The 70,551-nt window shown below is 40.1% G+C and overlaps 5 protein-coding genes across 20 annotated transcripts; 3 read left to right on the plus strand and 2 right to left on the minus strand.

Annotated features, from left to right (window-relative positions):
• Nucleotides 1-13,898: 13,898 nt before the first annotated feature.
• Nucleotides 13,899-16,767, minus strand: LOC121996860 (F-box protein PP2-A13-like). 2 transcript variants are annotated; one of them, XM_042551000.1, is made up of 4 exons: nucleotides 16,229-16,767; nucleotides 15,988-16,106; nucleotides 15,543-15,635; nucleotides 13,899-14,582 (listed from the first exon to the last, which is right to left on the minus strand). In XM_042551000.1, exons 1-3 carry the CDS (start codon nucleotides 16,544-16,546, stop codon nucleotides 15,572-15,574), a joined length of 501 nt encoding a protein of 166 aa, XP_042406934.1. In that variant the 5' UTR covers nucleotides 16,547-16,767; the 3' UTR covers nucleotides 13,899-14,582; nucleotides 15,543-15,571. The 2 variants fall into 2 exon arrangements, with proteins under 2 accessions (XP_042406934.1, XP_042406933.1); XM_042550999.1 differs by lacking the exon at nucleotides 15,543-15,635.
• Nucleotides 16,768-19,217: 2,450 nt separating this feature from the next.
• Nucleotides 19,218-21,982, minus strand: LOC121996861 (ORM1-like protein 2). The gene is made up of 3 exons (XM_042551001.1): nucleotides 21,600-21,982; nucleotides 20,151-20,299; nucleotides 19,218-19,661 (listed from the first exon to the last, which is right to left on the minus strand). The coding sequence occupies exons 1-3, from the start codon at nucleotides 21,786-21,788 to the stop codon at nucleotides 19,523-19,525; spliced, it is 477 nt and encodes a 158-aa protein (XP_042406935.1). The 5' UTR covers nucleotides 21,789-21,982; the 3' UTR covers nucleotides 19,218-19,522.
• Nucleotides 21,983-36,184: 14,202 nt separating this feature from the next.
• Nucleotides 36,185-41,949, plus strand: LOC121996863 (transcription factor EMB1444-like). 14 transcript variants are annotated; one of them, XM_042551014.1, is made up of 10 exons: nucleotides 36,185-36,416; nucleotides 37,566-37,656; nucleotides 38,903-39,491; nucleotides 39,575-39,658; nucleotides 39,753-40,396; nucleotides 40,478-40,699; nucleotides 40,785-40,886; nucleotides 40,988-41,140; nucleotides 41,221-41,346; nucleotides 41,449-41,949. In XM_042551014.1, the coding sequence occupies exons 3-10, from the start codon at nucleotides 38,960-38,962 to the stop codon at nucleotides 41,608-41,610; spliced, it is 2,025 nt and encodes a 674-aa protein (XP_042406948.1). In that variant the 5' UTR covers nucleotides 36,185-36,416; nucleotides 37,566-37,656; nucleotides 38,903-38,959; the 3' UTR covers nucleotides 41,611-41,949. The 14 variants fall into 14 exon arrangements, with proteins under 14 accessions (XP_042406948.1, XP_042406936.1, XP_042406938.1 ...); XM_042551002.1 differs by having other exon boundaries at nucleotides 39,753-40,699; XM_042551004.1 differs by having other exon boundaries at nucleotides 38,940-39,491; nucleotides 39,753-40,699.
• A 3,009-nt stretch (nucleotides 41,950-44,958) lies between these two features.
• On the plus strand, nucleotides 44,959-49,636 carry LOC121996865 (zinc finger HIT domain-containing protein 2-like). 2 transcript variants are annotated; one of them, XM_042551018.1, is made up of 5 exons: nucleotides 44,959-45,357; nucleotides 45,709-45,781; nucleotides 46,107-46,257; nucleotides 47,517-47,558; nucleotides 48,324-49,636. In XM_042551018.1, the coding sequence occupies exons 1-5, from the start codon at nucleotides 45,287-45,289 to the stop codon at nucleotides 49,172-49,174; spliced, it is 1,188 nt and encodes a 395-aa protein (XP_042406952.1). In that variant the 5' UTR covers nucleotides 44,959-45,286; the 3' UTR covers nucleotides 49,175-49,636. The 2 variants fall into 2 exon arrangements, with proteins under 2 accessions (XP_042406952.1, XP_042406951.1); XM_042551017.1 differs by having other exon boundaries at nucleotides 44,960-45,357; nucleotides 46,107-46,263.
• Nucleotides 49,637-50,274: 638 nt separating this feature from the next.
• LOC121996866 (probable serine/threonine-protein kinase WNK4) lies at nucleotides 50,275-53,910 on the plus strand. Its single transcript, XM_042551019.1, has 7 exons — nucleotides 50,275-50,879; nucleotides 51,130-51,167; nucleotides 51,317-51,544; nucleotides 51,627-51,847; nucleotides 52,146-52,303; nucleotides 52,403-52,799; nucleotides 52,873-53,910. Exons 1-7 carry the CDS (start codon nucleotides 50,778-50,780, stop codon nucleotides 53,685-53,687), a joined length of 1,959 nt encoding a protein of 652 aa, XP_042406953.1. The 5' UTR covers nucleotides 50,275-50,777; the 3' UTR covers nucleotides 53,688-53,910.
• Nucleotides 53,911-70,551: the final 16,641 nt, after the last annotated feature.

Here is a 70,551-nt window from a genome sequence, read left to right on the forward strand (position 1 = left end):
GAGACATATACCAGTGGACTGGTAAACCCTAACTTAGGATTTTACTCCTGAGTAAAATCACTCATGCACTCATCCTTGCCTGCACAACTCTCGACCTTACCTTCAAGCCTCCTCCATCAACCTTGCGTCTCTCAAATGTCTCTCCATCCTTCACGCCTTACCTTCAGGAGCTTCCATCAGCCTTATTCTTATTGTTGGGTCTTCCCATGACCTTATCTTCTAGCCTCTTCTATCAGCCTTACGTCCTAAGATGCTTCCCTATTCTTCACACCTTACCTTCAAGATCTGCCTTCGGCCTCGGTCTTTATCCGCCAAGTCATACTTGTTGGTGCGGATAGCACTAACGGTCTAACCTAGGTTTTGATGAATGAAAAATAGGTTAAGTTAGTTTTGTTGTTGTCTGACACTTTGATCGAGTGTGCAGGAGAAGTCCAGACAGGTCGACGGGCTGACCGGATGTCTGGCACGAAGTCCAGCTAGGTCGACGGGCTGACCGGATAGCTGGCGAGAAGTCCAAGCGGGTCGACGGGCTGACCGGACGCTTGGCGAGAAGTCTAGCTAGGTCGACGGGTCGAAGGGCTGACCGGACGTCTGGCAGGTAAGTGAGGTAAGTCACTGGAGGGGAGTGACTGCGAGGACGCGTTCCCGGGAAGGGAACATTAGGCGTCGATCCGGCTTAGATCCATTTCAGATATCTAAGTCGAGATCGTGACTAGATTCCGGTCTCAGAAAGACGGAATCTAAGTCATACTATTTGTGCTAATTCATACTATTATAAAATGTGCTAACAATCTATTTTGCAGGATATATATTGCCTCGGACTAACTTTGTTTTGCAGGAAAAGGGAGTTTTCTGGAACAAGGTGGTCCGGGCGCCCGGAAGGCAAATTATATCCAGCCAAGTTGTCGCCACGTGGAGTATCTCGGTTTGAGCAGCTACGTCACATTCCAGGCGCCCGGAAGGAATCCAGGCGCCCAGAGCAACATATAAAAGAAGCCCCAGGCAGGAGCTTCAGTAATCAATCATCATATCTGAGAACTCCTCTACTGCTGGTCCTGCTGCTCTACGTTCTTGCGACGCCAACAAGCTCCGACAAAGTGCTCCTTCGGGTTTTAGTTAATTTCCTTGTCGGTATTATTTTTTTTTCCTAACATTTCCTGTACTTATTTTGTAACTATATTCGAATTGATAGTGATTGCCCAACGAAAGTGGTCAAGGACCACGGGCCTTCGAGTAGGAGTCGTCACAGGCTCCGAATGAAGTAAAAACAACTGTGTTCATTTACTTTTCCGTTGCGTATTTTAACTCAACTTTTCGAATCGATATTCACCCCTCCTCTATCGAACGATCACGGTCCTACAAGTGGTATCAGAGCAGGTACCGCTCTGATTTGCTGCAACCACCAATCAGACTGGGGGTGAAACATTTCCTTTGTTTTTTTTCCCTCTTAAAATTTTTTTTCTAATTCTAAACTGGTATATCATTTTTTTTGCAATTAAATCTAAATTGGTGCAACACCAATCTAGATTTGTCTACTATTTTTTCGTCCTGCACTACTAATCCAAGACCAAGTCTTGGGATTTTTTTTTCTCTTTTCCTTCGTCTGTGCGCAGGACTAAAATGTCTCAGACAGAAGGATTCAGCACAGTACGCCCTCCACTCTTCAACGGGGACGATTTTCCGTACTGGAAAAAGCGGATGGAGGTTTACCTCAAGACAGACTTCGACCAGTGGATGAGCATTACGAGACCCTACAAAATTCTAGTAGACAACTCCGGGAATTTACTGGATCCTGAAGACTGGACAGCAGACTTAAAGAAAAAGGCATCAACAGAAAATAAAGCGATCAACACTCTACAGTGCGGATTAACAAGAGAAGAACTAAACAGAGTCGGTCCACACAAAAACGCTAAAGAACTGTGGGACAAATTGATCGAGCTGCACGAGGGAACGAGCGACGCCAAGGTAACAAAGCGAGACCTGCTTTTAAATAAAATTTTTAATATAAAAATGCAGGAAGGAGAAATGGCGAATCAGCTCCATGCGAGGATCAAGGACATCCTCAACGGGCTTCATGCGATAGGCCACCAGATGGAAAATAGAGACTTAATAAGGTACGCATTAAACGCCTTTCCACGTAATAGTTTGTGGGCATCAATAGTGGATGCCTACAAAATTTCAAAAAATCTTTCTAAGTTAAAATTAGATGAGCTTTTCTGTGAATTAGAATTACATGAACAAACTAATGTTGGAGCCGAGAAAGGTATAGCTTTATTTGCAGGTTCCACCAAAGAAAAGAAAAGCAAGCCTGAATTTGAAGAAGATTCCGACCAAGACTCCGAAGACGAAGAACACCTGGTGAACTTGGTAAGAAAATTGTTCACCAGGAGAAAGAGGAGCTTCAGTAAAAAGGACCTTCAAAAGATCAGCTCTCCCACATAACAAAGGAACGTCACTTGCTTCGGCTGCAATAAAAAGGGACACTACAAGAACGAATGCCCAAAACTGAAGTTCAACAAACCGAAGCCAACAAAAAAGAAGGCACTCAAAGCAACGTGGGACGACTCCTCGGACGAATCGGAGGAAGAAGAACAAAAACATCAGAGCCACCTCGCGAAGCTGAAACAGAAGACGAGTCGGAAGATGAAGACGGGTCTGAACCCGAAACAAGCCACGAGTCCGTACTCGTTTCCGAAGGCCCGAATGAGGTATACTTTAATTTAAACAAAAAATTTTTTAGAATTATTTCCTGTTTAAACAATAAATTAATTAAAACATAAAATGAAAACAAATCACTTCTTGAGGAAAATCAAAACCTCAAGGAACAAATCAAAAATTCAAATCCAACTCAAGATCTAACACTTGAGGAGGACAATTTATCATTAAAAAATGAGATTAATAATTTAAAAGAAATGTTAGAAAAATTCACAACAAGATCAAAAAATTTAGACTTAATCCTGAATAATCAAAAAGCATGTTATAATAAAACCGGACTAGGATATAAGTCGAATTCAAATAAAACCTTCAAATCATTAATAACCCAATACAAATCAACTAATCTAGCTTGGGTTCCGAAAGCGTGTCTGACCACGCAAGTAGAACTTAATCAATATTATATACCTAAAGAAAAAATACATTATATAAAATCGAATAAACCAAACCAAAATCCAAAATACAAACCTAAATCAAATTCAAAATCTAAACACTTTAAAAATCAACAAAATTATCACCAAGTTAACCATAACTATAAAAAGAATCGACACAAACCTAAAACCAAAATTTAAAATCAATGGCCAATAATTCAGAGGGAGGCTCCAGAATAGCTGGCACCTCCAAAACTAACTTACCCGACAGGGTAACCCAAAACAAATTAACACGGCAGGGTAATTAGGATTAGAGACCAAGTTTAACTTGAATCATGGTACCGGTGAAGTTTTTGGATGATAGTACGTTAGGGAAACTTGGGCATCGCATGTCTAGAAAGATATGGCTTCGATCTGGTGCATTTGGCCAAGTGGAACTGACCGAAGCTACCCTTAAACGAATCCTAACCAGTTAGACCAAGATTTAGTACTAAGCTCCGTAGATAGGACTATTCGGAAAACCTCGAAAGGTTGGTTACTTTTAATGACGTCCATGTGACTCACTAAGCTTAGAAGTTTATCCGAAGAATGCCTGTTTGTAAAGACCAAAACTAAACCTGAATCTAATACTAGTTAAACCAAACTCTGTAATCAAACCAATTTCATCTCACAAAATCATAGAATTCCCTGATTGATAATATAGATCGGGTGAGATGAATAAGACTTAAAAATTAATTTCAAAATTTTAATTTTAAACTTAAAAATTAATTTCAAAATTTTAATTTTAAACTTAAAAATTAATTTCAAAATTTTAATTTTTTAAACTTAAAAATTAATTTCAAAATTTTAATTTTTTAAACTTAAAAATTAATTTCAAAATTTTAATTTTAAACTTAAAAATTAATTTCAAAATTTTAGTTTTAAACTTAAAAATTAATTTCAAAATTTTAATTTTAAACTTAAAAATTAATTTCAAAATTTTAATTTTAAACTTAAAAATTAATTTCAAAATTTTAATTTTAAACTTAAAAATTAATTTCAAAATTTTAATTTTAAACTTAAAAATTAATCTCAAAATTTTAATTTTAAACTTAAAAATTAATCTCAAAATTTTAATTTTAAACTTAAAAATTAATAAAAATTAAATTCAAAATTTTAATTTTATACTTAAAAATTAATAAAAATTAAATTCAAAATTTTAATTTTAAACTTAAAATTTTTTTCCAAAAAATATATATATATATATATATTTAATTCAAAAATTTAACTTCAAAATTTTAATTTTAAAAGACTAACTTTAAATCCTACTTACTGTAGGAAACCAAGTGAATTTTGGACAGTGGTTGCTCCAAACATATGACTGGAGATCACACCAAGTTCACTCAACTCACTTACAAAAGCTTAGGAACAGTTGCCTTTGGAAACAACGGCAAACTCAAGGTAATTGGTATAGGTAATATTGAATTAAAATTAGACTTTATAATTACAAATGTTTTACTTGTTGAAAATTTTAAATATAATCTTCTCAGTATAAGTCAATTGTGTGATACTAGGTATAAGGTTAAATTTCTATCCACAGAGTCTTTAATCAAACATCTAGATAATCCTACCATAAGCCTAAAAGGTTTTAGAAAAGACAACATCTATGCCATCAACTTAACCATTTCTTCCATTAAGTGTTATTTAACACAAAAAGAAGAAACTTGGTTATGGCATAGGCGGATGTCTCACACCAACTTCAGAAATATAAGTAAACTAAATGGACTTGTGAGAGACTTACCAAAATTACCTAACTTAGATTCAACCATATGTAATGCTTGTCAACAAGGCAAACAAACTAAATCCACTCACAAACAAACAAATCAGATACAAACTAACTCAATATTAGAACTTCTGCATTTAGACCTTTTTGACTCCCATGGAGTCAAATCTATAAATGGAAACGTATATTGTTTAGTAATTATAGATGATTATTCTAGGTTTACTTGGGTAAAATTCTTAAAACATAAAGATGAAACTTTTGAAATTTTTATAAATTTTTGCAAACAAATTGAAAACGAAAAAGATATTAAAATTAAAAGAATTAGAAGTGACAACGGGGGAGAATTTAAAAATCACAACTTTAACAGTTTTTGTCTTGAAAACGGTTACCATCATGAGTTCTCATGTCCTAAAACCCCCCAACAAAATGGGATTGTAGAAAGAAAAAATAAAACCTTACTTGAAGTTTCTAGAACAATGTTAAATGAGTATAACCTACCTAAATACTTTTGGGCAGAAGCCGTTAGTACAGTCTGCTATGTACAGAACAGAACAACAATAAATAAAACTCATAACAAAACATTCTTCGAAATGTTTTATAATAAACAACCAAATATAAAATATTTTAAAGTATTTGGGTGCCCAGTTTTTATCTTAAATACAAGAGAACACTTAGGAAAATTCTCCTCTAAAATTGAAAATGGAATTTTTGTAGGATATTCCCTAAATAGTAGAGGCTATAGAATTTACAATAAGGTTACCTTAAAAATTGAAGAAACTACTAATGTAAAATTTGAAGAAACTAAACAAGACTTAGAACTTACACAACCACCTGAATTTGTTCCAGAAACCAACCAAACTCTAAGTCATGAAGAAGAGGAACAACATCAAGAAAGTCAACCCCCTAGAACAATAAGGGTTAACCCAAATCACCCAACTGATCAAATAATTGGTGACCCAGACTTGAGAGTTCAAACCAGATCATCCTTTAGAAACCTAAGTCAAATTTCTTTAATTTCAAAAATTGAACCCAAAACTATGGATGAATCCCTACTAGACCCAGACTGGATTATAGCTATGCAAGAAGAACTAGCCCAATTTGAGCGTAATGAAGTTTGGGACCTAGTACCACCACCTAAGAATAAGAAAATAATAGAAACAAAATGGGTATTCAGAAACAAATTAAGCGAAACTGGAGAAATTACCAGAAATAAGGCTAGGCTAGTTGCCAAAGGGTTTAGTCAGGTTGAAGGACTTGACTATGATGAGACCTATGCCCCAGTAGCGAGACTAGAATCCATTAGAATGTTACTAAGTTATGCAGCCCATAAGGGATTCAAACTATACCAAATGGATGTTAAGTCTGCCTTTCTTAATGGACTAATTAAAGAAGAATTATATGTAGGTCAGCCTCCTGGATTTGAAAGTCTAGAACACCCGGATTATGTTTTTAAGTTAAAGAAAGCATTATATGGACTTAAACAGGCACCCAGGGCATGGTATGAAAGGCTAACATCCTACTTAACATCTAAAGGATTCAACCAAGGTCAAATTGGCCCAACCTTGTTTGTTAAATAATTAAATGCAGACATATTTATTGCACAAATATATGTAGATGATATAATATTTGGCTCAACAAATTCAGATTTTTTAGAAGAATTTATTAATTTAATGGAAAAAGAATTTGAAATGAGCTTAGTAGGAAAATTAACTTATTTCTTAGGATTACAAATCAAACAAACAAATGAAGGAAATTATATTTATCAACACAAATACACTAAAGAATTACTTAAAAAATTCAGAATGGAAAATACAAAAAAAATAAAAACACCTATGGCAGTAAACACAATCTTAGATAATGACCCAAATGGAAAACCAGTTGATTTAAAATATTATAGGAGTGCAATAGGTAGCCTACTATACTTAACTGCAAGCCGACCTGATATCTTATTTGCAGTTACCAAACTTGTGCTAAGGAATCCCATCTGACACAAGTCAAAAGAATTTTTATATACCTTAAGGGAACAACAAATGTAGGAATTTGGTATCCTAGGACAAATAATTTTGAACTAATAGGGTATTTTGACTCAGATTATGCTGAATGTAAATTAGACCGCAAAAGTACAAGTGGTGGATGCCAATTATTAGGTTCATCACTTATCAGCTGGTTTAGTAGAAAGCAACATTGTGTTGCTCTATCTACAACTGAGTCAGAATACATAGCTATAGGCGAATGCGTTGCACAAATATTATGGATGATGCATACTCTAAAAGATTTCAACTTAAATATCACAAATGTAAAAGTATTAATTGACAATATAAATTCAATTAACTTAACCAAGAACCCTGTGCATCATTCAAGAACCAAACATATTGAGATTAGGCACCACTTTATCAGGGATCATGTTACTAAAGGTGATATTGAACTCAAATACATTGAGTCCAAATCAAATTTAGCTGACATTTTCACAAAACCACTCCCTGAAAGTGAGTTTAGCAACTTACGTCGAAAATTAGGGATGTGCTCAATAGACTAGGAATTTTAAATTTCAAAATTGTTTTCAAAAATAATTCTTTCAAATTATAAGTTAAAATTGTGTGTTTTCAAAACTTTCCATTTTTAGATTTTCAAAAACAGTTTTGGCCTTAGACTAGTTTTGAATCCTTAGAAAGCATGTACCCATAGGACTAGTTTTTGAGCATCTCACCAACACCTTAGGTTTACCTTGCTTGTGTTTGACAAACATAGAAAGGGGTGAGATGCATAGGCCAACTGTCTGGACTTAAGATGCTTATTTCGGTGCATCAGCATAAGTCTGGACGTTAAATACAACTCAGATATTAATCAGATTAAGTTCATCAGTCAAGTCAAAGACTGACTGCTTATAATCAACTTAATCTGACTAACCAAGTGAAAGCTACTATCTTCTGATAGTTAGTTAGTACCTAATTGGTTAGACAGCTGTTTAAATTTAAGTATCAAGTTCAGGGGGAGAAATTAATTAAAATTTTGTGTGTTTGAAAAATGCCTTTGTACAGCTATTTTAAAACTGACTTATTTTTAAAACACCAGTTTACAAAAAGCTAAACTAAGTGTTTGAAAAACTTGGAAGTTGAATCTCACCTAATTTTTTAAGTTGACTATTGCAAATTTAAACTTATTCAGTTTTTTAACATATGCTTGAAAATTAAACCTTCCAAATTTAGCTTTTATCAAATTAGCCTTAAAAGTTTATTTTGGCAAATTTAATCTTACTTGTTTAATTTTTACTTTGTTTTGAAAAATTGAAGTTAAAAAATTTACCTTTTTGAAAAGTAAATGTTACTTAAACTTGAAAAGAAAATTTGATAATCCTGATTTAAAAAAAAATTTTACACGCTTGAAAAGTTAAACTTGATTAACTTTAATTTTATACTTTTCAAAATTTAACTTGTCTCCCCCAAGTCAACTTGATTTTTTTTCCTTGGATTTAAAAATTATACTTTTATCTTTGAATTTTGAACCAAATTCAGATATTTTTTTCCAAGATTAACTGTGATTATTTTTTTAAAAGTAACTCTACACTATGTTGTTTACCCTTGCTTATTTTTTTTGATGAATGCCAAAGGGGGAGGGTTAGGTGGTTAAGTTAGATAAATCAACTTGAAAACACTAAAACTACTTTAAAATCGATGTACCTGGTTTTTGCGTTCTTTCACTAACTTAACCAGGTTGTCATTCCATCAAAAAGGGGGAGATTGTTGGTGCGGGTAGCACTAACGGTCTAACCTAGGTTTTGATGAATGACAAATAGGTTAAGTTAGTTTTTTTGTTGTCTGACACTTTGATCGAGTGTGCAGGAGAAGTCCAGACAGGTCGACGGGCTGACCGGATGTCTGGCACGAAGTCCAGCTAGGTCGACGGGCTGACCGGATAACTGGCGAGAAGTCCAAGCGGGTCGACGGACTGACCAGACGCTTGGCAAGAAGTCCAGCTAGGTCGACGGGCTGACTAGATAGCTGGCGAGAAGTCCAGACGGGTCGAAGGGCTGACCGGACGTCTGGCAGGTAAGTGAGGTAAGTCACTGGAGGGGAGTGACTGCGAGGACGCGTTCCCGGGAAGGGAACATTAGGCGTCGATCCGGCTTAGATCCATTTCAGATATCTAAGTCGAGATCGTGACTAGATTCCGGTCTCAGAAAGACGGAATCTAAGTCATACTATTTGTGCTAATTCATACTATTATAAAATGTGCTAACAATCTATTTTGCAGGATATATATTGCCTCGGACTAACTTTGTTTTGCAGGAAAAAAGAGTTTTCTGGAACAAGGTGGTCCGGGCGCCCGGAGGTCCGGGCGCCCGGAAGGGATCCAGGCGCCCGGAAGGCATATTATATCCAGCCAAGTCGTCGCCACGTGGAGCATCTCAGTTTGAGCAGCTACGTCACATTCCAGGCGCCCGAAAGGAATCCAGGCGCCCGGAGCAACATATAAAAGAAGCCCCAGGCAGGAGCTTCAGTAATCAATCATCATATCTGAGAACTCCTCTACTGCTGGTCCTGCTGCTCTACGTTCTTGCGACGCCAACAAGCTCCGACAAAGTGCTCCTTCGGGTTTTAGTTAATTTCCTTGTCGGTATTATTTTTTTTTCACTAGCATTTCTTGTACTTATTTTGCAACTATATTCGAATTGATAGTGATTGCCCAACGAAAGTGGTCAAGGACCACGAGCCTTCGAGTAAGAGTCGTCACAGGCTCCGAACAAAGTAAAAACAACTGTGTTCATTTACTTTTCCGCTGCGTATTTTAACTCAACTTTTCGAATTGATATTCACCCCCCCCCCCCCTCTATCGAACGATCACGGTCCTACAATACTTAGACTTACACCACCAAGGCTCAAGTTTAGACTTACACCGCCAAGACTTCACTTGGACTTTGCCTTTGCTAAGATCACACATGGACTTTTCTTATTGTACTTACATCTTGCATACTCACAATGTATATCAAATAAAATAATAAATCTAACTTAAACATTTTTTTCAAATATCAAACCTCGGGTCACATAGATTTCTCCAACAAAGTCCACATAAGGGGCTCCTCCCTAAGAGAAATAGTTAATCCGATCTGTCCAATTGGCTGCACTTCATTACTAGTGAATCTAAATAAGGGATTCATCATGGGTTGGAATTCACTCCTCTTGATCTATAATTGTTTGAGTGTCTTCTTAAAGATAATATTAACAGAACTTCTTGTATCAACAAATGTATGATATATATTATAATTGGCTATTATACTTTTGATGATCAAGGTATTATCATGGGGTACTTCAACCCTCTCAAATCCTTGGGGCCAAAACTGATCTCCGACTTTTGTGCTTGTTCTTAGATATAGTCGAGGGTGTGAATCTCCAATCGGCATGCGTGTGACTTTCTAGCTCAGTTCTAATCTCCATCAGTCAGGACGCTTGCTATCATGCCTATGTCTCACTGAGTTGCATTGATGTAGTTTTCTTCTTGTAGGGGACGCTTAGGTTGGATTTGTGGGTGGGGGGGGAGGGGGGGGCCAAGGCTGAGTTGTCTTGCTGTTGGGGCCTCTAGGGCCGATCAGCATTCACGGGACCTCCCATCAAGGGTTCGTTTAGTCGATGGTAGCGCCTATTGTATCGAGGGGGAGGTCAATGTTGAAACCCCTGATTGGTCGCTCAATGCATCTCTTGATTATATTGATAGCAGTCTTGAATATTGTGAGTTGTCAACCAGTGGTAAGTGCAGAAACTGGGACCCATCGACAGGGCTCGGTGAATGAAGTCTGGACAACCTCCACATGTTGGACCGCATTGGGCCTCTACTCGTGAGATGCGATGGATGACTCGATTAGGGTCCTTTGTGCGATGAAGGCGGGAGCGGAGCTTTGCGCACTGAGGCATTAATAAGAGCAAGCACAACCACTACCTTCTTCTGAGCGAACTAAGTCTCCTCTACGTTAATATACTTGGTCGTCTTTCCTATCAGGTGATTGAAACCCCTGGAGGGCTTCGTTATCAGGGACTGGAAGAAACCCCATCTATGAGCCCCTGGAAGAAGGCATTCACCAATATATCTGGAGTAACTGAGGGAACGTCTATGACCACTTGATTGAATCGCTTGATGTATGCCCTCAACGTCTTCTTGAGTCCTTGCTTGAGGATAAATAAACTCAGCGTGGTTTTATAGTACCGACGACTACTGGTGAAGTGGTTGAGGAATGCCTTTTAAATATTCTTGAAGCTACATATGGAGTCAACCGGGAGTCGGATGAATCATCATTGCGTGGAGCCCGAAAGAGAAGTCAAGAACACTCAAAACTTGACATCATTCATGTATTCATGATGATAGCTGCATTCTCGAACTTGAGCAGGTGGTCCTCCGGGTCGGTTGTGCCTTCATACTCTCCCATCGCAAGGGGTTAGTAATGGGGTGGTAATTTATCCTCTAATATTTCTAAGAAGAACGCCATACTCAACCGTTCAGGGGAGCCACTAAGGACTGGAGCCTTCCCTTTTCGTGGATCCCAAGAGGGTACATCTTCAGAGGATGATCCTTGGGGCCTCACCGGGAGGCCCTTGTCATCAAAAGATGTGCAGAACAATGCTCTTTGGTATGCGATCGGATATAGGGGCACAGGAGGAAAATCGATCGATTGTTAGATACTTGATTGAAACCGGTTGGAGGAGGGACCAAGGGAAAGTCTATCAGTCCTTCTGCCTTGGTCCTCCACTCAGTGTGAGGTCTTGTTACCGAGAATGTTAGGTCGTTCGATAAAGGGTGTCTGGTAGCTTGTTATTATTGTGCTATCCTCTGTGCTTTGGTGACCACAAGTAAGTCCAAGTCCTCTTGCGATAGGGTAACTGTTGTAAACCTTCTAGCTTCTTCCATCTTGGCATTTTAGAATTAAGTGAAGTTTCCACGGAAGAATTTGATCCTATTTAAAATCAAGGAAGTTGGAGCGAGCACTAGTGAGGTGGCTTCTAGGTTGACTGTGGAAAGACTCTGAGTGGGAGGGATCTAGCATCATGAATGAGCCTGCATGTCAAAGAAGAAACAAGTAGGAAGAAAGCGTTAGCAACCAGGCCAGGGAGGGATCTCCGACACAAGCACATCGACACTCAAGTCAGACAGAGAGATGAAGAATAGCGAAGAACAGTGGTGATGAACAATAAACTCTAATAGTGAAGCATGCCTATGCTTGTAGACGAAAACTCCTTATATAGTGTTATTTTTCTCCTCTACATGAATATCGATGCATTACTAAAATAGAACCGACCATTCTGATACTTCACAGTCTTTCCTAAATTGGATCCACCATCTCTATGTTTGTAGGGTGGAAGCTTCCACTATACGAACCACATAAGGAATATTCCCTTGATTTTCTATCAATGGCTATGCAAAGCGCTAAAAAGGAATATCGGGTTGTTGTGCCAAGAAGCTGCTAATTGTAATATTGTGACGCTAGGCTAGCCGAGTCCTATCTACTGTTCGATCGGACATCGCTCCTGAATGGGTTTGATCGGTTGCTGAAGGTTAGGTATTTTGAGGACTCAAGATTCGGTCAGACAGTATGCACAGAATATCCTATCAGACTAGATGAATTCGGGCTCCAATCTAGCCGGGAGGACTAGGAGACCGATCAGACAAAAGGTTTGCTCAAACCAAGAGGACTCAAGTTTCAATCGAGACAAGAGAACTCGGGATCCGATCGGACAAGAGGTTTGCTCGGACCAAAAGGACTCGGATTCCAATCTAGCTGAAGTGTTCGGTCAAGCTTTACAGTCGTGCTAACTCGGGTCGTCGACCCCTCCTTGACTTTGACCACTATGTTGGTTAACCTTCTTGACTTCGCCCTAACCTCGGGGGCCCTACCTTATTCGCCATGTCATATACCATTACACTTAACCCTTTTAATGATTAATAAAGATATAGCAATTTGCAGAACTATATGAGTAAGTTGTAAAACTATAAAGGGTGACAGATTTACTATAATGAAGTAAGGGATTAATTTTTGATGGACGTATGCTCTCAGGGGAAAACCCCCTCCCACCCTCTAGCCAACTTAGCTGTCGGCTATAAGTTGACCTTGTAATTTATCTCCCTTCACATAACCTGAGGACGGATTGTGAGGAGTATATGAGGTGAGCGTAATCATATTTTACTATAACTATTATCCATTTCACACCTCCGGTATGGTATGATGGTAAAAGATAGAATGTTTCTCCCAAGCAACTAGGTTAGAAACTCACGCAGCACATACATGCGGCGTTCGAACAATTAGTGATATTGGATGCCACATCAAGAGCTACTTCACTTTCTGAATTTACTTAATGTGTTAAATATGGGACCAGATTATACATCTCAAGATTAATTGACTTATAAAATCTCTTGTATAAAAAAACTATTATCTATTTCAAGAACCCAAGTTTTAAAATAACCAAAATCACTTAGTATATTCTTAAAAAAAATTTATTAGTCCATCAATCAATTTCGTCCTAAATTAGCTGACTTAAAAAAACTTCAATTCACTCCAACTCAAAAATAATGTACTCATGAAGTTTTCCATAATGCATTTATGCACTTAAATCTAAATTAGATAGCATAAATTGATAGCGGCCAATTTGTAGTCGTAAAAGCTCAATAAAATTTATAGCAAACTCATTATTTGGCTTAAAACGCTAATACTCCATAAGCAACAGCTTCTTCAAATTTGTAGGGCTCTTCTCATTTGAAAAATATTAAAATTTTAAATTTTCACGACATTTTATCAAGATGCGTCGCTGACTCGCCATTAATGTCCTGATTTTTTCTATCCTTAATTCCTACGTTTTTTTGAGGGAGTGCTTTTTGTTCATTTTGATTTGCAAGTTTATATATCCAATGAGCAAGTTTATAATTTATAATACCACACCGATATTACAAAAAAAAAAAATTCAAACAAAAAAGATGAGATGATAATTTTTTTTAAAAAAAATGACACTTTTTTTTAACTATTCTAATAAAAATGAATTGACAGTAAAATGGCACACATAATCTCGTAAATTTAGTAAGCTTGAAACAGAATTTTCAGAACTGGATTACAGTAAAAAAAATTGCACTTCCTGTTCTGTTGTCACTGAGCTGAACCTTCCCATTGTTCTCCCTAGTGATCTAAGTTAATAACAATCCTTGTAACTTCATCAAAACCTCACAACTCTGTCTTTTGATTCAAAATGATACAGATCCCATATCTACATTGCTCGCGGCCTAGGGGGAAGGGTGCTAGTTTCCTGTCGTTCACTGTGTGTATTGCAATGACTCCATGCTGTCATGAGTTAAAGATCTTACCCTGCACAAAACCTTTGGGATAGATCAACACAGAATCGACACAGATTCCGCCTTTTGTGTGCGTGCAATCTATTTGTGTCATTGAAAATTTGAGCTTGGTAGCTACGTTGGAGTTTTCAGTAACAAAATCTCCTGCATGGCACAGAATCCATCTCCCGGGTTCGTCTAAATAACAATGAGAAGTAGCATTCTGACCATCAGAAGTCGACAGCTGAAACTGCACCGGTTTTATGTCCCATCCGTGAACATGCTCGAAGCTGCAGATTCGGCAGCCAAATCTCCTAGCAGGTCGGCCAAGATGGAGCCTGAAATATAGGCTGTAAGTGCCCGCAGGGAAATGGAAATCAACTTCACCGTCAACCTCAAACCACCAAGTTTGTTGAAGATAAGCTACTTCATCGAATCTGCAAGGTCAACATCCAGATGAGTTTTGTCTTTTCCATGAAGAGCGACTCTTTCAAGAACACTTCATAATCAATTTTATTTATCTATCAATAATATTTCATGCAGATTAGTCCATGCTTGTATAAGAAAAAAAAAAATTATGTACACAAAAAGATCGTTTCACTTCAGTCTACTTAACTGGTATCGGTTAATTTACCTGTTATAGAAAAAATTGAGAAAACTACTTTAAATCCACATGCCATCGAGAGTATCTCTCAGATCTACTGTAAAGAAGGATAGACTTTGAAAAAGTAAAAGGAACTGAAGAGAAAAAACTTCAGCTAATTAAATGAATTGCTTCCACAAGCTGCTGTAGTTTGCTATAAGGCAACATTTCATCTCAAATTAATGTCGACGGAATTGTGTTCAATTCTCCACTTAATCCAGAGGGATCTTGCATTATTGCATATGAGGGGGAAAAGTTTACAATGCTAATAAATAAAGAGTTGTCCTATTAACTTCTTTCTTTTCCCTCTTTTTTTACTTTTAAAATTGTTTTTATTAAATACTAATCAAGAGATAGAAGCATATGGCTTACTCTGCATAAACCAGATAGATTGAAACACAGAAGATTAAGATAGGTTCAGAAAGCTGTTAGTAACTTAATTTTCATCAAGTATTCGTTCACAGATTGTGTTAATAAAGAAATTTTCAGAGATATTTGAAGAGAACATGGCACTTAACCATTTTCCTAGTTGCCTTGTCAGTTTCTGTTTCGTTTTGTTCGTCTTAGGTAAAAACAATCCCTTAAATAAAAGCAGTGATTGATCTATGTTTCTGAAACTTGTGATCACAGAATAATAAATATCATTATGGCCGGTTTAGAGACAGTAAGCTTCCTAAGTGCCAGAATCCGCTAGGGGCTAATATTTGAAAAAGAAAATAATAAAGAAAAAAATATATTATAAAAGAGTCCTCACGAGTGCTGTGATGTAACACACGCTGCACTTCAAGAACGGAGCATAGCCAAGGTCCTACTAACCATCTCTACAGTATGTGAGAATGCTAGATTTCTGCAAAACTAGGAGAAATCATATTAAAAAAATGTAGTGATTAGGAAACAAAGTTATTAAGAGTGCTGGTTCCGTATCCTGTATCCACCTAAATGCACATACTGGATCAGATTCTCTTGTAATATTTCTGAAACGTCAACTTTTACGTTTTCAACATAATTGATCAGAAACGAGGTTATTTTAGGATGAAGATTGACTACAAAAAATCATGTGGCAGATAAATTGCATCCTAAGCAAGAAGAGAAACAGAAAACTAAATTACCATATACACAGAGAATGAGTATATATGTGATGTATAAATGTAAAGATGACAGATAAACCACTCTGTTTTACTATTGTTCAGATGAGATACCTGGACTCATTAGTGGGGACGTAATTCCAGTACCTCCGATCATCAATCCCTGTAATCAGTAGCCCTTTTGACGAAATCGACATGCAAATCCCACCCTGGTTCTTCTCCAGCCAGAATATCTAAATTTCATAAAAAGAAAAGAATCTCACTATATTACAAATTTCCATAATTTTACCAATTAAACCAAAAAAAAAACATTCATTTTGAATCAAAACACAAACCTACTAGTGGGAAATCTCACCTTGTTGCCCCCGTCAATGGGATTCGGCCGGCACAGCCGAGAATACACCTCCTTCAAGCAAAGGCGATCCTTTTTGCAGCTGGAATTCTCACCGCGAGCCATCTCCAAAAGATACGCATAGTTCTCCGGGAGCTTCGCTTCCCACACAAAGTCCGCCGACGCGGCGGCTCGGAACGTCCGGCTCAGCCGCGCAGCGCCGCAGATCTCCGGCGGGTGGAGGTGGAGCAGCACCGCCGCCACGCAGCTCTCCGGGAGGTCCCCCAGGCCTGTCTCGAGCTCCCCCTCCGGATTCATAACGACGGATGCACCCGCGCCCATAGGCGGCACTAAAATCCCTAAACCCCAGTCTTAATCCCACCCAATCCGACGTCCCAGAACAAGGGAAGAAGACCCAAATCTCAAAAAAGGAAACCCCGTAGATGTAGCGATGAAGCAAACAGTTGGAGCAGCGCTCAGCGCTCCCGATCGATCGAGGTCGTACCGGAGGCAAACGGAGAAGGTGGGTGTCAGGACTCAGGATAAAGAGGGCGGTGAGCGAGAGAAGGGGGTGGTAATTTGGTAATATAAAAAATAATTGAAATGACGAAATCACCCCTGCGATGTTGGTTATTAAACATCGACCTTGTCATCAAAGGACTATTTTGCCCATGTTTTGCTCAAACCGAAGGAACAATCACGGCATTGAAACATATAAAAAAAAAATTAGTGTTCGATAGAAAGATAAAACTCAATTTGTATTTGATAAAATTAGTCATAAAGAAAATTAAATAAGGTAATTAAACTTCCGAGAGTAGATATTACTTATCATACTACTGTAAATGCTGTCAACGACTAGCCCTAGAAAATTAATGAGGTGATGCACCTTTTGACAAAAGCATTGAGGAACAACACCAATCGTGTAGACAACTTTGCACTAAAAAGTAGCGACCAGCCTTTTATTGTCACCGACTTTTACCTTGGCCTTGCCCTTGGCGTGGGATAAAGAGTTTGGACAATATTAAATAATCAAAATTTGGTTAGTCAAAATGAATTTTTTATATTTATTTTTTTGATTGATATATATTAATTAAGATGGTATGAAATAATAAAATATATTATATTCTGGCTGATCAAAATTCTGACCATTAAAATTTATCAGTTATAAATTTTGCTATTACTCATTTAACATTTACTAAATGTTTATCAAAAGATTTAAGGGTAAAAGTAAAATAGCACTCCATTTTTTTAGAATAATTAGAAGAGCATCAGTTTTATTTTATTTTTAATTAAAAGATATTTCACCATACCAATAGCTCAGGTACAATTATTCAACTATCATCTAATATATTATTTATATATTTATCTACCGTCTAAATTTTAAATCGGTAGGACACGCTACAATTTTAAATCGGTAGGACACACTGTAGCATATATAAAACTGTAACTACTCACAATGCATATTTAAGATGTTCAAAAATAATCACATTGTAACATCTATCATTTTATAATTACTGTATTGTGGATTTAACTTATTTACTTAATATTTATATTATAGTAGCTATAAAATTATAATTACTATAACATGTGTAGTACCTACGATTCATAGTTTTTATGATATACCCCCATATATATATATATATATATAAAAGAACGGTGTAATAGAGATAGTTGAGTAATTATACATAAATTACTGATAAAGTGAAGAGGTTTTTTTATTAAAATAAAATAAATTTTCTAACTTTCAGGAAATTTAAGAAATTTTCCAACCAACAAACATGAAAATAATGATAAGAGGAGCTGCCCTCAGGGCTACAGTACAACAGTAAATTATTTCAATGATTAATCAGACATTTAAAGTTCAATTTCAACTGCAACATATTTCAATAGTGATTTTTCTCTGGTGGAATGACATATCTAAGGACGCTGGCTGTTGGATACAAGATCACGGGCACTGATTTATCTTAGTAGCAATGAAACAAATTCCGTGTGATTGAATACGTCAGAATTTTAGATATCTGCATTATAAAGTGCGTATGTTTTTTTACCCGGAATTGAATTATAGTGGAATGTAGATCTCTTGCAACAAGGCGACAGAACCGTCCTTTGCGTGGAGGCCATCCAAATTCAAAATGCAGGCTTCAGCCGTCCAATGGCAGCACTACAAAAAGTCTCTGTTAATCGACTAAATGAGCAAAAGGACACGAAGGACTACGAAACAAGACACACATTATAGCTTTACAGGTAAGAGGGACTCCAGATTTGATATGGTGCTGATGTTGAAACTTCAATGGCGATGGTGTCTGCTCTGAAACAAGTGGAAGCGGAGACAAATGTTACACATATTAAAGCATCTGCAGTGCTTTTAAGGCGTGAAGTGTTAATGTTTGTTTTTTATTTAATTTTTTTTACCATCTGCAGTATTAATATGTTCATAGATTTCAACACGTTAATGTTACAGTATTTAAAGAAGGTGCCACGCCGGCGTTAATATCTCTACACTATTAAAAAAAGGCGCCATGCCGACGTTAATGCCTCAGGCATTAACGCCGTTACAAATGCTCTTACTGAAAACGGAATCCAATCGAGCCTCTTTCCTTACATTTAGACAAGCCGAAAGAGAGGTGAGTTCACCTTCACACATGCTGCACATATCCAACGTAATGCCGGTTGATTTCTAACTGCTGGTCTCGAGTCGTGACTATGCCCATCCTTTGTCAGATGCTTACCTGATAGCCATCTCACTTACCAATCTTCAGGGAGAAGCCAACCAACAACCTATCAAACTAGCCACCGAAACACAAAGGATATGCAAGTAAGAGTTGGCTCGCTAGCTCTATAAGATGGGAGCAGACTATTGAGCAATGCTGCATCAGCACAGAGAGGGAGACCAACCTCCCATGGCAAAGCCTCTTGCTCAAGTGAGTATTCCACTCTCCGCTTGGCTGCTGTGGAGATGAAATACTCACCTGGACAAGATGCATCGCATGGGAGGAATCGAGGGACATGTAAATGATCCATAGCAGCAGGAGCCAAGGTTTGTTTTCTCATTAACGCAGGTACAATATTAAGTTTTTGGATTTTAATCTACATCTGCTTACACTAAGAGTCTCTTGAATGTGACAACACCATCTACTGTTTAATTTCTTTCCGCTTCTCTTCTTTACAGACCCTCACTCGTGTATCAGAAACATCAGCATACCATTTGTTTCTATATATTCTGTACATGGATTTCTTTCTAACATAGACTGCGACTGGGCCGCAGTACGAATGACATACTAAATATATCACACCGCCATTCTCACAAAGAACTGCTTCTCAGCGGCCGGCATTGATCCCAAAGATACGAACTTTGTGCATGTTAGGCAATTTGGCAATGACTAGTACAATCACTGCAACCGTGTTGAGGAAAAGCATCGGATGCCGATAATCAGTTGTGTGGGAAGCTATTAAGTACCTGAAGAATTGCCAAACCACTAGAGAAATTAACTAGCAAGCAGATAAAGATGCATGAGGCATTGTCTAACCGAAAAGAGTTAGCCCACATGATGCAAAAATTTGGAAATTTTAGTTGCTGAACCAATCAAAACTAATGTCTTTTTTATGAAGCTTATGTTTCAACATGGCACCGAACAATTGTTAAGAAACCTGTTATTTCAAGAATTTTTATATGACTGGTTTTGTTTGCAACGGGAATTAACAGTCAAGTGGCAAAGTTCATTTTCATTTGCATTTATCACTCGGAATTTGATGAGACAAGGATGTGGTTTATATTAGCAAGATATGAATGCATTCTTTTGCAAACACTGAGGATGAGATACCTATGAATTTGGAAATTGTGAATCAGAATTAATGACTGTCTAACATCATTCACCACTACATCACTTTTGTGATTCATTCATTATAGAAACTCATTCCTGAAAGCAATATTGATAGAGACACTTACAGAACCACAGGAACGACAGCCAAGAACTTTCTATTACGTGTAAGCTGTTTTCCATTATCCATTTGCTCCCACCAAGTCAAACTGTTGTATATGCCCTGGTCCTCTGAAAAGGGTGTTCCTTTCTTCCAGTGGAAAAAGTGATAAGTTATCTGGACAAAGAAACAAGGGAAACAAAAACACAGAGTAAATAAATAAATAAAGATGGATCGAGAAGGAAATGGCCGACCAGATAGTCAATTGAAACAGAAGAAAAAATTGCAACAGAAACTAATATTCTGATGGTGAATTGAAACAGAAGACCAAGGAAATTGCAAATAGAAAGTAGTACTATTCTGTTCCTGAATTGGAGAGAATCAAAGTGAACCCAAGAGAAAGTGTAATAATACCCCACTTCTATATATCTTTAACTTATGGAGTGCTAATCCGTGTAAACATTTATCTAAAGCTTTTGGAGTGCAGATACATGTAAACAGCTTATCTAAATCCTGGTCAGTAATCCCTTGAACAAAGATGAAATAGTAAAATTTCATATGATATTTAACTAAATAAAGTTCATCAAGTACTCAAAGCTCATTCTTAACTTCATAAATTAGTAATCAGTCAAACAAAGATGAATATCTTATATGAGGACCTAGATATGCCCAAGCACCATACAATAAACTTATTAAATTGAATTCAAAGCCAAAGTCGAAATTATAACAAATACTCAAAAAAAATAATGTATATACAGTGTTGGAAATGATAATTAGTGTTGGAACCCAAGCTATCACCTTTACTTCTCAAGCCAGTGACCTGCTGAAGAGAATAAGAAATACTTGGGGAAGATGAAATGGTGTTCAGACATATTGTTCATTGCCTTACTGTTGCCTCACTTCCCTCTTTTATCCCTTGGGCAAGTAGTTTCCCCCTCTTGCTGTAAGTAATGGCCAAGCCATTGTACAAATCAGCATGTCTTGGTTGTTCATGCATGAAGGTAGTTGTATCAGAAAAAAGTCTCGTCAGACCTATGCTAACTTGGGTTGACACGTCCGTCTGCCAAAGACCTCTACGATGTGTTTAGACATGTTGGCAGCTGTGTGCCAATCGGACTGTGCTCATAATCAAATGTCTCTTTGTGGTAGTCATGTAATCAAATAACACAATCACTTTAAACGCAAATAAGGAAACTAATGGAGGCTTGAACACTGTTCAAAAAAAAATTATGATTTGCAGATCGCATGGAAAAGCAATAAGAAAGTTTACAGCCAGAGAAAAATAGCCACGAAATATCCCATGGCTTCCCCTAATGGTAAGCCTCCAAATATTCCCCGTCAAGATTCAAAACCAAAATCATCACACATCACTAAAAAAAATTTACCAATAAGACGGCCTCAAAGACAATCAACTGTTTATTCTACACGAACCTTGATAGAAATCGAAATAATCATGAGAGAAGGAGAGAGAGCATACAGCAAAGTGGCCGAGATTGACAAACGTCCAGGCCGTTCCAGGGGCGCAGCTGAAGAGGGAGAGTACGAGAAGCCAGGAGAAGAAAAGAATGAGGATGTAGGTCGTCCAGACACCAGGATACATAAACCACTCCGTGTTCTTGTTCAGATCCGCCGGCGGAACCGCCTCCACATAGAGCTTCGGCATCATGCGCGACGCCGCCTCTTCTCCGATCTCCAGGCGCAGGAACTGGACAGATTATGGCTAACCAAAGAAAGGGATTTCGGAATCCTGACGACGGAAGCGATTGGAAACCACCGGAGCGGCAGAAGGGTTCGAAGAATGGGACGCCAGAGCCAGAAGAGGAAAAGAAGGAGGGGAGACGGAACGGACCTGCGTTAAATTTAGGCTAGTGTTGATAGCGACAAACAGTTCATTGTTCCTTCTTCTAAATTATTATTATTATTATTTTTCATCTAAATATTTAATTTCTCAAACCAATTAATTAATTTTGATTATGATCCCTCCGATTCGATTCTAAAATTTCCCATCAACCAGCGTAAGTTGCGTAACCAACACTCAAAATACTCTGAGAAATTCGATTTTTTAAAATGAATAAACAAGTAGAAAAAAAATACTTTTAATTTTTTTTATCTTAATAAATGTAAACACTAGAGATAGCTTCATATTAGCTTGTGGAATTATGATACCATATAAAGAATGTATTTATCTCGATTATAATAAAATTTGAATCTTAGATTTTAAGAGGATAATATCTCATGTGTTAATCATTAAATTATCCTAAAAAGATAGTGATCCGGTAGTAAGAGCAGGGGGGCCCTGCCCTGTGAAGTCAACGCCGCGTGGAAGTCACAGTGACAGACATCCATCCGGAGAGGGTCGGGTCCGACCGGACGGCCGGAGAGGGCAGGGTCCGACCGGACGTTCGGCCGGCCAATGGAATCGAACGCCCGGAGGGATGGGTCCGATCGGCCTGCCGACCGGACGATATACGGCTGACGGTCGCGCCATCGAAATCAGGGTTCCGGCGCTAAGGGGAAAAGGTCGTGGACCGAGCGGACCTCACGCTCGGCCAAAGCCATAAGGTAACACTGCTAACAGTCCCCATAAAGCACACGATGGAGGATCTCCCCAAGTAAACCTTCGCATATGTCCGGCCGGATGTTGAGGGAGATGTCCGCCCGGAAGCAAAAGGACAAGGAACGTCTTTTTCTGACAGTAGGTATGTTTCACGTGTGGGTCATGCTCCAAATCTTGTGACAGGGGATTCCGTTGTCCCATCGAGGACATGCTAAGACTGTAGCAGTATGGGTTAGGGAAGCTCATTGACAAGTCCTTACTGGAGTATGGATTAGGGACACGTGTACACCTCGGTATGTGTACGCTCATTTCTTCACTGCCCTATATAAAGGCCTTCATTCTTCGTCAGAGGTACGCGGTCTACGAGTTTTAAAGCCACTGTTTCTTTCTTGAGCTTCGCCTGACTTGAGCGTCGGAGGGTCGCTGCCGGGAATCCCTTCCCGGCCCGGCTTCTGTGCAGGTTCGCCGGAGCTTTGTGCCGCCAGTCGAAGATCCACGCCAGCAGCAGGAAGTGCCACGTGCCCAGCGTCCGTTGATTCGGCATTCGGACAGGATCAAATTGGCGCCGTCTGTGGGAACGTTCCTGTATCCGAGCGGAAACAATGGATGAAGCTGGACGACAACACATGGTGACGCTTTCGAACGAGGAACTCGACGCTCTGATCGAGATAAGGGCCGCCAAGCTCGTGGAGCAAAAACAAAAAGCCACAGCCGAACGGCCGGAGCAGCAAGCAACATCGGCGTCTGGTGGTCGAGCGGAAGCACCACCGACCACCGTTGCATTTCATCGAGCCCTATTTCGCACCCCTGAAGTCATACCAGCTCATAGGGATAGGGGATCTTCTTCGGAGGAAATGCCTAGGCGAGATGACAGAAAGGGGAAAGCCCCCCGAGCGGACGCATCTCCCGAGCGGATCAATCGCCAATTTTCAGAGGCTATTCTACGAGACCCTCTACCAAAGCACTACGCGCCTCCGACGATCGGCGAGTACAATGGGACAACCGACCCAGATGATCATCTGGGTAAGTTTGATAACACAGCTACTCTCCATCATTACACAGATGGAGAAAAGTGCTGAGTTTTTCTTACCACTATCTCGGGATCGGCTCAACGGTGGTTTCGGAGATTGCCGGACGGATCCATCACGAACTTCAAAGATTTCCGAACGGCCTTCCTCCACCATTTTGCAAGCAGTCGGCGCTATCAAAAAACGAGCGTGAGCCTGTTCGCCATCAAGCAGGAAACCCGGGAATCGCTTCGAGCTTACATCCAGCGGTTCAACCAAGTAGCGATGGACATTCCAACGGGCACCTCGGAAACCATGATGAATGCCTTCACACAAGGCCTAGTAGATGAGGATTTTTTCCGATCACTCATCCGAAAGCCGCCCCGGGACTATGATCACATGCTACACCGGGCGAACGAATACATCAACGTGGAAGAAGCGCAAGCGGCTAGGAAAAAGGAAATTCCAGCCGAGCGGGCTCCTCCGGCCGAGCGGAAACAGCAAGCCGCTCATCAGCCGCCCAGAGGACCAAGGGCCGAAGTAATTCGATCCCCTCATGCCAGGTCCCACGTGCAAGAGGTAGCCGCCGCCCGGCCCAAGCCAAAAAAGAGATGGACCCCGATGTTCTGCTCCTTCCACCGGACGGATACGCACAACATAAGGGATTGTCGAAGTCTTCCCTTCGTGGCTCATCCTGTGCTCCGGAATGTCGGACGACGGTCTCCCTCAGTCGACAGGCGACAGAGAACTCATGAAGCCGATCGGACGCGAGCTGGTAGGCCACAACAACAAACTCCCGATCGGCATCGTTCCCCAAGGCAGGAGAATCGCCTAGCGTCTAGAGAGCGGTCTAGACCGTCCGCTCGGGAGGAGGAAAACAGAAGCAATATTTCCCGAGGCGAGATCAACGTTATTGCTGGCGGGCCGACCGGAGGAGACTCCAACCGAGCCAGGAAGGCGAACGTCCGGCAACTCCAGATTCATTCGGTCGGCTGTAGCCGAGAACGAGCGGAAGGACCCGAAATTAGTTTCGGGCCCGGTGACTTGGAAGGAGTTGAAGTACCCCACGACGATGCCTTGCTCATCAAAGCGGTAATAGCCAATTATACTATTCACCGCGTATTTGTTGACACAGGGAGTTCAGTCAACATCATATTCAAAAAGGCGTTCGATCGGCTGCAAATTGATCAAGCCGAGCTGCAGCTCATGACAACTCCGCTCTACGGGTTTACGGGCAACGAGGTTCAGCCGGTCGGACATATCCGGCTGGCTACCTCGCTGGGAGAAGAGCCGCTCAGGAGGACAAGAACAACAAACTTCGTGGTGGTCGACTCTCCCTTGTCCTACAACGTTATTTTGGGACGACCGACTCTCAGCGAATTCCGAGCGGTCGTCTCAACCTTCCACCAGAAGATCAAGTTCCCCGTGGAGGACAAAGTGGGAGAAGTACGGGGAGATCAACTAGCAGCTCAGCGATGCTACATTGAAATGGTCCGAGCAGAGGCCAATTCCGCTCGGAAGGCGCCCCGGATCGAGGTAAACGTCATCACCGAAAAGCCACCCTCTTTAATTTATGAAGAAAAAGAGGAAGTGCAGATTCACCCAACCCGATCGGAGGCCACTACCTTTATAGCGTCCGATCTGGAGGAGAAACAGAAAGAAGAACTGCTCCAATGCCTCCGAAGAAATCATGATGTCTTCGTCTGGTCGACACATGAGCTGCCCTGAATTTTGCCGAGCATAGCGCAACATGAGCTACATGTCCGGCCGGACGCATGGCCAGTAAAGCAAAGAAAAAGGGACTTCAGCGCCGAGCAGAGTTCAATCATCCGAGCGGAGGTGGAAAAACTTCTGGAGGCCGGCCACATAAGCGAGGTGCAGTTCCCGAGCTGGTTGGCCAACGTAGTATTAGTCTCCAAGCCGGGCAACAAGTGGAGAGTATGCATAGATTTTCGGGATCTCAATAAAGCCTGCCCGAAAGATTTTTATCCTCTGCCCCGGATAGATCAGCTGGTGGACTCTACGGCCGGCTGTGAATTAATCTGTGTGCTCGACGCCTACCAGGGCTATCACCAAGTGTCGCTCGCCCGTGAAGATCAAGAAAAATTCAGCTTCGTGAAGGCCGACGGCACTTATTGCTATAATGTAATGCCGTTCAGATTGAAGAATGCGGGGGCCACATATCAGCGCTTGATGAATAAAGTGTTCAGAGAGCAGATCGGACGGAATCTAGAAGTTTATGTGGACGACATTCTCATTAAGTCCATCCGAGCGGCCGATCTCTTCAAAGACATGGTGGAAACCTTCCGAACGCTGCGCAAATATGGAGTCAAGCTAAATCCCCAGAAGTGCCTGTTCGGAGCAAAAGGAGGGCACTTTCTGGGGTACATAGTGACCGAGCGGGGAATCGAAGCAAAACCCAGCAAGGTGAAAGCTCTACAAGATATGTTGCCTCCAAGAAATACAAGGGAAGTGCAGCGTTTGACCGGTCGGATAACCGCTCTATCCAGGTTCATCTCCAAAACCGTCGACCGGAGCCTTCCTTTTTTCAAGATCTTACGCAAAGCTACAAAATTTCACTGGGACAAAGAATGCGACCGGGCATTCGAAGATTTGAAGGCATATTTGAACTCTCTCCCGGTATTAGCCAAGCCGGCTGCGGGTGAGCCACTTCATATGTACTTGTCTTCAACCGAGCATGCAATCGGCTCAGCTTTAGTGAGGTCGAGCGGAGAAGAGCCTGTGTATTTTCCTTAGCCACATTTTAAAAGATGTTGAATCTCGCTACACTGGGCTCGAGAAGCTGGCTTTCGCGCTGGTCCTTGCCGCTCGGCGCCTTCGTCCATACTTCCTGGCGCATACGATCATTGTCAAGACCAATAGCCCGCTCGGACGTGTCCTACTAAATCCAGAGGCATCCGGACAGCTCATCAAATGGACGACGGAGTTGAGTGAATTTGATATCCAATACCAGCCCCGCTCGGCGATCAAAGCGCAATCCTTGGCCGATTTTGTGACTGAGGTGCAAAGGTCGGAGCCGGAAGCTATGTGGAGAATATATGTGGATGGGTTGTCCACTCGGCTCGGAAGCGGGATTGGAATATTGTTACTCTCCCCTCAAGAAGAGAAGATGCACTTATCCGTCCGGCTGGATTATAAAGCTACCAACAATGAAGCAGAGTATGAGGTCCTCATAACCGGCTTGCAGGCAGCTCGGCATGTGGGAGCCGGTCGGGTAACGCTTCACTCGGATTCACAGTTGGCCGCTCAGCAGCTCTCTGGTACCTTCGAAATCAATAGTGCTCGGCTCAAGCTCTACACTGAAGCCTTCGAGACGCTCAAAGCTGACTTTAGAGAAGTTATTGTCCAGAAGATACCCAGAGCAGAAAATCAAGCGGCCGATGAGTTAGCCAAGCTCGCGAGCTCAATAACGCCGATCGCCATTCAGCAGTCAATTGAAAAAGTATTGTTGGTGGCGCATGTCGACCGGATGGCAGGCCTCACGATTCCGAGCGACTGGAGAACACCCATCATAGAGTTCCTCCGCTCGGGCGCCACACCATCCAATGAGTATGAAGCTCAGCTGTTAAGGAGAAGAGCCGGTCGGTTCACACTCATCGGCGATCAGCTTTACAAAAATGCCTTCTCACGCCCGTTGTTGAAATGCGTGAGCTCGGAGGACTCTGCTTACATCCTCCAAGAAGTACATCAAGGATCGTGCGGAGGGTATCCAGGCGGACGATCGTTGGCCAAGAAGATCCTCCTGGCCGGGTACTTTTGGCCGACTTTACAAGCAGACGCCGCTCGGACCATGTCGACGTGCCTTTCATGCCAGAAGTACCATAACTTCAACCACCGACCGGCAGAGGAAATGAAGGCATCTACAGTCTCGTGTCCGTTCGACCAGTGGGGAATGGATATTGTTGGTCCATTTCCTATGGCGATCGGACAGCGGAAATTTCTACTAGTGGCGGTAGATTATTTTTCCAAGTGGGTGGAGGCCGAGCCGCTAGCCAGGATCACCAAACAAATGGTCAAAAAGTTCATATGGCAACACATCATTTGTCGGTTCGGCATCCCTCGCCGACTGATTTCCGACAACGGACGGCAATTCACAGGGAAGGTGCTGGAGGATTGGTGCAAGAGCTACGACATCGAGCAACACTTCACGTCCGTGGCTTATCCCCGAAGCAACGGTCAAGCCGAAGTAGCCAATCGGGAACTCGACCATTTGGGAGGAAGTTGGCCGGATGAAGTGCCGGGCGTCTTGTGGGCCATCCGGACGACTCCGAAGGAAGGGACGGGCGTCACACCGTTCCATTTGGTGTATGGTGGCGAGGCAGTTATTCCGGTTGAAGTCGGCGTCGAGTCCATCCGGATTCAGAGTTATGATGATGGCAACGCCAAACAGAGGAACATGGAGCTGGATTTGGTCGACGAGGAGCGAGCCAAGGCGTCCGTTCGGCTGATGGCGTACCGGCAGCGGATGAAGCAAAATTACAACCGCCGTATAATCCCTAGATCATTTCAGGTCGGCGATCTTGTCTGGAAGAAAGTCAAGCCGGTCGGCGATGTCGGCAAGTTAGAAGCTCCCTGGGCGGGCCCCTTCAAGGTTATTGAGAAGCTCCGATCGGGAGCATATTATTTGGAGGATGAAGACGGGCGGCAGCTGGATCGACCGTGGAGTGCGAATCATCTCCAGCCTTATCGAGCGGGGTGAAAGGTGCACGAATGTAAATCATTTTTGTATATGTTAGTCGCCCATATCCTTGTAATGCATGAAGCAAAATTAATGCAAAGGATGACCAATGGATTCGCCGATCGGCAGCGTCAAAATTAACCTTGAAGACCGTCGAGCTCCGACGTTAAATATCGAGAGACGAGCCGGCGTCTATAAACGTCCGAGCGGAAGACCGTCGAGCTCCGACGTTAAATATCGAGAGGAGCGGCGTCTATAAGCGTCCGGCGGAAGACCGTCGAGCCGACGTTAAATATCGAGACGAGCCGGCGTCTATAAGCGTCCGAGCGGAAGACCGTCGAGCCGGCGTTAAATATCGAGACGAGCGTCTATAAACGTCCGAGCGGAAGACCGTCGAGCTCCGACATTAAATATCGAGAGACGAGCCGACGTCTATAAACGTCCGAGCGGAAGACCGTCGAGCTCCAACGTTAAATATCGAGAGAAGAGCCGGCGTCCATAAACGTCCGAGCGGGAGACCGTCGAGCTCCGACGTTAAATATCGAGAGACGAGCCGGCGTCTATAAACGACATAGCGGAAGACCGTCGAGCTCCGACGTTAAATATCGAGAGACGAGCCGGCGTCTATAAACGTCCGAGCGGAAGACCGTCGAGCTCCGACGTTAAATATCGAGAGACGAGCCGGCGTATATAAACGTCCGAGCGGAAGACCGTCGAGCTCCGACGTTAAATATCGAGAGACGAGCGGCGTCTATAAACGTCCGAGCGGAAGACCGTCGAGCTCCGACGTTAAATATCGAGAGACGAGCCGGCGTCTATAAACTTCCGAACGGAAGACCGTCGAGTTCGCCGCCGATATTGTTCGACCGACTCTACGTTCCGCTCGGCTCAAGGCCCAAAGGTTCTTGTCGGCTTATAACGAGCAATCCTTGCTAGCAAAGCGGAATGATTACACGTCCGGAATATATGCCCGAGCGGAAGGGCAAGGCCAAGTACTTTTGAATGCCAGGGGTGTGATAATAGGCAAGCAGGCAACACACATATTAATTAGCAAAAGGACAGTGCAAAAAGATAGAGTGCGCGAAAGGAAAGCATTCCATTAAAAATAAAATCTCAGGCCGGGCGGCCTAAGTACAAAAGGGATCATATTTAGCCGAGTGGCCAAATTACAAAAATTACTCGATATAATCGTAGAGAGTCTTGGGGATGTTATCTAGGAGCGCCACCTGATCGCCGGCCGAAATATTGGTTGACTCCGGAAGAAGGCCCTTCGACTTCAGATAGGTCATAGTGGCAGTCATGGCCAAGTCGAAGGCTGAGTACATCCGCTCGCAAATTTTCTCCGAGAATTCGGGCGATCGGATGTGGCTCTGTCGTAGAGCGGCGACTCGGCTCGGCTCGGCATCCTGATATTCTTTGAAAGCCGCCTGGGAGTTTGTGAGGGCCTCGTTCAGATTCTTAAGCTTTTCCGCGTTGGCCGAGCGCCCCGCCTTCTCCCTATCAAGCTGCTCTGTCAACTCCTTTATCTTCAGCTCCAGGCCCCGAGCCTCAACGTTCTTCTTCTCCAGATCGGAGATAGCTGTATTCTTCCGAGTGGTGGCCAGGGTTATTTTTGTGTCAAGCGACTTGACTTGTCGCTCGGACTCGGCCAAGGCGTGGGCCTGGTCGGCTGTCTTCTTCTGCTCGGCCGCCAGCAGAGTTTGAGCTTTCTTCAGCTCCTTTTGTAGCTCGGAATAGGAAGGGCCCTGAAGGTCGGACGGACCAACGGCGGCCCTCAGTTGCGGTAGCTCTTCATCCACCAAGGCCAGGCGGTTGGAAACCGCAATTTCCGTCACCCATCTCTGGCAAGGGAAAATTATAGTTATTAGCTGCCGATCGGAAAGAATGCATACAAAACTTTGTATAGCAAACTTACCCCAGTGGCCTCCCGCATGTGGCTATTGGCCAAATTTTCGAGGGGTATCAGCGCTGTGCGTGCCCGAGCATCGGCCCACATCTCAGCTAGGGGCCCTTTCAAGGTGATGGTGTGCTCGGGCGCAGATGGACGGTCGGCCTCTGGCAGCAGCTCTTCGGTCGGTAGATGAAGAGTGACCCGAATCGTGCGGCCATGACCGGGGGTCGTCCGACCGGCAGCCGGAAGGGGGTCAGAAGCCGGCGTAGAAAACTGGGAATGGATGGTCGAGCGCTGGGCTGAATGGCGAGCGGGCGGATGGGTTCTGATTGGAATAGCCTCCACTGGAGCAGTTGGCTCATCCCAATCCGAAGGCGTCCGGTCGGACGAGATGGTTTCGGTCTCTGGCGCCTTGCCCCGAGCAGTTGCGGTGACCCGCTCGGATGGTTGGACTGCGGAGGTTGCCGACCGCAGAGGAGTCTCCACTTGACGCCTCTTTTGTAAGGGCCGCTCCTTCTCCCGAGCGGAACCTTCCTCGGGGGCAGTTGGTTCTCCAGAAGGAGTGGCTCCGCTGGCCACGTTTTGCTGAGAAGCGGGAGCGGTCGACTCAGCTTGAGTCCCGCTCTCTCCTTCGTGGGATCCGACCGACTGGATACCCAAAGCTTCCATTTCTTTGGCCGTCGCGGCTTCCAGAGCTGCCGCCTTCCTCTTCAAAACACCGGCTATGACCGAATCCATAACGATGTCCGCTGCAAAGAAAGGAAAAGAAATCAGTTAGCAATCAAAGCAAATGCCCAACCAAAGTTCTTACCGAAGCCGGCTGGAAGAGGGGTCCGTATAGGACTCAGCCCGAAGATGTACATCACTCCCTCGTGGAGAAGTTTGTTGATGTCAAGTCGCAGACCGGCCAGTATATTTGCAGCGTGGAGGTAGTCCGGTCGGGTCTTGAACTTCTTCAACTCGGGAGTTGGGGGCAGACTGACTTGCCACTGGGTCGGGAAGTTTGCCTGATTGGGCATACGGATGTAGAAAAAATAATCCTTCCAATGTTTATTGGAAGTAGGGAGTTTGTTGAAAAAGACCAAGTCGGGCCGAGCTTGGAACATGAAGGTGCCCCGCTCTGCTTGCTTGGGGTAATAGAAATAAAAGAAGACTTCCGGTTGGAGGGGGATGTTGTGAATCTTAAACAAAACGACAACACCACAGAGGAGACGGAAGGTATTTGGTACTAAACTGCCGAGCGGCACACCGAAAAAATTACAGACGTCTATAATGAAAGGGTGCACGGGAAAACGAAGACCGGCGGTAAACTGGTCTCGGAAGACACAGAAAGCTCCGCGCGGCGGCCTGTGAGGCCGAGCGGCGGGACCAGCTAAGCGAATTTCGAAATCCTCGGGGATTTCGAAATTGTCTGCCAAAATATCGAAGTCTCGCTGTTCGAATCGGGACTGCATGGTGGTGTACCATGGGCCGAGCGACTGATCTTCGAGATTGGAAGAGCTAGCCATGGGCCGAGCGGGAGGAGTCAAAAGGTAAAAAAGCAGGAGCGAAATAACAGCAGACGAAAGGAAGTTTCAAGGATCGAAACTGAGAGAGAAATGCGGAGGAAACACCGGAAAGGAGGAAGGAAAGATATAAAACCTTGCTGCGGAGAAAGGGATCAAGGAAAAGGCGCCGGAGAGCGTCGGAGAGTAGAAACAGGATCGCCGGAGCTCCGAAGCGCAGGAGGCAATGGTCGAAATCCCAGAGGCAGGTAAGGAAGAGAAGGAGAAGGAAACGAAGAATTTATAGGGTGAGGGCCAGGCGACCTCCACCGTTGGATCCAGGTCACAGGAATCAAAGCATGCATCGAACCGTCCATTTCGAATCGCTTCGATCACATCAAAACACCACGCCACCGCCGCCGTACATCGATGGCAGTGCGCCACGTGGCATTCAATCATTCGGAGCATTTAATGAAAGCATGCTCAACCTTAATGTCGAGGATTGGCGCAGAACACGAGGAGACCCGGTGAAGACCATTGTTGATTTGCTTAAGGCTACCTCTATGGTTGGACGAGCGGATGATACAAGTACTGAGGAACCGTTCGGCCGGATTCTTAGTCCAGTCAGTCGTACTATTCACCTCCTTCGACTAGACTTGAAGGGGAGGCAAGTGATCCGGTAGTAAGAGCAGGGGGGCCCCGCCCTGTGAAGTCAACGCCGCGTGGAAGTCACAGTGGCAGACGTCCATCCGGAGAGGGCCGGGTTCGACCGGACTCCCGGATAGGGCCGGGTCCGACCGGACGGCCGGAGAGGGTAGGGTCCGACCGGACGTTCGGCCGGCCAATGGAATCGAACGCCCGGAGGGATGGGTCCGATCGGCCTGCCGACCGGACAATATACGGCTGACGGTCGCGCCATCGAAATCAGGGTTCTGGCGCTCAGGGGAAAAGGTCGTGGGCCGAGCGGACCTCACGCTCGGCTAAAGCCATAAGGTAACACTGCTAACAGTCCCCATAAAAGCACATGATGGAGGATCTCCCCAAGTAAACCTTCGCATATGTCCGGCCGGATGTTGAGGGAGATGTCCGCCCGGAAGCCAGATTTGGAGCAAAGGGGAAAAGGACAAGGAACGTCTTTTTCTGACAGCAGGTATGTTTCACGTGTGAGCCATGCTCCAAATCTTGTGATAGGGGATTCCGTTGTCCCATCGAGGACATGCTAAGACTGTAGCAGTATGGGTTAGGGAAGCTCACTGACAAGTCCTTACTGGAGTATGGGCTAGGGACACGTGTACACCTCGGTATGTGTACGCTCATTTCTTCACTGCCCTATATAAAGACCTTTATTCTTCGTCAGAGGTACGCGGTCTACGAGTTTTAAAGCCACTGTTTCTTTCTTGAGCTTCGCCTGACTTGAGCGTCGGAGGGTCGTCGCCGGGAATCCCTTCCCGGCCCGGCTTCTGTGCAGGTTCGCCGGAGCTTTGTGCCGCCAGTCGAAGATCCACGCCAGCAGCAGGAAACGCCACATGCCCAGTGTCCGTTGATTCGGCATTCGGACAGGATCAGATAGAGAAATAACTTGTACAGAATCATAATTTTGTAGAGAATAGATTTGATATCAGAATCGGATGATAGAGATTAGATAATCTTACAATCTTATTAAAAATAGTTTAAACAAATTAAAAAATATATCTAAAAAGATTATTTAATCAAATTAATAATTTTGTATAATAATACCTAATATTATTTATATTTTTATATTACAAAACTTGAAGAGCATACAACTTATATTAACACAATAATAATAATCATATTAAACATCAATATTATTCTCTTGATGTATAAGATGACTTAATTTAAATGCTAACAACGTCTAGAAATAATCTTCTAATAATTTATTAATTTCATAGAATATCGGATAATAAATATCAAAAAGGTTATCATTTTAGAAAAAAATGATAAAATATTATTAATAAAAAATTAACTTAAAAATAACTAAATAATATTTAAATAATCTCAAAACTCTATTCTTGGACGAAAATAATTTAAATTATAAAATAGTCCAAAGATAATTAGAATAAAAGACTAAAAACTTTTTGGACCTTTGAAGATATTTTAAATGATATTTTGTTATTTGAAATTAAATGATTCTAGATTTTATCCAATAATCAACTATAGATTTTTAAATAAACTTTAATTCAATATATTATAAATCTCATATTTGAATCAGAATGAAAAACATTATAGTCTATCAAAACTTCTAAAAATGATTTTACACTATTCAAAATCGACTTGGTGTCCAAATCGTAGGATCCTATGATCGGATTGTGCAAACACGGCCATTTCTGGCTTGGCCCAGTAAACTCGGCGGCGAAGGCTGAGCCGAAGCTGGTCACCAGTGAAATCCGGGCCTTCTGCGGCCCAACTCATCTTTAGATACGTAGAGAACAAATAAAAAATAATAAAATATTGCGTTACAAAATACCCATCGACCTTGTATCAAAATTTTTATTCGGTTAGATTTTGAATTGATTGGTGAGTACTAATTACATTATTTTTTTTTTTCAATTTTCGTTTGTTTTTGTTTTACTGATATTTTATTTGACTCCGGAGTGAGATGCCCTTCCAAACACGTAACAGCTTCAGGATGGTCCCGAATCACTCCATCCGCAGAGGAATGTGCGTAGACGCACAACTGCACGAGCAGCGGCATGCATGCGCAGCTTGATTAATCATTCAAGTAATAAAAAAACAACAACAAATTACTGAGGTAAAAAGAGGAGGATTATATATGTAATATGTTAGATCAAATGTTGAAGGAAGGAATCCAAACAAATTACTGAGGCAGAGTGGATTGTGTAGCACTGGAACAGTCGAATATAATTAATGAACTGAATCCGATCCAACATTTAGCAGGAGGCAAGTGAAGTGCAAAGGCGAGCAAGGGGCAGTGAAAGTCACATGGCTCATCTCTGCTTTTCGTGGCCATGGTGTCATGCACAGGCACCAGTAACGCCCTGCCCCCTCTTTTCACCGCCCACGTCTCTTTCTTCAAAAGAAAAGAAGAAGAGGAGCTAGCACTTTCCTAGGCCATTGACCTCGCAGTGGACGGCCATGATTAAGGAGGGGGACACTTTCTGAAGCTCGGGCAGACAGAATTATAGGGCTCGATGCCAAGAATAATGGGAACAACTTTGTGCTTGCAGCGGCTTGCTGCACTGGTCCATCACCACCGATTGGGGTTACTTATGGCTAGGGTTACGACTAGGGTTTAAGGTGGGAGAGGGAGGGAGGGAGGCCACCATATGCGTCCATTAAATTGTCCATTAATGAACCCTAGAAATATTCCTTTTGGCAGGTCCTCAATCATTGTGAAGGAAGATGATTGGACTATTAACAACCAAACAATCGAGCACAGTGGTCCTTGCCCCGAGAATAATTTTAAATAAAACTTCATTAACATTGCTAATAATGATAATTTAGAGTTAGGAGTGCTGTCCTACGATCTTTAGTCAAGATTCCAACACGCATATCCTGTGGGGCTTATCATTTTAAAGACAGAAATTAAAGGGGACGACACGTCTCTTGGCATCTGAGAAAAACTAAGTGAAATGGCATTCTCACATCATGGATGATCCCCATACTTTCTCACTGTGCACCTCGGATGCCATGCCCATTGTGGCTCCGAGAGTGACAGATGTTCTTTAAAGCTTCAAAACAGGACAGGGGCCTTCAGCCATGCCTTCGTTCATGGACACATGCACAGTACTTAACAAACGAGTAGACTTCACTGATAATTCACAGCAACCAAAAGTATCAGAGTAGCGGCATTATGCTTCTTCTTCTTCTTTCTTCTTTCTTCTCAAAAGTATCAGAGTTTGATAGGGAGGACTTTCAGATTTCTTTTCCAGTGAAAGAACCTGTCTCCAGATGATGCACAGTCCCTAAAAACATTCCTTTTTCTTCATGGTTTAAGTCTGATAAGAGCTTAGAATTCAGATTTAAGGTTTTGTATAAGGAATACTGACTGCTATTGCTCAGTGACTTGTGTGGTCAAAGGAAAGAACTGGACATTGCCAATCTCACGCCTATCTCTGTGTTGGAGTAAAGAGGAGCACATAGTGTACAAAGGCTTAATCATTGTGTTCACAGACGAAGGTTAATTTATTATTGTTATTTCAAAAGAAATATTAGGAGATGCTTATGAGTTTTAATAATCAATAAAGATAAGATATGCACAATAAATGGGACTTAATACAAAATCTTAGAATTAATTATTAAAAATCATATTACAAAATTTGTTGAATATAATTTTATGTGCAACAAGAACTTATCGTCCAATGTAACGCTTCCATCCGCCCGTTTTTTCCGCAACCGAAAAACCGGGTTTTTTTTTTGTCTGTATCGGGTTCGGCCCAATATCTACTTGAACCGCTCCGCTCTCTCACTGCGAGGCCACAGCCAACAAAGGGAGAGCGAGACAGCGAGTCTGAGCATGAGCACGCAGGAGAGGCCGAGGCCAGTGCTTGAATAAGGCGACGACATTTTAGGGCTCTTTTTCTTCTAGACTTCCGCGTATACTTCTCTGCTTTCGCTCCTCTTCTGATCTCGGTGCGAGGAGGCGATCTCCCTGACGGCGGCGGAGCCGGTTGTGAGGTAGGTGCCGTGGCGGTGTGTCCTGGCTTGGTGCCATGGTTGAGGATGGTGGAGACCCGCTGTATCTCTAGTTTGTTCGTATCCGATTCTTAGATTTATCGAATCTTTGGGGCTTGTTTTTATGTCTTAGAGAATCTTTTTGTTTCTTGCGTTAGGAACTGATGTGAGAGTCCATGGATTTGTTCTTTTTCCGGAGGGAGGTTAATTTTGGCTTGCTTCTACCCTATCTTGTCTATCCGAAATCCCCGAGTTGTGGGAAAATGACATGAATGGGAAAGCGATCTCCAGTAAAAAAAAAACTACCTTTTTTTTTGTGTGTGCGTGTTTTGAACATTCTTCAACAATGGTCCTCATCGACATTTTCTTTTGTCGAAACATATGTTTTGGTTCGGAACTATAGTGCTTATGGTTGATAGCGAATATTCCTTAGTGGATGAGTCGCTTGATGGTGTTGGCTTTGGCTTACTTTTGCCAGATGACTTTCCTCTTCACACTACGGTAGGGGAAAAAAAAAAAAAGCTTTGCTCTTTCTTTCCCCTTCCTGGTAAAAGTTCCTCCTTTTTATCCAAAGCAATACGGATGACCATTTTTTTCTGGTTATCCCTAGGTCCTTAGGTTCTTGTCCTGCTAGAAATAAACTCCTTGAAATTGAATTACAATCACTCATGCTCAAAATATGTCAGATCTAGAAGAGACTGTGAGTGTGCATATTTCTTTATCATTTTGTTGTTGTTGTTGTTGTTGTTGTTGTTGAGTTTATCATGTTTATTTTTCTCTGCTGTTTTCATTGATTTTATGTAAGAATAATACATTTTGTTCCATATCTACTGATCCCATGTAATCTCAAGTGCTTAGTGGTACTTCTTCCTTGTTATTAGTCATTTTTGCATAATGCAGCCAAATTCCTGTTCTGACAAATGTTTAACTTCCTGACATTCTTTGTATATTCTCCAATCAATGTATATACTCTTTTCTTCGCCACTGTTCTGAACAATTGCATATTGTTAAGGTATATTTCTGTTGTTTATGGACTCTGGTCATTTACCAGTTCAAATATCCAAATGAACATACGATCTCTAAGTACCATGTTGAATAGTTGAAAACAGTTAAATCATTGTCGGTCATCCTTTCCTGTTTATTTTCATGTAGATAGTTGATGGAGAGTTTATGGATGAAATTCTAAATTTGTTAATTCGGATCTCACTCAGTTATCTCCTCTGAGCAACTCAAGTTATCTAAGGTAATACGGGCTATTTACATATACAAATGATTTCCTATACCTTGTTAATCATAGAAGTATGATGCCTTTTTCTTGTTTCTGAAGGAAAAAAATTTCTCCATTACATCATAACAGATTGAGTCAAAGTTTGTAGGTTTATTAAGAATATCCAATGGAACCTTAAGAAATTGTTTAGAAGCACAAATATTTGTAAGCCAAATGGATATTTGACATAAACTTCAAATTCTTATTTTCTTTAGATTTATGTATATTTCCATGATATTTCATACTAGGAAAAACTAAAAAAATCATTTATTGTTGTTCAACCTTCATTAATACTACTGCATGTGTTTGTTTGTTCCAAAGCTGATAACCTTTGAAATTTGCCTACACTCTGTGAGTCCTCATCACTGCAATTAGCTTAGGATTCCCTTTGTTGTATAATATTCACTGCTGTGCAAGTTAAAAATTTCTCTTAGTGTAATTTAAACTGGTGATTTCTGTCATGCACACTTATTTGCAATTAACAATGGAAATTGTACTCTATAGTAACTCATTTACATCCCCAAAGCTTTATTTTGGGTACTAGATAGATGTGCTTTTGAGTTTTGATGAAGATGGATCCCATAAACAAAGCTTTTTCTATATGATATTATGGAATCATAGAGAATATAGAAGATAGAGAATGATTTCTAACTGAGAAAAGGTGAAATTTATCAATGAAATAAGTGTTGATTTGAGTATAAGAATACAAATATTATATCATGACACAATTTTTTTATTAAGGTGGACGGTTTCACAAGGATACTTGTTTAAGGTCATTATGTCAATTTCAAATTTTCTGAATTATGCAGAATACAAAATTATCTATCTTTCAATATCTTGAATTGCTAGCTAGATATGCGGGCTTTCCCTTTGCATAGTGTAGTACACGTGATGTTTTTTTAAGTACAAGGAGAATATTCAGTTTGTTTATGTAAGATTATGAGTAATAGTTTGAATAACGAGATTCGTTAAGTCATTGTTTATTTTCTATTTTGAGTGCTATCCAACATTTATGAGCAACATACTTTGTTCGTAACAATTTAACTATCTTGTGCACATTAATACAACCTGTGAGTTGAAGCTTTAGCTTTTGAATTACTTAGCTCCCTTTTTTTTTCAAACATGAATGCATTTCTCAAGCCGACTCCATCTAGTGGGATAAAGCTTGGCTGTTGTTGTTGAATGCATTTCTCAAGAATTTGATTAATTTAATGATGCACAGGCATAATATGTTCCTGATATTTGAAATTTTGATCTAGCAAAGAGTTCATTTCTGCTTATGGAGAATTTGTCTGGGCATTTCCAATATGTAGATACTCATGAAGCAATGGAGTTTCGTGATCAGCATGAAATATTCAGTTTTGCAACTTCCTCTGCAGATCCTTATTCTTGCTATCAGAATGCTAGTACCTTCCATGAAGCTTTTGGAGAGCAGTTGAATAACACTGATTCTTTAGGCCCTATCTCTTCTCCCAACATCTATCCTCTAGGATCTTATTATAGTTCCAGTACTCGTAATGCCATGAGCCCTCATTTACTAGAATCCCTACTAGCTCAATCTACTGATGATTCGAGAGACTACTACAATTCATTCCAGAAGACATCCTTTATGGTTGCAAACTCCTCAGTTCATTTCACAGAACTCCAGGACTCAACCATCGTGAAAAATCCAGTACAAGTGCCGCCTAACACCAAATTACAGTCTATCTCTGACTGCCCTGAAATTTCAGGCATGATGTTCTTTAAGACAGACAATTACTTGAACAATTTCACAAATCCCCACCTGATGATAGGGCCAGGGCTGTCATCTGGTATTATGAATTACTTGTTTCATAAAATTTTGGTTTTAATATTCATTTTCATTGTATTAACAAATTGTGTGAATCTTTTGCAGGTTCTGCTTCCTTTAATAGATTTGCACCACAGGATTCAATGCCTAAAGCAAACCTTTCTGAGATTGCAAAAGCATGCATATATGGTAAATCGTTCATTTAGTTGATATATATGGCTCAAAACTTTCCTTTTTCTCTTTTTCATCATGAAATATAAATATTGTAAATCACTCTCTCCAGATTCCAGATCTGAAAGTTCTTTATTATATCATCATAAAGATCTTCCTGTGACTGATGTTTGTGATCAACATTCTGAGCATATAATTGATGAGGCAAGTGCGCAAAAGAATGAGAGTATTGGAGGTGTCCACTCTGTATCATCTAGTCTTGCCGAGAGTGACAACAGTGGTTGCAACATGATTACCAGGTCATCGCAAAAGCAAGTTGAGAATTCCATTTCAGCTGCAGTTAATTCACTGGTTTTAGAGAGTGATAAAAAAGGGAACTCTTCCATAGCACCTATTCAACTACTTTATGATAATGGCCAGTTTGATAGTGTGGGACTAGACATGGGTCAAAACAATTTTGCACCTGAACTGTGGGATAATATTACAATGCCAGTTCACAATAACACTTCAAGTAGAAGCTCCGGCACTTCAGGTTGTCTCTCAGCAATGGAAATGAGCTCAGCTTCTGATAAGGGAATGTTCTCGGACTCTGGTCTTCAGTTATTGATGGATGCTATAGCTGGTGATCATGCCAATAAAGGTTCTGCTCACCGCCCTAGTGCCAAATATGGTAATTCTATTTCTCGACTTAATTTGGGGAGTCAATTTCCTAGTGGATTGGGTGATCCTTCAGTGTACAGAAATCAGGCTCCTTCAGTAGGTCTTCCTTCTGTAAATGTTGCATCAAATCTGTTCTTGCCATTCTCTAACTCTGAGATTGTTCATGAATCTCCAAAGGAAGCACTATCAAATTCCAATTTCTGTTCATGGATTGATGATAGTTCCAGTATCAATACTGAGAATTCTGTTCTAAATCAGTCCAAGAAACCTGAAGAATCTACAAAGGCTGTAAAGAAAAGGGCAAGACCTGGTGAGAGTACACGTCCAAGGCCAAAAGATCGTCAACAAATTCAAGATCGTCTGAAGGAGCTGAGGGAAATTGTGCCAAATGGTGCAAAGGTACATTACAACTTGGCAGTTGGTATTGGTTGCCAATTTACTCCTTTTATTTATTCCATTGTATTTTCCTTCGCTAATGTAACAGTGTAGCATTGATGCTTTATTGGACAAAACAATCAAGCATATGCTCTTTCTGCAAAGTGTGACAAAGTACGCCAACAAACTCAAACAAGCCGATGAACCCAAGGTACATATTTGTGACTATATTGTGATTTAGATATTTCCTTAAAAAGCAATATTAAAAATAAATTTGTTTTACTTGCTACTGATCATTGTTTGAGTTTTAAGATTATTGGTGAGGAGAGTGGTGTGGTTCTAAAAGACAACTCTGGTGGTGTTACTGGTGCTGGGGCAACTTGGGCATACGAAGTCGCAGGGCAAACCATGGTCTGTCCAATTATAGTCGAGGATCTGACTCCCCCAGGTCAGATGCTCGTTGAGGTAAAACAATGTAACACTTTTTTTTTTTTTTTCATTTTTTATTTCCAATTATCTGTGAGCTGGACATTTTTGTGCTGCAGATGCTGTGTGAAGACCGAGGTCTCTTTCTTGAGATAGCAGATATCATACGTGGGTTTGGGCTGATAATCTTGAAAGGAGTAATGGAAACTCGCGAGTGCAAAATTTGGGCTAGGTTTTTGGTTGAGGTAGGTTTGAATCTAAGGAAAGACTAAAATATTTTGCCTCCAGATCTCAATGATCGATATTTTGTGCTCAGAACTCAATGCTTCATTTTCCTTCTATTGTAGGCAAACAGAGAAGTCACCAGGATGGATATATTTTTATCACTCATACAACTTTTACAACAAAACAGCTGCTTGAGATCCAGTGATCTGGCCACTAAGCTCATGGACAAAGGAGCTTATTCATTCCCTGGTTACCATCAATCTCCCATAGTGAGTTCCAGTTAATCTTAACCAATTGCGATTACCTATGCTCGATGCCAGCCATGTCTCATTTAATGTGTCCTGAAATCTGAAGATGGAAGGCTCTGCCATGAAAAAACAGATTGTGTTTAGTAAACGAAAATATTGTCGTAAGCCTTCAATCCTGAAGCAGGTTGATAGGTTTTGTAGTGGTGCCTGTGTAAGCTCAAAGAGAAGCTTGAATCATTGTTCTAGCATGAGATGATGTGTGCATAATATCATGCCTTGGGTGTTAAGAATTAGAGAATTTATTGTTCTTGATCATGTAAAGTTGTAGTAAATCTGACCTTTTAGTTATCAATCTAACCTGTTTGAATGATAAAATCTGTTGTCGACCAAACTCCGTTTTGTTATGTCGTAAGTTCGATCTAATGCCATGTGTTCGACTTTGAGATGCATTATTTTGATTGTAGTTTGAGCTTGTCATGCCCATCAAGTGACTCTAACTCGTGTTGTTTAAGCGTAGCATCTCTTGGGTATTTTATGTATAGGGTTTTAATAGCTTGCGCGACAATCGCGTGTGTGACTGTCCGTGATGTCAGTAGATTCAATCCAGACACCCATAAAAATATATATAAATTTTTTTATTTTTTATTTTTGTTTTAACTTGAACATTACAACTCAATTGGAAAGTTTAAAGTTTAGACATAAAATCTTATATTATATGATGTGGGAGTTAGAATTAATTTCTATTTATTTACTTTTATCCATATAGAGAGGAAAGAACCGTCTCTACTCGAAGATAAAATTTATTTTTTTGTACACGCGAGGGCTTTATTGTTTCTTTTAATAGCGGTTTTGGGTAAGAGTTTAGATGGTTCTAATGAACCTACATTACATTAGATTTTGAAAAATTAACTAATCAATTATATCCCGTTACATTGGAAATAATATTAAGTATGTCAACTCTGTTGGAGTAATCTAGTGACCCTAGGTTTTGATATTTGGACAAATGTTTAAGTTAGATTTATTGTTGTATTTGATATGCATTGCGAGTGTGCAGGATACAAGTACAACAAAGAAAGTCCAAGTGTGATCTTGGCAAAGGATGAAAGTCCAAAAATGAGGCTTGACAGTGTAAGTCCAAGCATGTAGTCTTGACAACGTAAGTCCAAGTGTGACTTGACAATTGATGAAGTCCCGGAGGTCGACCTCTTGGCAAAGGAAGACCCAACAACAATGACAAGGCCGATGGAAGCTCTAGAAGGCAAGACGTGAAGGATGGGGAGACATCCGAGGAACGCAAGGCTGATGGAGGAGGCTAGAAGGCTAAGTCTAGGTTGGTCGGGTGAGGACGAGTGCTGAGTGAATGTACTCGGGGGTTAAATCATAAGATTAGGGTTTACTGTAGCAGCACTGTAGCATTAATATAGTAGTATTGTAGCGTTACTATAATAGTAATGTAGCGTTACTGTAGCAGTCGACTGGTGGTTTCATCAGTCGACTGGTGCAGTCGACTGGTGCAGTCGACTGGGAGCGAACAGAGGGCTGGTATCGTGCCGTTGGGCTGTAACGGTTGAATTTCCACATAGGGCAGTCGACTGATGGTTTTGGCAGTCAACTGGTAGGCGAGATTTTCCAACCCGTGGCCTATATAACCAAGACTTGAGAGCTTGGTTGAGGTTGACGAAATTAGTGGTGATTAACCCTAATTAGAGTCTTCAAGTGCCCAAGTGATCTAGAGTGCTTGTACGAGGTTGTGGCGAGATTTCTCCACCCACAAGAAGCTACGTGAGCTAGCCGGAAGTTCTCCGGGGAATCATCCACCTACGGATCGGGATCGTCCACCTTACGGACAACTGTGGAATATGAGCTTATCTCCGAACCACGTTAAATCAACGTGTTAGGTTTGCTTTCTATTGTTAGTATTTGTATTTTGTTTTCCGCTACGTACTAACAAGTGTAGGAAGTGACGATTTGGGTGAGACGCTATTCACCCCCCCTCTAGCGGACGTCAAGGTCCCAACAAGTGGTATCAGAGCTAGGTGAGCTCTTGTTGGACTAATCGCCAAGAGAGCAGCTAGAGGAAGAAGATGGAGTCGGAAGGTCCGCTAGGATGGGACATCCAAATCCCACCTCCATACGAGCGCGAAGACTTTGACTATTGGAGGAAGCGCATGGAGATGTTGTTCCAAATGAATTAGAGCCAATGGATTGCGTTGGAGGAATCGTTTAAAGCTCCAACGGACAAGAAGGGAAAGCATCTTCAACGTCGATATTGGACCGATGAGCAAAGGGAGTAATCAGAGACGGACAAGGAGGTAACTAGAATTTTAATTAATTTATTACCTCCTAATGCGATATTGAATGTAGATGAATACGAGAACGCAAGTGACCTTTGGAAAAAGGTAATTGCACTTCATGAGAGTCCTACACAAATCCAAGAAGAGGAGGAACCCAAGGAGAAGGACTCATTGGTCCAAGAAGAGACTGCAACTTCAATTGAACACTGTCTGCGATGTCAATAGATTCAATCCAGACATCCATAAAAAGATATATAATTTTTTTATTTTTTATTTTTCTTTTAACTTGAACACTGCAACTCAATTGAAAAGTTTAAATTTTAGAGGTAAAATCTTGTATGATGTGGGAGTTAGAATTAATTCCTATTTATTTACTTTTATCCAAGTGAATAGGAAAAGAATCATCTCTCCTTAGCGATAACATTTATTTTGTACACGCGGGGGCTTCATTTTTCTTTTAATAGGGGTTTTGGGTAAGAGTTTAGATGGTTCTAATGAACCTACATTATATTATATTTTGAAAAATTAGCTAATCAATTATATCCAATGACATTGGAAATAATATTAGCTATGTCAAGGCAACACCATAGTCACACACTAAACAAGCCGCAAGATATCAAAAAATATATATATCTATTAGTATATAAAATCATAGTGTAATGCAAGGACACATTGTATATATAATATAATATATAAATACACATAAATGAGTATCTAGACTTATAAATTAGATTTAATAAAAGTGTTCTAGATCCATACAGTAATGTAATACAAAGGCAACGTTCGAGAACTCTCTCTTATTAAAAAAAATTAATTTAATTTTTTATATCAAATATTAAATTAATAAAAATATATTTATATAATTTTGTTCGTTTGTAGAGTTGTCCAATCCTAAGATATTAAATTAAAGAGAACCATGACAATATTTATATAAAAAAAATATTAATATAGTTTTATTTTAACTTCATCAAAATTAATTAATCCATCGTCCTAAATTTTAATAAAATATTAAGATAGTAACGTAATATTAAAAAATGTCTCTGTAAATATTATTCTTTAAAATTTTATTTATTGGAAAATAAAGTATAAAAGATTTATCGAAAGATAGACTTTGCTCCTGTTGCCCCCCTCTCGATCTCTCTCTCACTGCGTTGGTTCTTCCCGCCGGCCACCGCTGCTACTCACCGTTCTCTCCGCTATCCACTGCTTCTTCCACCGCACAAATCCTGCATGCCGGACGTTCTCCAGACGCCGCGGTTTCCTCGCTCTCCAACAAGGGGGGCAGTCTCTTGCGGTCCTTCCCTGTTTTAAGCAGTTGCCGGAGGCTAAAGCGTGGATCCTAGCAGTGACAGATTGTAAAGCCTCTCCTCATCGTATCAGTGTCATCGATTTATCGGGAATTATTTGGTTGGTCCAAAATGGAGAAGGTGATTGTCGCCGAAGCCAATACTTCTCCCTCTAGCTCCGAACCCAGGATTATTTGCCGAGTGTGAGTTCCAGGTTCCTTTTTTTTTTTTTTTTTCCTGATCCTCCGTCTTGCAAGATCTAGACTTGTTGGGTTCTGGAAAGTTAGGGTTCTGGAAAATTTTCCCTTCTTCAGTTTTGTTATTTATTTATTTATTTATTTTTGATGTGGTAGGGAAGCTTAGGAATAGTAGGACAACTTTTGTATAAGAATAGGATTGATTTTTAGGGGTTTTTTAGGTGTTCATTTTTTCTCTTACACGTTTGGCATATGGAAACTTAATTATTGTGCTTTTACGCTCTGCTCATTGAGGTTCTATGTGATATTGCTTAACTGTTCGATTTTAATTGCGATGCCTTTCCTTATTCTTTTTAGATGCCAGAAGCAATTTTCTCAATATACCTGTCCCCAGTGCAATTCTCGCTACTGCTCACTTCAATGTTACAAGGTGATGTAACGTTCATCCTTTATCATAACTTTCTCTTTGTTTGCAACTTTTCATTATATTAAAATGATACAAAGTGTGCAATTTATATTCCATATGCTCAAGATGTTCATTCGGGATTTTTTAAAGGATTTTCATTTGAGTGGTTGTGGCTGCAGCATTAATTTGAAGGCTTATGCACTTACTTGATTGTCATGCATCTGCATATTCAATTTTCAGTTGTTTACCAAGAATAATATTTCTGGTGCATTCCATCTTGATTTTTGTAGTTGTTCTTAAATTGTGACCTTTTGCTTTGTGTATGTAATTCTATTGGCTGCTTCTGCAGAGGCACAGCCTTCGCTGCACAGAATCTTTCATGCGCGAGAATGTGATGGAGGAGCTGAAACAGGTGCAACCAGATGATGAAACAAAGAGGAAAATGGTTGATATACTGAAAAGGTTCCATTCTGAAGAAGAGATGAACTCTGAAGATGATGGTGGTGGTTTGTAGTAGAATGTTCTCCATTTTATTTTCTGGGTCTCAAGAATTTTTATGTTTTTTTTTGGAATGCTTTGATTCAACCTTAGAACTATTTTATATTGTTGATTATATTATTTATGTTTGAGAAAATTCCATTCAACCTTAGGGCACAATGGTTTATGACTAGGTCACGTAACAATGAGGTTATGATGGCAACAAACTGTAAGCTGCTAACCTTGTCTTGAACTGATAACATAATTGCTTTGACAAAATGGATTAAAGATGGATAACTCTTCGCTAAGTCATTGAAGTGTCTAAAATAGCAAAATGAGTAGGATTCAAATATCCAGGACAAGAAGGAAGAGAGAGAACAAAGGGTAGGAGGGAAAACACTAAAATAATGAAGATGACAGAGAAATGTGTTTTAAACAGAGAAGATTAAAAGAGGAGCTGAGAAGAGAGATCCAGCTAATCAAATTCCTAATTTTCATGAGTTAAGACACCCATCTACTCCATTAACTCTTACAATGACCTATACAAGCAACGAACATGCTTCTCAACCTACAACTTCAACAAACTGGTTCTAAGAAAATTAACTCAGCAAGATGTTAAAGGCTTATTTCCTCAGAGAGAAGGAAACTAGGAAGGAAATCAAGTGACCGGAAAATTTTCCCAGCAGCACTTTCCTTCCATTTCGTGGTGAAAATTATGGAGTGAAGGAAAAGACAAAGGAAACCTTTCTTCAGTTTTTGTCTATATTGTTTCTATCTTATTTGAACGGAAAGATTACTTTTGTGCCCAATGGAACTCATTTTCCTCTATATTGTTTCTATCCAATTTGGACAGAAAGATTACTTTGCATCCAATGGAACTCATTTCCTAACTTAAAACAATTCTTTAAATCTATTTTGATTAATATTTTTTTAAATAATGTTTTAAAATTTAAATTTTTTCTCTCTCTTTCCCTCTCTCTAAGGAAACAATCGTCTGAAAAATATTTCATAATTTCTTATGAATATTTTCTTTTCTTTCCCTAACAAGTTCATCCTTTGTAGGAAATGAGGCCTTAATGCATCACATATACTGTTAAAGATATTCTTTTCGAAGATCTATTGCTTGGTCTTCATTATATATCATCTTTGTGACACCATAAGTCATGCTTTTACTAAACTGATGCTTGTTAGTTGTTGTCGCATGATGGTTGTAAAGAAAAATCAACAAGGTGAGTTTAGGTAACTACAAACCACGTGCTAACCTTTTTTACTTTTTTGACAGAGACTATGCTATCAGAGGAGATCATTCAGAAGGTTTTGTCAGGTATGCCATTATCCTTCCTCTCATATTTATTTGTAATGCAAATCCTTGTGCAACAAACTCATTGAATAACAAATAGCACCTTTGAATGATAAATAGCTATCTAAATCTATGAAGTATAAAGTAATAAAAAAATATATATTTTTTCTTCATCTACTGCATATTCCAGCAATTTTTATTTCTACTGGACCTCTTGGCCCTCTTCAGAGGCTGAGATATCTTAAATCAGAGTCTCCTTTACATTTTGCTAGATCAGAAATTTGCATTCCCTTGTAGGTTTCTTAAACTACACTTATGCCATGTTTGTACAGATGGTAGGAAATCAATTCCATGGATTGATATGGTTTCCAAGCACCCTGCGAAATCAACTCCATAGAATAGTGTGCTCCCAAGCACAATTTATACTTCTTCCCTTATTTACCTAAGCTGAATGTGAGACCTCGGAAGTGGAAATGGAAACCAAGGATTCAATTTTGATTCAAACTGTGCTTGGGAAGGAGTATGGACTCTGCTCAGTAATTCCACTAATCCATGGATTTGATATCCTTCTGATAGTGTAAACACGACACATTACCAATACATTTAGATCGTTTCTGTGTCGTTTTGGCATCATATCTCAGCCTTCATGTTGGTCGAGTGACATTGACAACCAGTGTGAATCTGGGGATTCTTGTTTGGGTTTTCCCTTTTGCACACAATATCTGTGTTCAGGACATTGCTGCTTTGTTTGATGTTCTTACAGGATCATTCTTATTTTAAATTTCCTAGGTGAAGAAATCAAACTTGAAGATTTATCTCCAGAGGAAATCAAACACTTTAGGAGAACAATCGCATCCGGAGAACTTAGCAAACTTATAGAGCCATGGACTCCTTGGTGGAGGAAACCTTCTGCAAGATCTATTTCTCTAAGCCCTGAAGGTTGCCAGCTTGTTAAGCCACTTGATGTTCAATCAAGTACAGTTACTATTAGTGAGATTCCAGTTGGACCAGAAAGTCCACTTCAACCACTCAAGCAGTTGATGCACGGGGAGCCTTCCCCTCTTCTTACAGTTCATGTGATCGATGTACTGTACAGTTACTGTTTCACACTTCGCCTATACAATGGGGATTGGTATTCTGACCCTCTGAGTGCTTCCACTATGGCCTTCAGCATGTCAAAAGTACTAGGCGATGTTGGCCGGCCTGAAACTGTAACAGAGGCACTCGCAGCTTGCATCGAGGAAACGTGCTCACCCATCTACAAACAAGCTGGAGGTTTTAGTTTCGCAATTGGGCTTATCGACGATGTCATATGCCTTCTTTCATTGGGAACTCACGCTCTCATCTGCTGCTTGTGTGATTTTCAAAGACTCTTTCAAGCTGGTGAAAGAATGCTCAAGTCCGAGAATATCAATAAGACGGAAAGAAACAAAACCACTCAGAAACTAAGATCCGCAGAAAGGAAGGTGTATTTCTTGATGTGCTGGGTTCATGAGCAGCCAGCAGAGACCTGGTCGACTTTAGCAGATTTTGTGAAAGTAGAGAAAGCATCTCTCTCACAATTGGATCTTGGCGGTGAAAGTTTGAAAGCTGAAACGAAAAGAATGTCAAAGCCAAATGCTCTCATTCATGAGGTCTAAAGCATTCATGGCTTTGTAGCACATGAGGAAATCCAAGTCAGTGCTTCCATTTTCTAGCCTGTGTTTCTTTGCATCGATATCGATTTTCCTTGCAAAGCTTTTTCACCTGAAACAAATTAAGGCCTTTGGATTACCGCACTCTTCAGTTTTTATTCAGCAGAGGAAGCACTGAATCCACCTAAGCATATATTTTACTACATTTGATTTTCCTAAGTGAATCCTTAACTAGTGTAAATTAGTTGATCAGAATTATCCTTGGGATTGCTAATTTTGATACCTCAGGTGTTCAGGCTGTCTTTTTTTTTTATTCGTTTATCAGGTAAATTCGAAGCATAGTTTATGCTTCAATTTCCAATTATTAGTGCTATTCATAATATTTTATCCCTGATATTAATTAGAATGTGAAAGACATGTTTTGTAGATTTACAATGCTCATCAAGTTTTTTAAACTTGGGCAGACAAGTGAAAGCAAGCAATTAATTATTGATTGGGCTTATGATTTTAATTATGTTTTGTAAACCTACAATTAATTTTAATCAATGCTATTTATAAAATATTTATAGATTAGCACTAATGCATATAAAGGTAACATTAAATTTATTTTATTATTTTAAAAGGATAATATCTATTTATACTAAAATTAAATTGGATTGGGTGGGTCGAATGATTGAGACAATATAACTAGCCAAATGGATTAGTTGAGTTGGGTAGGTCAAACTATTATATATTAAATAAAATGGGTCATTTTCAAAATTGTGGGTCATTTAACACATGACAAAGATATGCACTCCATAATTGTAAAGACTAGCAATTCTACCTCACCTACCAAATAATAAAAATCAACTCTTTTTTGAATTCATTTTTTTCATCCATAAATTATTCTAACACTTAAAATTCACAGCAAGTATCACTAATTATTCCTTTGAAAAATATTTCAGTTAGCAAAATATAACAGCTTGTATTTATAAATAATAATAAAAAATTATTTTTATTTATTAAATAAAATAAAAATTGAAGGAATGTATATAATTGCTCCCCCGAAAAGGTGGAGAAATAGTAAAAGAAAAAGTGTATAAATTATGGCACCGAACAGCTGTTACGTCTTTCCTCCTCTTCCGGCTCCACCCGCCGCTTCTTTCAATCCTCTTTCTCTCCGTCGCTTCCGCATTTGCGATTAGGGTTTCTTTTCATTCCCCCTCCTTCCTTCCTCCTCCTCCTCCTTTGTCCTGCTGGTGTTGGCCCTCGTCCGCCTCCGTCTCTCTTCCTAGGGGGCTCGGCCTCGCCTGCCGAGGGATGCAGACTACGCGAGATTGCCAATCGCCGGAATCGGGAGCGGTCGCAGGAGCATGAGAGGCCGCAGTCGTTCCACAACCGCCACATCTACTACCGGGACTAGGGCGATGGATCTCGCCCTCGTGGAGAAGTCGGCCGTTGCTTGCGGATTCCGCCTGCAATCGGCCACCGATTCCTTCTCCGTCGCGTCCGAGGCCTTCTCTGAAGGGTTCTGTCGCCGCCTCGTCTTCCTTTGATACCTTCCACTTCTTTTCTTTTACTTCCCTTTCTCTGCTTGCTTTTGTTCGTCTTGCTGTCGTCGTTATTTAAAATGGAGCTGTCAGTAAATGGATTTCCATCCAATCTCGGGGTGAGTAGCTTGTTGGAGGCTGAACGCTGTGTGGAGACTGATCCGACGGGCCGGTATATTCGTGTGAGTGCATTCTGATAAACTCCATGCTTTGTTGGTTGAACAAGCTTCTGCGTCAAGGATGTTTTTTCCCCCTTCTTGCATTTATATATTTGTCCATATTTTTCTATTTCAATTAAATTGGTTCAAGTATAGCAGTTGGTCGTTCAAGTTTTCATTTTGTTTAATACTAATATGAGCAATGGTTTGGAATCTACAGCTGTTTTTTTTTACTTTTGATTTTGTTTGCTATCATTGTTCTCCTTTGCTGCAGTACAACGAGATTCTGGGAAGGGGAGCATTTAAGACCGTGTATGTTATAGATTTTCAGTTCTTTTTTCCCTTTATTTTCTTTATTTTCTTATTTATGATGATCTGTTTAGCTACAGGTAACGAAATGCTTCAATAATATGTATGACTTTGTAGAGCTTCCAAATATAAGTTCTATTTTTGCTGTGTAGTTACAAAGGGTTCGATGAGGTTGATGGGATAGAAGTTGCATGGAACCAAGTATGCATTGAGGAGGTGCTGCAATCTCCGGATAACATTGGGCGTCTGTATTCTGAAGTCTACCTTCTGAGATCCTTAAAGCATGAGAATATCATCAAATTTATCGACTCATGGGTTGATCATCAGACGAAGACCATAAACATCATAACTGAGCTTTTTACTTCTGGAAGTTTAAGGCAGTAGGTAGTCTGGCCCCTTATATGATGCTTGACCTGCTTGAATGGGATACATCTAAAATTGGATCAATTTCTGTACTTGTAGCTATCGCAAGAGGCATAAGAATGTGGATATGAAAGCTATAAAGAACTGGGCATCACAAATCCTTCGAGGTTTGGAGTACCTTCACAATCACAAACCTCCAATACTTCACCGTGACCTGAAATGTGATAACATTTTTGTGAACGGAAATAATGGAGAGGTTAAGATTGGGGATCTTGGATTAGCTATTGTGATGCAGCAACCTAGCGCTCGAAGTGTTATTGGTATGAACAAAAGTTTTCCAAATTCCTTTTCCATTAGAAGACAACACTTGCTTATTCTCTGTTACATCAGTGTCAGATCTTTAACTACCAAGCGGCTATGGCTTAAAATATTTGTCTTTTGGTTGTGATGGCATTCTATTTAGGTTGCCTTGTTGTTTCACTACTTTTTTTTCTTTTGTTTTATTTTTTTTCCTATCACTTGTCTATATTTCAATTATTTACTTTCTTGCATTATGTTTAGTATCCTTTTGATGTCATTTTAAATGTCTTATAATGAATTAACAAATGGCAATGGCAGGTACCCCTGAATTTATGGCCCCAGAGCTATATGAAGAGGAGTACAACGAATTAGTGGACATTTATTCTTTTGGAATGTGCATGTTGGAGATGATTACACTTGAATTTCCATACAGTGAATGCAAAAACCCAGCGCAAATTTTCAAGAAAGTCACAAATGTAAGCTGTACCTATTAGAGCATCTGCCCACTTAATAATGAATTTTATTTTTCAGTTCAATTTTTAAAATTACCAAGACGCCCTATTTAATAATTATAGGGAATAAAGCCTGCTGCACTTGCTAAAGTAACAGATCCGGAGGTACGGCAGTTTATTGAGAAATGCTTGGTTTCTGCTTCAGAAAGATTACCCGCCAAGGAACTCTTGAAAGATCCATTTCTTCAAATTAATAACAAGAAGGAATCTCTTTCAGATATTGTTCAAGTTTCCAAAAATATGCTTAATACAAATCCAATCTCAAGGCCTCTATACATGGACATTGACTCTGATTACAAATCACTTCCAACTAGTAACGGCACTGAGAGCAGTAATTTAACAACACCTATCACGGTTTTGGAATTCCAAAGAACAAATAAAAACAAAGAATTTACACTTCAAGGAAGTAAACATGATGATACATCTGTCTCATTAATTTTGCGTATTGCGGATGCATATGGTGAGTAAGGCAATATTGTGTTCGTGATGATTTTTCTTTGAAGCTGCTTATATTTTTTTTCTTTACCATACAGGTATGGTAAAGTATATCCATTTTGTGTTCTGCTTAAAATCTGATACTGCCCTTGGAGTGGCCGCAGAAATGGTGGAACAACTGGAACTATCTGATTATGATGTTGTTTTCATAGCTGATTTTATTGATTTCCTGATCATGAAACTTGCACCTGGCTGGAAGCTCTCAATTGACCATTCTAATGAGAATATTCATCACAAGGATTATGAAGCATATGGTGAAAATGAGTTTTTTTCAGTGCAGCCCTCCAAGTCACAACACTCAAGTGATTATTCTGAGTTTGACTATGACCATACCGGTTTATCTCAGCTAAACCTGAAGAGTTCAGAAGGGAAGTTTGTAGAAAGTGATCATGGTCGATCATACAGGAAGGTGGAAGAAAAGGTGGAAGAATCAATGATGTCGCCTACTGAGTGTCACACATTATATGGTGGTAGAGGGGACAAAAGTTCTCAAGGGTCACTTTATTCTGATATCTTTACGGGAAGTTTCAAGAACCCAAGTGGGTATAATACTGATGTTGATTCTAAAGCAGATACACAAATTAGTGATGTTGGGGCCCCTTTTTTGCTTGCCAACATTAATTTAAACTCTTACACGCTCAATTGCAACGATAGAAAACATGCTTCTAACTTGAATATGCTGAAGCAATCTTCTGCACTATCTCTGACTGATGAAGATCAAAATGAGTTGAGAGCAGAGCTGGACATGATAGATGCTCATTTCGAACAGTGGTTTTATGAGCTTTCTAAGATGCGAGAGGAAGCAAAGAAAAATGCTAGAAAGAAGTTTTCAAAGAAGAAGAGTGGTGATTAATTGCTTCCTACTCCATCTTCATTTGAAAGTTTTTTCTCACTTTTTTTTCCTTTTCATAGATGTTTCGCATTAAATTTGTTCAAGTGTAAGTTCATTTAGTTATAGTCTGTAATTCATGTGGTTGGATTCCTCTGGGTCACAGAACGTTATTTGGTTCCATTTCCGATTGTGCATGTTTTTACATTCTTATTATATACAAACTATTACTTAGTTTTGTATTGAAGGATCACTCGGTGCTTTTTCTTGTACAACTCATGCTTGTTTTTTGGCAGATAAATCAATTACAACTCAGGATTCATTGAAATCGGGAGGCTCATGCAGCAGGAAATAAATATGTAAAAGGTCAGTTAGCAATGTTGAACACATTTGAAATTCTCACCTTGAAATTCTAAGTGTTAGGCTCAATGGTGGCGGAGGTGAGTTCCAATGAGTGACGGCGACGTTTTTTCTTGCTGCCGCATCTACTCTCTCAAAATCTTCTTCTGGATCCTTTCCTGTCAACTGAATCAATCCCTTTGACTTTTCATGGTTGACCCCATCCCATATAACATAATGCTAATGAGCCTATATATATATATTTTTTTTTCTGCAAATGAGCCTATACCCAATTAATTTTAGAGGAGCTCGATCCAACTCTACATAAGTTTTTCATCAATCTGGGGTAAATCATGAAAGCGCCACCTCAACTCTACGTAAGTTTTTCATCAATCTGGGGTAAATCATGAAAGCGCTACATCAAATCGTTGGTAGTGAATTCTTCTGGTCTTCATCGTTTGTGTAATGCTGTCTAATGTTGAATTGATACTTCGCTCGTGAGGGTAAATTCATGGGCTTTTAAATTCATGGGCTTTTATCATCAATTGATACGGTATTTTATAAATGGATCCAATAGTTAGGTGGAAGTCAAAGTCAAGATAAAATGATAGTCAAAGTCAAAGTAAGGTATCAATGAGGGTTAGAATATGAGCGGATGGCCAAGTTGCTCTCACCGAGAATCAGTTCCTCACTTCTCAACGCTAAAGTATTCAACGCAGAGCCGGTCGACTTCAGAGTTGGTTGGACTTAAGGTCCTTAGCGCTCCACACCTCAATGCTAAGGCACACAGAATAAACCTGGTCAGTTCTCGCAACGGTTGAGTATACAATACAACTCTCAGTATATGTCTGGTTGGCTCGAGGGTCGATCCGGTTTACCCGACATATCTCCCTCTCTTAGTATATGTCCGATCGACCCAAGGGCCAGTCAAGCTTACATGCATAACTCCCTATCTTTGAGCATATGATCGTTCGACCTAAGATCCAGTCAGATTTATAGGGCATAGTTCCCTATCTTGCAACACTGAGACTATGGTCGGTCGGTCAGAACGTCGATCGGGTTTACAACGCTCATCGCCCCCACTTATATATAAGATAAGTGTATGAGGTAATTTTCAATATCAACCTGGTCGATTTAAGAGTCGGTTGTACTTAAGGGATTTAGTTTCCTGTTTCTATTGCTAGTCTCCCATCATATAGCCAGTTGACTATTAGGTCAGTCGGACTACCCTCAGGGGACAACATTGTCAGAGAATCGCAACAACCTATCAGAGAATAACAGCTACTTGTTAGATAATATTCTGTTGTTATAGCATTTACATGCTATGGAATCTTCCTCTAAGGTTGACTATACATCTTCCATGACCCGATATTCTAACAACATATTCTCTTAACTATCTCATTAATGGCAGAAGTTATAAAAAGCGATTCATATACCAATTGCTATGTTTGAGAGGTGTCCTGAGGAAATCATTTTATGATTTATACTATTTGTTTCGATAAATATATATTTACTATTTGAGTGCATTTTACTTGTGTCTTTGAATGATCTTAAACTCATTTACTGAATGTCTATAATACGACTCATAGAATGAGAGAACTAATGATTGAATCACAACTAGTGAGAGTTTCTACATGTGTAATTATGAAAGTATTGAAATATTGCTTAGTCAATGAATTGATGTATTCAAACATCATCGATTCTGTGAGACTAGCACGAGTTATACTCATTGGTCTAACTAAACAACTGTTACTCACTAGCCGGAGACATTGAGATGTCGAGAGTTAAATTTGGATGTTAGTTATGGTAACTAGTTCATTGAAGTGACCTGTTGTAAGGTTTCATATAATTCTCTACATATATGGATATATCTGTGAAGTACTTACTACAGCTCGAGTGCAAGCTTCCTTTGACTTGAGGTATTCAAGTCACCTTGGTCATGGAGGCTTATACTTTAACATTTTAAGCAAAGCATCTCCTTAAAGATGTGAACCCGAGATGATTGGATATAAATCGAAGGGCCTGAAAGTGTTTGGATAACCCATAGAGGATTCACAACTTCTTGTAAGGAGATGTATACCCTGTGACCACTTATCAAGATTATTACTCAAAGTTTTTGTAAAACATCACATGTTAATAGTATGAGACTTTTGACACATATAGGAGTAATTTGAATCCACAGGATGAGAAAGTATTACTTGGACTAAGTGTGATGTAATCTGTTTAGTGGGGATAGACACATAAACCATGTCCTGAACCAAGTGGATATAAGATGAGTGAAAGGAACAAAGCATGACTCTCTCTATAGCTGTTGAAGGGGTCCGAACTAATTTTGAAATTTACTGTGATTTTCTGATTAATTGAGGATCATGATGTACTATTAGATGTCACTCATGATTGATCCATAATTAAATAGTTAATTATGGATGACTAAGATAAACTGGGAACATATTAGTTCACGCACACTATGAGTATCTAAAAGACATAAAATAACTTTAAAAATTTAGTTTTTAGATCAAGATAAGGTTGGACCAGACGAAGGATAAATATAGAAGATATTTTATCGGAATGGAAGAGCAGATAAACCACATCTCTTATGGAAGAGTTAGACCTTATTTGATTTAGTAATGAGCCAAATTAGTTTGGTTTAAACCAAGTTGGTTTGTTTGTGAACCAAACCAAAAGGTTAATGGGTTAAATTTTAGTTAAGGAATTTGGACCGAGTTTGAGTTTTCTAGTCCAACCTCTCTCTCTCTCTCTCTCTCTCTCTCTCTCTCTCTCTCTATATATATATATATATATATATATATATATATATATATATATATATATATATATATATATATATATAGGTGGAGAGAAGAGAGAACCAATTCATTATTCATTGGTCTAAGTTTTTAGAAACCTAGCCTCCTCTCTCTCCTCTCCTCTCTCTGTCGCCTCCCACCAAGAGCCAAAGGAGGAGTTTTTCCTTCCTCAAGCTTTTGCTTCTTCTTCCTTCTCTTGGATTGTATTGCCTCCATTGCTAGCTAGTACTAATAGAGGCAAATCTTGTTGCTCACCGGAGTTATCTTGAAGATCTCTGCGTAGATACGAATAGAGGTGAGGTTTGGGGATATTGCTAAAGCTGATGCCCTTTTCCCTATGTATCATCCGTAAGGTACATCTAAAATAATTATTATTATTAAAATTTTATTTTACGATTATTTTTTGCATGAATGCATTCTGCATGTGTGTGGTGTATGTGTTGTAATAAAATAATTTTATTGTCATATTTTTGCTTCCACTGTATATTTTGTGAAACGTGTTAAGCACACATCACATCAGACACACCCCAATAGTGGTATCAGAGCTCGATCGTGCTTCGACATGATCGTAAAATCTATTTTATGAATTGTAGTAACCACAGTTTTATTGTTTTGGAGATTAGGAAATTACGGAAGAGGAAAATTGTTTCCTAATCTAATATTAGAATTGCATAGAATCATTCTTAATCGATCAGCTAATCGATTGATATGTTTATCAATCTATTAGCAGCTGATTTAATCGATACATAGTTTAAATTTACGTTAAAAAGTTGCTCTCAATCCATTGGAATTTGTTTTCAATTGATTAAGGAGCCAAAAATCACGAAAATTGACTTCTGAATCAATTGGCTGATCTATTCAATCGATCCTAATCGATTGGTGATCAAACGATTAAACGACCAAAAATTGCGAACAGAGGATTTCATAATCGATTGAACATTTGAATTGATTACCCAATCAATTAGGAGCTCTAAAATTGCGTAAAGAAAGTTTTTAATCGATTGCTGAATCTATTAAACATCTCAATTGATCATCCAATCGATTAAGAGATGTGTATTCACAATCAGAAAGTCTCGTAATCGACTATCGAATCGATTAAGCCCCTGAATCGATTACTGAATCAATTAAGAGTAATTTTGTTCGAAAAGTAAAGGCTATAATCGATCACTTAATCGATTGGGAACCTCCCAATCGATTAGTAACTTGTGCCAATCGATTGACATAACTTGGATCGATCCAAAAAATTCTAATTTTAGAAATTTTGAAATAATTAAGAAAATTACAATTAGGAAAATTGTTTGCTAATTAGATTTACTTAATTAAGAATTATTTCCTTAAGATAAATATGTGGTTAAACTTGAAAATTTATTTCCTAATCTAAATTAAGGAATTTTGGTTTATGGAAATTAAATCCTTAAATAGATTTTATATCCAAATAAAATTATGATAACTATAAATTTATTAATATCATGTTATGTCATATAGCTGCATTAATTAACTTTAATTTTATGCCATGATTAAATGTAATTATGTTATGCGTGTGTGATGCTATCTCGTCATATTTGCCATATATGTGATGTCATATAGATAGATCATATATATGATGACGATGAGACCTAAATCCCTTATAAAATATTAAAACCTACACCTCTTGTCAATATGGAAAGAACTAGAGTTTAATTACTTGTTTGAGTTGTTGTGCCAAAGCCAAGCTCTACCTAAAATTAAATATGTTCAAAGCATTGAGATATGATCTCATGATTAATAGGTTGGTTTTAACTTAAAGCGTTAATTTATTATGTCAAAGCCAAGGTCAACTAGATAGAGGTAAAGTTGAGTGATATGCATTTGATGTGTACTTGTTAATTATTAGCAATCCGATGTTTATACAAATATCAATTGATTGATAGCATAATATGATAGTTGCATATATACAATATGTAATCGGTATACTTGATACCTATCACTGCAGGTAAGAATGACTTGCTGTGCCAAAGGCAAGGTTGTTCTTATCTGAAGTGGATATCAACCCACTTGAAAAAAATCTACCATCTCCTGTATTCATAAGAGCTCTTGAATTCGATAAATAAGCAAGAATTTTTTATTATATATAAACAATTTACATGATTAAAATTGTCTCTCTCATACATTCTCTTATTTGTATTTCTAGATTAATCATTTAATTATGATGTCTTTGAATTTACGTTTGGTAATGGACTCAAACAAACTGGCTTGGCCGAACTTCTTAGACTGATTTCAAAACATGAGAATTATTTAAGGTTGAGAAACTAGTATATGTCATTGAAAAGACACTTCCCATAAATATAGCAAATGATGCAACACCAGACCAGATATTGATCTTTGAAAAGCAAATGGCTCACTTTGAGCTTGCAAGTTGCATCGTGCTAGCCTTGATGGCTCCTGAACTACCAAAATAATATGAGCATATGGATGCTTATATAATTATTTTTCATCTACATGAGCTATTTCATGAGCAAGCTAGATCCAAACGGTTCGAGGTCACCAAGCTACTCTTTTACTCAAAGATGCAGGAGGGTTCATCTGCGATACAATTTGTGTTGAAGATCAATGGCTACATTGAGTGTTTAGGATCACTTGGTTTTGCGTTGGATCATGGATTAAGTATTGACTTAATTCTGTACAATTTATCTGCTAGCTATTTACAGTTTGTGATGAATTATCAAATGAACCTCTTTGAATTCAAAATTTCAGAGTTAATCAGCATGCTCAAAGATGTAGAACCTTTTGTAAAGAAAAGAATAAAAGATATTGAAGTTAGAAGACTCCTCAAAAAGGTTCTAAGAGGAAGTCAAAGCATCAAACTACTAGGAAGAAGAAAAAGATCAAGATAGTAGAACCGTTAACAAAGGGCCCATGCCATCATTGTGACAAGATGGGACACTGGCGAAGAAATTACAAAATTTATCTTGAGTTCGTGAAGAAAAAGAAGATATCTAATGTCTCATCTGCTTCAGGTATTTTCATTATTGATTGTTATATTATTTTCCCCAATACTTGGATATTGGATACCGAGTGTATCTCACATATATGTAATGATATACATGAGCTAAGAAATAGCAGAAGACTCGTCAAGGGAGAAATAAATTTGCAAGTTGACAATGGAGCAAAGGTTGCAGCTATAGCTATCAGAACATATTTATTGAAGCTTCCTGGTGGACTTGTCTTAGAAATGGATAATTATTATTTCGTTCTTACATTAATAAAGAACATTGTTTCTGATGTGCATAGGTTACATTAGTTTTTAGACATTTTTTGATGCACATCTACTTGTATTTCATGAGTATAATCTATGTTTATTACACTCTATTTCATTATTATATTATACTTCCATTCTATTTATTCAGAGATCTATTTTTTTCCTTATTTTCATTAATAGGACACATTTTGGAGCAAAGATGGAGCATTGGAGCAAATTTGGAAGAGAATTAGTAAAACATGGTCATGCCTCTTCCCAGGGCCATGCCAAGGCCATAAGGTAGGGCCATGTCTCTTCCCAGGGCCAGGAGACATGATCATGTCTCTTCCCAGGGCCATGAGACAGGGTCATGTCTCTTCCTAGGCCATAAGACCTAACCATGACTTTTACTAGGGCCATAAACATGGTCATGTCTTTTACTAGGGTTATAAACATAGTCATGTCTTTTACTAGGGCCATGAGACATGGCTATGTCTTTTCCCAAGGGCAAGCTACACAAGCATACATGACCATGCCTCCTTTCTAGAAAAGAGCCAAGGGCAGGCCATGCCTTGAGACACAGTCATGCCTCCCACCAGCAAGAATCCAGGGCGTGGCCGTGTGAAACCACATGTCGTGCTTCCTACCAGCAAGCATCCATGGTATGGCCGTTTGAAACCACACAGTCGTGCCCCCAGATTTCTAGAGAGGAACACGGTCTGGCCATGTTTCTTGTCCAGAACATATTGAGGGTCAGGTCGTGCCCCCTCACCAGCGGGAATCCACGTCTCGATCGTGCCTCCAGGCATAACCGTGTGGTGGAGAACACGAGGGGGGCGTGCCCCTTTGCTATAAAAGGAGATTTTCTCTCCTTTTCTTGCATCTTTGGCTTGGAGCTCTACCCCTTTCCTTAGAGAAGGGTTCTCCTCCCTTAGGGGAACCCTAGAACTTCTATCTTTGCCGATCCGCATCATCCGCCCACCTCTAGAGTAAGGGAACGCGTTTAAAGATGTTGGACTTCAAGGATAAGCACTCTTTTCTCTCTATTTCCATATATTGATTTATAGTTTACTACTTTTATTGTCTTTTGGTTGTATTTTCTTGTAATGGTGTAGATCCTTCGATTCTTTGATGTAGGGAGTGTTTGTGATGTGATGTTGATGTATGAACTATGTATTTGCTTGCTTTCTTATTCAATGAATTGTTTATGACTTGTTCTTATGTATTGTACCTTGTACATGTTTGACGAAATATGTGTGTTGTATATGCATGTGGATTGTGGTGGATTTGTCACTCTATAGAGGAGAAGTACTAGATTGTATGATCGTGGAGCTCTGTGACAGGGGATAACCATTTAAGAGGATTTCTAGAATAATCCTCTTACAAGGAGACTAATTCACTATAAAGGAGTATCTAATTAGAGTTTAGAGGGTTTCTCCCAAATTAATGTTAGGAAGTGATTTGTATAATCTAGATTGTATGAATGGGGGACCCTGTGACAAAAGGTAACCCTTTAACCGGACTTTCTAGGTTACCTCTTCTACTTAGTTGCATTAATCTACCATTAGAAAGTAAATTGGATAACTCTAGGATTGTATGATCGGGAGGCCTTAGGGTAATCTTTTAACCGGACTTTCTAAAGTTGTTTCTTTACTTAATGATGTTAGAACTTGGGTAAACTCTCCGGTGTAATCTTTGTAGGGTTGAGCCGAACTTTAGTTAGAAATTCTACAAAGTGTAGGCATGGAGATAAGGAGATGAATAATGCATAGAGATATTAACTAGCATCATAGTGAAATCAAACTCCGAGAATCAATCATCCACCACCCAACTCTCTCAATCTCTCTCTTCCTAGGGTTTGTGAACCAACTCTCGATTGTCTAGATAATTTGCTATAGAAAGTTAACTAGTACTTAATCAATAGTCCCTATGGGATCGATATTTTATTACTTGACGATAGTCGTGTACTTGTGGATTATACAACAATTTCTAATGTCTTGTTTAAATAAAAAAGTTTCCATTTAACTTTTAGTAATAATTATTATTATATAACTTTAAATGATGTTCTTTATGGTACAGAAACTTTATGCAATGACATCTATATGTTAGATATATCCGACGATGTATTCAATATTGAAACGAGCAACAAACATGCTCAAAAAGAAAATCAAATAACCTCCTACTCATGACATTGTCGCCTTGGCCATATAAATAAAAAACACATGTCCGAATTGCAAAGACTTATAATTTTGGAATCATTTGAATTCGATTTGTTTGATACATGTGATTCATATTTAAAGACAAGATGACAAAGTTACCTTTTATTGGAAAGGGTGAACTAGTCAAAGAGTTACTTGGTCTCATACATATCGATGTATGTAGACCAATGTCAACTCAAGCAGTAGAAGATTATAACTACTTCATTACCTTTATCGATGATCATTCATGATTTAGTAATGTGTATCTTATGAAACACAAGTCTAAAGCTATTGAAAAGTTTAAAGAATTCAGAAATAAAGTAGAAAAATAACTTGGTAAAAGTATTAAAATATTTTGATCATGTTAGTACCCCAAGGTAGTTTTGATGTGGTCAACCGAGTTAAGTTAAGTTTGGTGTGTATTTTGATGCTTCGTGTCTAAGTGTACAGGAACTTAGGATCACAAGAAGTCGAGCGAAAGATGACACAGGAGAGAGTCGATGGGCTCGTTACGTCTGAGGGACGAAGTGCTGGGAAGAGTACGCAGGTGAACAAGAAGGAAGCTCACGACGTTTCCGAGGGACGAGAAGCCGAAGCAGAAGCTTGCTCGAGAAGAAGACCAAAAGATGGGTCCGAGTGAGCCCAATTTTGGATGGACAAAATCACCCAAGTAAACGGAGCGGTGGAAGAGCAAACGGAGCTGCTAGAGCTGCTGAAAGTGCCTCCAACGCGGCTGAAAGCGCCCTCACGCCTTTCTAGTGGCAGGCACCTTCAATCTCTTGAAGGCCGCTTCGAGCCTTTATGGAAGGCACCTTCAATCACTTGAAGGCGCCTTGGACTGAGCAAAAAGTAATTGTTAGCGAAGATAAAGCTCTATCTTCGCACAATAACATTTGCCACGCTGGAGGCACCTTCAAGCTTATTGAAGGTGCCTTCCAAGGTCGGATAAGATTTTTCAGGGATTATAAAAAGACCCCTGGCGTTAGGAAATATTCAACAACTTTAGTATTCATTTCCTAGTTTTTTTCTGAGTGTTTAACGAGTGCAAGAGGCTTCTCCGCCTTCATCGAAGGAAATTTTTAGTGCTTTCTTTTGCCTTAGATTAATAACCACCTACGTTGTAACCAAGTAACTTTCTGCACCTCTTTATTTTATTAGTTGTTAAATTACTTTAATTTAATTATGCTACTAATTTTATCTGAAAGATCGAGAAAGGTCCGATTTTATTATACAGGTAATTCACCCCCTCTTGCCGGTCGCATGAGTTCCAATAGATCCGATCGAGGTGGTGAATACTTAAGCCAAGAGTTTCAAAATTATCTAAGGGACAATGAAATATTACCTCAATGGGCTCCGCCTTATACGTCACAGCATAATGGTGTATCTGAAAGGTGGAACCGAACTTTGTTGGGCATAATTAAGTCATGATGAATCATGCAAGTATTCCCAAATCCTTTTGGGATTATGCACTCGAGACAGCTGTTTACTTGCTAAACAGATTCCTGGCTAAGACAATATCTACTACTTCATATGAAATATAGGCTAGTAAGAAACTTTATCTATCTCATTTTAAGATATGGGGTTATCCTATTTATGTGAAGAGGACAGTGTCATACAAGCTAGATGCTAAGTTTGATAAATGTCTATTTGTTGGTTACCCTAAGGAAACCAATTCTATATCCCTTGTAAAAAAAAGTGTTTGTTTCAAGATATATGACTTTTCTAGAGAAAGAGTTTCTCTTACAAGAAACAAGTGAGAGTATGATTGAACTTGATGAAGTTCAAGAGACTCCAATAGATACTGAAGAGATGTCTAATCAAGAATCACAACCGATTACTCATAATGATTAGCCATCAATTGAACCTATAGTTAAACAACTTCCTCATAGATCTCGTAGTAGACATAATATTCTTGAAAGATATGGATCTCTTATAAGTGAATAGAATGGCGTATTACTCATTGTGGATGAGGAACCTACTAATTATGAAGAAGTTCTGAAAAGTTTAGAAAGGAATAAGTGGCTAACAACCATAAAGTCGAAAATGAATTCCATGTATGAAAACTAAGTTTGAAACTTGGTGGACCCACCTAAAGGTATTACACCTATTGGATGCAAGTAGATTTTTAAGAAGAAAACTGACATGGATGGTAATGTACCTGCGAAGCAAGATTGGTGACAAATGACTATCATCAAAGGAAAGAAATTGATTATGATGAAACTTTCTCACTAGTAGCTATGCTTAAATACATTCAGATACTCCTGGCCATATCATCTTATTAAAATTATGAGATATGACAGATGGATGTGAAAATAATTTTCCTTAATATAAACCTACTCGAGGACATATATATGATACAACCCGAGGGTTTCACATCTGTTGATAAAAATAAAGTATGCAACTTTCAACTATCTATTTATGGACTGAAGTATCCAGGAGTTGGAATATCCATTTTGATGAGATAATCAAAGAATTTGATTTCTCACAAAATCCTGACGAACCTTGTGATACACCAAAAGGTTAGTGGGAGTGTAGTCAAATTCCTAATATTATATGTTAACGACATATTACTCATAGGAAATGACGTGCCAATTCTACAGTCAGTCAAAGTTTGGTTGTCTAAGATGTTCTCAATGAAAGATATAGGAAAAGTAACTTATATCCTCGGGATGAGGATCTATAGAGAGTGCTAAAACGGTTTAGTATGTCTGATTCTAAAAAAAATTTCATACCTATGAGGTATGTAATTCACCTTTCAAAATCTATGTGTCCATGCAAAGAAGATAAAAGGATTTGCATGAATAAGATTTCCTATGCATCTACGATAGGATCTATCATGTATGCTATATTATGTACAAGGCTGATATATCATACGCTTTGAGTGTCACGAGAAGATACCAATCAGATCCAAGAATGGATCATTGGGTGGCTGTCACAATAATCTTAAGTACTTGACAACTAAGGATATGATCTTGGTATATGGAGATGGTGAATAGTTATACGCGGGTATACGGATGTTAGTTTCTAAACAGACAAGGATGGCTCCAAGTCCCAGTATGGATATATATTTATATTGAACAGAGGCATAATTAGCTGGAAGAGTTCCAAGCAAGATACCGTAGCAGATTCTACTTGTGAGGCAGAATACATTGCAGCTTCGGAAGCAGCAAAGGAAGCGGTTTGGATCAAAAAGTTTATCACTAAACTAGGAGTGGTTCCAACCATTATTGAAGCATTATCCATTTACTGCGACAACACTAGAGTCATTGCACAAGCAAAGGAACCCAGCTCTCACTAGCAATCCAAACATGTGCTTCGCTGCTATCATCTGATCAAGGAAATCATCAGTAGGAAATAAATATAACTCAAAAAAATTCCAATGAAAGGAACCTAGCGAATCTTCTAACAAAGACTCTACCGCAAAAAAGTTTAAGAGTCGCGTCTAGGCTTATGGATTAGGATACTGTAGCGATTAACATTAAGCCAAGTGGAAGTATGTTATGTTTGAGAGGTGTCCTAAGGAAATCATCTTATGATTTGTACTATTTGTTTCAATAAATATAGATTTACTATTTGATTGCACTTTACTTGTGTCTTTGAATGACCTTAAACTCATTTACTGAATGTCCGTAATACGACTCATAGCATGAGAGAACTTGTGATTGGATCACAACTAGTGAGAGTCTCTACATGTGTAATTATGAAAGTATTGAAACAGTCCCTAGTCAATGAATTGATGTATTTGGACATCATCGATTCTATAAGACTAGCACGGGTTATACTCATTGGTCTAACCAAACAACTGTTACTCACTAGCCGAAGACATTAAGATGTCGAGAGTTAAACTTGGATGTTATTTATGGTAATTAGTTCATTAGAATGACATATTGTAAGGCTTCATATGGTTCTCTATATATATGGATATGTCTGTGAAGTATTTATTGCAGCTCAAGTGTAAGTTTCCTTCGACTTGAGGTATTCAAGTCACCTTGGTCATGGAGTCTTATAGTTTGATATCTTAAGCAAATTATCTCCTTAGAGATGTGAACCTGAGATGATTGGATATAAGTCGAAGTGCTTGAAGGTGTTTGGATAGCCTATAGAGGATTCACTACTCCTTGCAAGGAGACGTATACCCTGTGGCCACTTATCAAGATTATTACTCAAAGTCTTTACAAAGCATCACATATTAGGAGTATGAGACTTTTAAACACATATAAGAGTAATTTGAATCAACAGGACGAGAAAATATTACTTGAACTAGAAGTGACATAGTTAGTTTAGTGGAGACAAACACATAGACCATGCCCTAAACTAAGTGGGTACAAGATGAGTGAAAGGAACAAGGCACGACTCTCTGTAATTGTTGAAGGGTATAAAACTAGTTCTGGAATCAACTATGATTTTTTAATTAATTGAGGATCATGATGTACTACTAGATGTCACTCATAATCAATCCATAATTAAATAATTAATTATAGACGACCCAGATAAACTAAGAGTCTATTGGATTACACACAATACGAGTATATAAAAGTCATAAAATAAGTTTGAAATTTTGATTTTCATATCAGGAGATAAGATGTTTGGTTGGATCAGACGAAGGGCAAATATGAAATATATTTTATTAGAAGGGAAGTGTGGATGGATCACATCTTTTATGGGAGAGTTAGACCATATTTGGTTTAGTAATGAACCAAATTGGTTTGGTTTAAACCAAATTGGGTTGTTTATGAATCAAACCAAGAGGTTAATGAACCAAATTTTGGTTAAAGAATTTGGATCGAGTTTAAGCTTTTCTCGTCCAACCCATCTAAGATCTACACACACACAGGTCTAGGTTTTTGGAAACCTAGCCTCTTCTCTCTCCTCTCCTCTCTCTGTCGTTGCCACCAAGAGCCAAAGGAGGAGTTTTCCTTCCTCAATCTTTGGCTTCTTCTTACTTTTCTTGGATCGCATCGCCTCCACGCTTGGCTAGTATCAATCAGAGGCGAACCTTATTACTCACCAGAGTTGTTTTGAAGATCTCAGCATGGATATGAATAGAGACAAGGTTCACGGATGTCACTAAAGTTGATTCCCTTTTCCCTATGCATCATCCGTAGGTAGGCCTAGAATAATTGTTATTCTTAAAATTTTATTTTACGATTATGTCTGCGTGATTGTATTCTGCATGCGTGTGGTATGTGTTGTAATAAAATAGTTTTATTATCATATTTTTGCGTCTGTCGCATGTTTTGTGAAACGTGTGAAGCACACACCGCATCGGGCATACCCCAACACCGATAACTAAAGATTCCTCGGAAGTTGTCGACATATCTTTCAGGTTGTACATCTTCCATCACCAGATATATTTTGACATCAAATATTTCCTATCACCTCATTATTACGGAAGTTATGAGAGAGCATAAAAGGGGGGGGGGGTTTCTCCGTTGACCAAGTATGCAAAAATGTCCTCACACTTTACATTATGCATATGCTTCTACTAGTCATTCTCTTCTCCACTTTTCGCTCATCCATCGTACTGACTTGAGTGTCAGAGGGCTTGCGCTAGAGACCCCCTCACTTGTTCTCACTCTAGCGTTTCTTTTGCCCTCTCTCTAGTGTGTGTAGAGAAGAAGAAAGAGCCATTTTTTCTCCAGTTTGAAGTCTTCTCCCAGTCAATAGTAAAGCTACCTACTCAGCATGCCATCTCCACCACTTTTTGATGAGATCAGGTACTTTTGTCCACTATCATCCAATATAAGTTTTTCTACTAAATTCAGCATTAACACATATCTTAATAAAGATTGAACCATGACACTCCCTTTAGCTCCACGTTGCCTTAACCGCTATGCCCGTTGATGAGCTATACGTGGTATTGTGCGACGTTAACGGTCTCCTCATGATTACCCCACGTCATTGAGAGAAAACTTAGTAGAAACCCAAATTGACAAGTTTATTAGAAAGGTCACAAAGATGATGAAATCTCCTTGATCCTGTCCGAGAGTCGAGGTGATGGACGCTGGGGATGTGATGCTCCTGTTGACCGTGCGTGGACCTCCGATGAGACTAGCCTGTAAGCACAAAAACATCAGTGCCGAGCCAGGGAGTGGTTCCCTGGTGATGACCCTCCGACGCTCAAGTCAGATCTCCGGCGAAAGCAGCAAGCAAGCAAAGAAATAAAAGTGGCAACGTAACTATAGCTACATTAGAATGAACATACCTTCGTCAAAGCTTGGGGTCCTTTATATAGGGCTCCTAGGGTGCGCGTGCATGCTCCTCGAGGCATCCATGCATCTCAAAGCTTTCCCTGATAGGACCTGTCAGAAAAGTGTACCTGACACCATATCTCAACAGCCCGAGCATATCCAGACAAGACAATGGAAGCTTCTGTCGTATGATTCTCTTCCTGATCATGTCGCTGACCATGCTGTCTATCTACGGTATGAGTCTCGAGGAGGATATAAGTCGATCCTGCCTTTGTTTGTTAGTGGACCGAGCGGGTGGGCCGCTCAGCTAATTCTGTTGTCTGGTCTGAGCGGGGAGGCCGCTCGGCTACTTCCGCTATCTAGGCCGAGCGGGTCGGCCGCTCGGCTACTTCCACTATCTAGGCTTGCTGGGTCGTGTTTCCGTTTCATTGGCTGTGATCTGATCTTTGGCCGATCGGGATATCCGCCTGGCACATGTCCTGTCGGTCGACGCCTGCCTTGGTGATACTGGGCCTTTGAGCGTCAGAAGCTCGGTGTGAGACCGAGCTGTGGTAACGTCAGACCAGCCATTCCCTAGTCTGATCTGTTGATGGGGTCACCCGATCGGACGCTAGCCTGGGGCGTTGATCACCTTGACTTTGACCTTCTATGTGGCGTTGACCTCCTGTGGGGCGGAGCCCGACCTTATCACCGGACCACATGCCTCCCCCTCAAGTCTAGTCGAAGGAGGCTGCAAGTCTGACTGACTGGACAAGGTAGTCTGGTGATTGGTTGGTCGATCAGCCAGTATGCTGGTTGGACCCCGACCAGTCTATGTAAGACCGATATTCAAGGCCACTCGGCATTCTAAGGTTTTGCACTTGCAAGATTCTTCCTTCGACGTCTTTGGATAAGTGCGAACCGCGCGGTCAATGCTGACGTAATCCGAATCTCTTTGGAATTCGTGCAAATCATCCCATTAAGGCCGAGCGCGCACCCATGTCTAATAATGGTGCACATTAAATGTCGTCCTATGAGAGTGTGCCACATGTCATCGTCGCAGTCACCGCACGTCCGAGGCGACAGACGCCGACGTGACGTTTGGCGATTTGAATTCAACGGCTGGATCTACGCTCAAATTCCCGTGACCTAGATCAGAGGACTCCGATCGACCAAGCCCAACCTTTATAAGGTCGCCGCGTCCTCCTCCTTCTCACTTTACGTCTTCTTCTTCGATAGCTGCCGGTGTTTCTGTGCGTGCGACCAGTGCTCCGACATCTTTTCCTTTTCGTAAGCTCCTTCAAACCTTCCTGTCGTCAAGTTCTCGCTGTCCTTTTCTCCCCGCACTATTGTCCAGGCGTGTGTTTTGCATTTTTCCTTTTCATCCCTCGAGCTTTTTGCTTTTCCTGCTTCCAGCCATGGCCAGTTCTTCTCAGCCGTCGGACATTGCTCCCGGACTCTAGTACACCACTATGGAGACCAGGTTCAACGCAGGCAACACTGCGAGCCTCATAAATGCCTTTGACCTTCCCTCTAACCACGAAATAGTCCTGGCCTCCTCATCCGGCCGGTCCCATGACCCGCCGACCAACATTGTCTATTTTTTTCGAGACCAATTCGCGGCCGGTCTTCGATTCCCTATCCATCCTTTCATAACTAAGGTCTGTAACTACTTCTGTGTCCCTTTAGCACAGCTCGCCCCCAATTCCTTTCGCCTCTTGTGTGGCGTGGTCGTTCTGTTCAAAGTGCACAGTATTCCCCAAACACCTCAGGTATTCCATTACTTTTATTATCCCAAGCAATCTTAGCTGGGCACCTACCTCTTCCAGTCTCAGGTCGACTTGGTCTTTTTTGACAAAATGTCATCTTCCAATAAACATTGGAAAGATTACTTTTTCTATATGCGACTCCCCGAGCGGTCATGCTTCCGCACCAAATGACAGGCCGGACTTCCGCCTCAACCGGACCTGAAAAAGTATCGGGGCCAGCCGGACTACCTTCACGCGGCTAACCTGCTGACTGGCCAAAAGTTTGACATTCACAAGCTGCTGCCAGAGGGGGTGATGTATATGTTCGGGTTGAGCCCCATCCGAACAAAGCTCCCGAGCAGCCTAGGTACAAAATTTCTCGACCTTCTTCTCTTGAGTCTAACTAATT

The sequence above is a fragment of the Zingiber officinale genome, chromosome 6A (genome assembly GCF_018446385.1).
Source record: "Zingiber officinale cultivar Zhangliang chromosome 6A, Zo_v1.1, whole genome shotgun sequence".
NCBI lineage: Eukaryota > Viridiplantae > Streptophyta > Magnoliopsida > Zingiberales > Zingiberaceae > Zingiber > Zingiber officinale.

Bases quoted from the DNA above. Each gene is read 5' to 3' on its own strand.
- LOC121996863 (XM_042551002.1), top strand. From the start codon at position 38,960: ATGGAGAATTTGTCTGGGCATTTCCAATATGTAGATACTCATGAAGCA. The intron at 39,492-39,574 runs GTATTATGAATT...AATCTTTTGCAG, and splicing joins AGGGCCAGGGCTGTCATCTG to GTTCTGCTTCCTTTAATAGA. The intron at 41,347-41,448 runs GTAGGTTTGAAT...CTTCTATTGTAG, and splicing joins GGGCTAGGTTTTTGGTTGAG to GCAAACAGAGAAGTCACCAG.
- LOC121996861 (XM_042551001.1), bottom strand. From the start codon at position 21,788: ATGATGCCGAAGCTCTATGTGGAGGCGGTTCCGCCGGCGGATCTGAAC. The intron at 20,300-21,599 runs GTATGCTCTCTC...TTCTTTGTCCAG, and splicing joins TCAATCTCGGCCACTTTGCT to ATAACTTATCACTTTTTCCA. The intron at 19,662-20,150 runs GTAAGTGTCTCT...GCAATTCTTCAG, and splicing joins GCTGTCGTTCCTGTGGTTCT to GTACTTAATAGCTTCCCACA.
- LOC121996865 (XM_042551017.1), top strand. From the start codon at position 45,287: ATGGAGAAGGTGATTGTCGCCGAAGCCAATACTTCTCCCTCTAGCTCC. The intron at 45,358-45,708 runs GTGAGTTCCAGG...TATTCTTTTTAG, and splicing joins CCCAGGATTATTTGCCGAGT to ATGCCAGAAGCAATTTTCTC. The intron at 46,264-47,516 runs GTTTGTAGTAGA...CTTTTTTGACAG, and splicing joins CTCTGAAGATGATGGTGGTG to AGACTATGCTATCAGAGGAG.
- LOC121996860 (XM_042550999.1), bottom strand. From the start codon at position 16,546: ATGGGCGCGGGTGCATCCGTCGTTATGAATCCGGAGGGGGAGCTCGAG. The intron at 16,107-16,228 runs GTGAGATTTCCC...TATGAAATTTAG, and splicing joins CCATTGACGGGGGCAACAAG to ATATTCTGGCTGGAGAAGAA. The intron at 14,583-15,987 runs GTATCTCATCTG...TTGACCTTGCAG, and splicing joins GTCCCCACTAATGAGTCCAG to ATTCGATGAAGTAGCTTATC.
- LOC121996866 (XM_042551019.1), top strand. From the start codon at position 50,778: ATGGAGCTGTCAGTAAATGGATTTCCATCCAATCTCGGGGTGAGTAGC. The intron at 50,880-51,129 runs GTGAGTGCATTC...CCTTTGCTGCAG, and splicing joins CGACGGGCCGGTATATTCGT to TACAACGAGATTCTGGGAAG. The intron at 52,800-52,872 runs GTGAGTAAGGCA...TTTACCATACAG, and splicing joins GCGTATTGCGGATGCATATG to GTATGGTAAAGTATATCCAT.